Source organism: Spinacia oleracea, chromosome 6 (assembly GCF_020520425.1).
Source record: "Spinacia oleracea cultivar Varoflay chromosome 6, BTI_SOV_V1, whole genome shotgun sequence".
Taxonomy (NCBI): Eukaryota; Viridiplantae; Streptophyta; class Magnoliopsida; order Caryophyllales; family Amaranthaceae; genus Spinacia; species Spinacia oleracea.
The window spans coordinates 118,399,386-118,469,996 of NC_079492.1; the positions used below are offsets into that span (position 1 = coordinate 118,399,386).

General features: G+C 36.4%; 1 protein-coding gene and 1 long non-coding RNA gene across 6 annotated transcripts; both read left to right on the forward strand.

Moving 5' to 3' along the window:
- The first annotated feature begins 11,504 nt into the window (after positions 1–11,504).
- Positions 11,505–20,178, forward strand: LOC110790816 (uncharacterized). 3 transcript variants are annotated; one of them, XM_021995583.2, is made up of 10 exons: positions 11,506–11,662; positions 11,923–11,994; positions 12,075–12,149; positions 12,842–12,925; positions 14,408–14,488; positions 17,430–17,499; positions 19,209–19,300; positions 19,495–19,536; positions 19,611–19,691; positions 19,762–20,178. In XM_021995583.2, the coding sequence occupies exons 1-10, from the start codon at positions 11,540–11,542 to the stop codon at positions 19,831–19,833; spliced, it is 792 nt and encodes a 263-aa protein (XP_021851275.1). In that variant the 5' UTR covers positions 11,506–11,539; the 3' UTR covers positions 19,834–20,178. The 3 variants fall into 3 exon arrangements, with proteins under 3 accessions (XP_021851276.1, XP_021851275.1, XP_021851277.1); XM_021995584.2 differs by lacking the exon at positions 19,495–19,536 and having other exon boundaries at positions 11,505–11,662; XM_021995585.2 differs by lacking the exon at positions 14,408–14,488.
- A 15,674-nt stretch (positions 20,179–35,852) lies between these two features.
- LOC130464076 (uncharacterized) lies at positions 35,853–42,325 on the forward strand. 3 transcript variants are annotated; one of them, XR_008924371.1, is made up of 9 exons: positions 35,853–36,461; positions 36,667–36,754; positions 37,606–37,699; positions 37,928–37,993; positions 38,755–38,904; positions 38,998–39,079; positions 39,267–39,371; positions 41,603–41,797; positions 41,878–42,325. It is a non-coding gene; the product is annotated as an uncharacterized lncRNA (long non-coding RNA). The 3 variants fall into 3 exon arrangements; XR_008924370.1 differs by having other exon boundaries at positions 41,603–42,325; XR_008924372.1 differs by lacking the exon at positions 37,928–37,993 and having other exon boundaries at positions 41,603–42,325.
- The last annotated feature ends 28,286 nt before the right edge of the window (positions 42,326–70,611 follow it).

Sequence of the window (70,611 nt, forward strand, 5' to 3'; positions counted from 1 at the left end):
AAGTGTGTGTTCTTGTTGTGAGTAGGTTCGTTGTAGAACCAGTACCTTAGTAATGTCGTGTCCAACCAATATTAAAGCTAGCCTTTTACTTATTCAGGAGAAGGGGTATGGCTAGCCAAGAGATTTCTAAGGTGGTTAGACAACTAGCTGAGGTAGTTCGAGACCTAGCTCAAACCAGAGCAAACCCAATGCATGACCCGGCTGGGGAAATGTTTAAGAAAATAGCTCAAAGCAAGCCTCCACTCTATAGCGGAGAGATTGAACCAAGTGTGTTGGAGAACTGGTTGAGAGAGTTTGATAAACTCATTGTAGCTGTGAATTGCCCCGAAAACCTTAGGGTGAATAGTGTTGTGTACTACCTGAGAGGTGAAGCTGATTTGTGGTGGCAACGATGTGAAAATACCCTTAGAGACACATCTAACTTTGGATGGGAAGCATTCAAAACTGCACTAAGGAACAAGTTTTACCCACCCTACGTGAAGAAGCAAAAGGCTCAGGAGTTCATTGAACTCAAAATGGGAAGTCTGTCTGTACGTGACGGAATACTATTCTAAGTTTATAGAGCTGTCTAGGTTTGCACCTGAAGTGGTGGCAACGGAAGAGCTCAGGGCTCAAAGATTCGAGAATGGTTTGACCATGGACTTACAGCTGTTGTTGTCTGGAGAGACCTTTACCTCATTAGACACCCTGTACGGAAAAGCTGCTCACCTGTATGGGTTACAGCAAAGGAAGAATGGTAGTGCTGAAAAGAGAAAGGATGGTGGAAGCTCGAATCAAGGAAATAACCATCAGAATCAGGGGAATTTTAAGAAGCACAAAGGAAATGGGAATTTCCAGTTTAGGGCTAACAATGGTGGTAATCGCAACAACCAAGGTGGTGGAAATCAGTCTGGAAGGAATGGAGTACGGACCTACGAATGTAGGCGCTGTAACATGAATCACCCTAGAAAGGATTGTGATGGGAACTTGGTGACTTGTAGATTCTGTCAGAAGTTAGGCCATAGGGAGTATGAATGCTATTCTAAGAATGGAAAGCCTAACCAAGGTAACCACCAAGGCAATAACCGGAATAATCAGAACCGGAATGGGGGAAAAGGAGGTGGAAATCAAAGGAACTACCAAAGTGGTAACAATGGCAATAGCAATGGCAATCACCAGAACCATGGGAAGCCTGGAGGGAACCAACAACAGAATGGGAATCGGAACAACAATGGGAACACCAATGGAGGTGGCTATAACAAGGGAGTTGCCCAAGGAAAGTTGAATGTGATATCTAGGCAAGAAGCGGAGACTTCCTCTGACGTCATAGCGGGTACTTTTTCTATTAATTCCGTTTCAGTTAAAGTTCTATTTGATTCTGGTGCGACTTATTCTTTTATATCAGTAGATGCTTTGGGGAAATTAGGGTTGAAAGAGCCTGAATCGATTGAAGTACCTATAGTCATACCTACTGGTAGTATAGTGAAGTGTACCAAAATCCATAGAGATGTGCCTATGACCATAGCCAAGACCGTATTCTTATCTAACCTAATCGAATTCGAGTTAGGAGAGCTAGATGTAATTCTAGGAATGGATTGGTTGGCCAAGTTCAAAGCCAAAATAGATTGTGAGAAGCAGAAGGTTCACTTGAGGTCTAGCCTAGGCAAAGTAGTGTCATATCGTCGTTTTGGTAAGCCTAAGAACATAGGAATCATCACGGCAATGGAACTCGTGAAGCTAGTCAGTAAAGGGAACCCAGCCTTCTTATGTAATGTGAGGAACCTAGAGCATGTGATCAAGGATCAGCCTGAGGATATTGCAGTAGTCAATGAATTCCTTGATGTATTTCCAGAAGAGATCCCGGGGATGCCTCCCAATCGACCTATTGACTTTACCATAGATTTAGTGCCTGGAACCGCCCCTATTTCAAAAGCACCTTATAGAATGGCTCCAGCAGAAATGAATGAGTTAAAAGGCCAACTAGAGGATCTATTGGAGAAAGGTTATACTAGGCCAAGTGCATCGCCTTGGGGAGCACCAGTGTTGTTTGTGAAGAAAAATGATGGAAGTATGAGGCTCTGTATAGACTACAGGGAGCTCAATAAGGTCACAATCAAGAACAAATATCCATTACCTAGGATAGAAGACCTATTTGACCAACTAAAAGGAGCAGGAATCTTTTCAAAGATCGATTTGCGTTCGGGTTATCATCAATTGAGAATCGCTGACCATGACATACCAAAGACTGCATTCAGAACTAGATACGGACATTATGAGTTCACTGTTATGCCTTTTGGGTTAACCAATGCCCCTGCAATATTTATGGACTTAATGAACCGTGTATTCCATGCCTATTTAGACAAGTTTGTAGTGGTTTTCATAGATGACATCCTAGTGTATTCAAAGAGTGAAGAAGATCACGCAGAACACTTGAGATCGGTGTTGAGTACCTTGAGAGATAACCAGTTGTATGCCAAATTCTCAAAGTGTGAGTTTTGGTTGGAAAGAGTTGCATTTTTGGGACATTTTGTGTCAAAAGAAGGAGTGGCAGTCGACCCTGCTAAGATCAAAGCTGTCAGTGAATGGCCTACGCCCAAGAGTGTGACTGACATTCGTAGTTTTCTGGGATTAGCTGGCTACTATAGACGATTTGTTCAAGACTTCTCTAGGATAGCCAAGCCCATGACTACCTTGATGAAGAAGGAAACCAAGTTTGAATGGAGTGACCAGTGTGAGGAAGCATTCCAAGCCCTAAAGATGCGATTGACAACCGCGCCAGTGTTAACCTTACCAGATGAGAGTGGTGCATACGATGTGTATAGTGATGCCTCTAAGAATGGTTTGGGGTGTGTATTGATGCAAAACGGAAAGGTTATTGCGTATGCGTCAAGGCAATTAAAGCCATATGAATCCAATTACCCTACCCATGATTTAGAGCTAGCGGCTATAGTGTTTGCATTGAAGATATGGAGACACTATCTGTATGGTGTGAAGTGTAGGATATTTACGGACCACAAGAGTTTGAAGTACATCTTCACACAGAAGGATTTGAATATGCGCCAACGAAGGTGGTTGGAGTTAATTAAGGACTATGATTTGGATATCCAGTACCACGAGGGAAAAGCCAATGTAGTTGCGGATGCCTTGAGTAGGAAATCAAGTCATAGTGTTAATGCGTTAGTAGTTGCTAACGAGCTGTGTAAGGACGTGCAGCGTTTGAACCTTGAAATAGTAAGTGGTGAAAGCCTTGTGGGAATAATGAATGCCTTAACCATCCAACCGTCAATATTTGATGAGATTAGAGAGAATCAAGCTGGTGATGTGAAGTTGGAGCGAATCAAGGAAAAGATTTCGCAAGGTAAGGAGGTAGATTTCCGAATCCATGATGATGGAAGCTTGAGGTACAAAGGCAGGTGGTGCGTGCCTCAAAAGTGTGGAGAACTGAAAGAGAGATTGATGAAAGAAGGGCATAATACGCCATATTCTGTGCACCCAAGGGGTGACAAGTTGTATAAGGACTTGAAAAAGGTCTATTGGTGGCCAAGGATGAAGAACGAAGTGGCTGAATTTGTGGCTAGATGTTTGACTTGTCAGAAGGTTAAAATTGAGCATAGGAGACCTCAAGGAAAGGTCCAACCTTTAGAGATTCCAAGCTGGAAATGGGACTGTATTTCTATGGACTTTGTCACTTGTTTACCTAAGTCAAAGACTGGGAATGATACAATTTGGGTTGTGGTAGATAGGTTGACCAAGTCAGCAGTGTTTATACCAATGAAGGAAACCTGGAAAATGGAACAACTTGCTAAAGCCTACATTAAGAATGTGGTGAGGTTACATGGAGTTCCTAAGGATATCGTATCAGATAGAGATTCAAGGTTTCTTTCGAATTTTTGGAAAAGTGTGCAGAAGAGCTTTGGTACGACATTGAAAATGATTACAGCCTTCCACCCAGCCACGGATGGCCAAACTGAAAGGACTATCCAAACCCTGGAGGACATGCTTCGGGCATGCGTTATTGATTTCCAAGGAAGTTGGGAAGATAGCCTAGATTTGATTGAGTTTTCCTATAACAATAGCTATCATGCTAGCATTGGAATGGCACAATTTGAGGCTTTGTATGAACGAAAGTGTAGAAGTCCACTTTGTTGGAACGATATTAGTGAAACCGTAGTGTTGGGGCCTCAAATGATAGAGGACACCATGAACCAAATCCGAACCATCCAATCAAAGATTCAAGCAGCGCAGGATCGCCAAAAGAGTTATGCAGACTTAAAACGTAGGGATGAAGAGTTCAACATAGGTGATAAAGTGTTGCTCAAAGTGTCACCAATGAGAGGTGTCATGAGATTTGGGAAGAAAGGGAAGTTAAGCCCTAAGTACATAGGCCCATATGAGATCTTAGAAAGAATCGGAAAGGTAGCTTATAGACTAGCCTTGCCTATGGACTTGCATAGAGTGCATAATGTGTTCCACATATCTCAGTTAAGGAAATATGTCCCGGATAAATCGCATGTGTTGCAACCGGAGACCATAGAATTAGACCAAAGTCTAACCTTTGAGGAAAGACCTGTCAAAATCCTTGATAGCAAAGTGCGTAGTACGAGTACTAAAGATGTGAAAATTGTCAAAGTGTTGTGGTCTAATCAAGAATCTGAGGAAGCCACTTGGGAAGCGGAGGACGAAATGAGAAAGAAATATCCCGAGCTTTTTCCCGAGGTTAGTTGAGTTACGGGGTCGTAACTCGTGTCTTTTAAGGGGGGTAGAGTGCGGTAGAATTTCGCGCTTTTTACCTTGTTTTCCCCTATTTTATGCTTAATTTAGTGCTTTCTATTGAATTTGCACTTATTATTTTCCTGTTTAATCATGTAAAGAGTACAGCAACTTAAAAAAATGAACGTATTGAAAGTCTCAGAAAGTCTCAAGTTTGAGTTGAATTTTGATTTCCGAACCCAAGTTTCGGGACGAAACTTCTTTTAAGGAGGGTAGACTGTAATACCTCGTATTTTTATAATATTTATAAATATATTGTAATACCTCGTATTTTTATAATATTTATAAATATATTTTATTATATTTATAAAGCATTTTACGATTTATTAGCATTTAAATAATATTTAAATGTATTTAATGTACTTTAATTAATTAGAATAGTTATTATTTTAATTAATTACGAAACGAATTTAATTCTTGAGTCGGGAAATTAAATGAGTTGCAAATGATTTTTAAAGCTTCGGGTTTTAAATAAAAAGTCCAGTTCGTTTTATTAATCAAGCCCAATCCAAACAGTTTAATTTAAATCCTAAGCTAGCCCAATTCATTTAATTCCTAAGCCCAACTCAAATATCCTAAGCCTAGCCCATCAAGGGATTAGGGAGCTTATAAATAGGACTCCCCATCATTAAATAAACCCTTAAAATTTCATAAAGCCCCTTTTGATTTCTTGCACCTCACTCCTCTCCCTCTCTTCTCTCGTCCGCACGCACGCATCCGTGCTCGTGCCTCGTGCGCTCGGCCTCACACCCCGCACTCTGCCTCGTGCGCTCGGCCTCACGCCCCGCACGCTGCCCTTGTGCCCTCGTGTATTGTCGCGCCCAGCGCCCAGCACTCCCTCACTCCCTCTCTCGCCCTCGCCCTCTCGCGCCAGCGCCCACACTCGCTCGCTCGCTCTCCCTCGCGCCAGCGCGCGCTGTCCCTCTCGTCCCTCGCCCGCAACCTTGTTGCGCTGCTGCTGTGCCTTGTTGTTGCTCGCGTGCTCGCGCATGCCTTTGCTCTCGCCCCTGCTCCCGCGCGCACGCCCAGCGTGCCGTGTGCCCTGTCCAGCGCGCAAACGCTGCTGCCTTTGTTACTTCGCCCGCGCGCGCGCACACACGAAGTGTGTGTGTGTTGTTCATGTTCGTGATTCAATTCCTTTTTCGCCCAATCACCCTAATTCGTGATTGTTCCGTGCTATAGGCCGGATTGGTATAATTCTCTTCTTCCTTACCTATTCTATTTAAATTCCGTATTTTAAATTATTATATTAATATTGTTTTGAGAAATTAAAATGCTGGGAACCGGTTATGAATACCGTGGTTTGAGGATTTGTGTGTTGTGATTCATTAGGTTTCTTTTAATTATTAAAGGATGAATTTTCAGATTTGTTTATTTAATAAAGCATGGATTTTTATGATATTAAACTAGTGTTATTGGGATTTTCAAGTTAGGGTTTTAACCTAGACCTAATGAGTCAATTGATTAGCATAATTAGGTGATGATTTTAATTATGATAATCAATTATATTTTCAGATTTGAATAAAGGTTTAAAGTGTTGATTTTTATTGATTTTAAAGGCGGAAAAATTATGTTTTTGTACTAGGGATTGATTTTGCAAATTGAGAAGACTTTATTATTGAAAAACGATTGAATTCTAAAGTCTAAAGGAAGTTTTAAATTTTATAAAGTTGCTGGAAATTTAATGAACATGGAAATAATTTAAGTTTCATTATTTTGATGATAGGAGGTGATTTCTAGTTGAGTGCTCGTTATTGCAAAGTGGCCCCTACGCTTAGGTATTCAAGGTACGTACAAGTCTAGGGCGACCACACCTTTTTGTCAATGACATTACATGATTGTTGATAATGTGAATTACATTATGTGAAATCATGTTTATTTTGGTGAACGAGCATGTGTTTTGTGATGTTGGATTTATTGAATTAATTGTTGAACAAGCATGTTGAAATTATTATGAGTATGGATTTCATTGTCAATCATGTTGTTCAATATTTATGCATGTATGGTTCAATTCACATGCAAGGGATGGATTAATTATTTGTATGCTATTGTACGGGATGTCTAGCATACTTTGATCCATTTATTTGTACCTCGTTGTACTATTTATTTTACCACATGTGAAGGGTTAGCTCACGTAAGCCACCGCACATGTAGGGTTCAGTTGGGAATATTATGTATGAAATGAATTAGGATTTGTCGTGCAAGGGCACAACCCTCATGTTAATATGCATGATGTGGAGTCTCACTTTGGTGAGGAGGAACATGGTAGTAATATCACAAGTGTCTTGCTTGGTTGATCACAAGTCTTAAAGCATTAAAATAAGATTTTTTTGGTTGTCGTTTATTAATTGTATGTATGCATGTTGTCGAGTCTTGAGTTCGCCTTTATTAAAATATTAATAAACGTAAAGTGCAACCGGAACAAGCTTCAAAACTCTTGGAACGTATATACCTTGAGTATGAACAATGGGGGGAGTCTTGCCGGAAAGCTCGTACTCCTACTAATGATACAAGACGTTGTTTCATTTATATTATGCGCAGGAATTCCGTCGGTATGGCCCGACACTCTGTATGGCCCGATTTTATTATTATAATATTTAGTGTTTGGTTGGCTCCCTTCACCTTTTCCCTTTGTGGATTATTCTTTTGGCCCGTTCGAAGCTTATTCTAATTAAATTGTGAGTCAAGAGTCGAGTCAAGAGTCGAGTCTTGTATCTCATGATTGTTTGATTTGTTATTATATGGCTTTTGCATGTTGATTAGTATTTAGTGAGTGATGCATGCTTTAGTTTCATTACTCAATTCTTGTAAGTACTCAGCTTTTGCTGACTACGTGCTTTGTGTGTTTCCGGTCATGGCCTTTGCCTTAATGACCCTATGATGATCCATCATTTGCACTTGCATTGTTGGGGAGTAGAATAATATAGCAGGTTGGTAGATCAAGTACGATCGAAATCATGTGGCTTGGGATGATTGAGAGAGTTGCATGTTTTCGTCTTTTGAAACTATTTTATTTAATATTTTAATTATGTTTGAAATGTTTGGATTATTTATATTTTGGGTTTTGGGCCATTATGGTTCCAAATTGTAGGAGGCCTCGATATTTTATTTATTATGGTTTTTAAAAGTTAGTTGGCATTTAATTCCGCTGCGTAATTCTGGTAATAGCCTTAACCGTTATCACGGTGGCGGTAATACTTTAGTAATTCCTTTATTTTAAGTTGGAAAATGGTTTTATAAAAGCAAGGAATTATTAGGGTGTTACAGTAGGATTCCCTTGTAAAACCCACTTAGATGAGCCCCATCTATTCCAATTATAGGCCTGCACCCCCTCAAAAACCCCTTGACTTGAGCAGCAAAGGAGAAGAAACAAGCTCTGAACTTGGGGTTCACATCCCCACTTGTAGCACCCCATGAAATCAGTGCATAACTTCCTGGGTTTGTCTGTTTAATCATCTCAGCATACCTAGGAAGCAACTCATAAGCCTCAGCCCAACCACCATGTATCTTCTCTACTGCCATACTCCTTACTTTGTACAACAATCTCTTTTTAACCCTCAATTGAAATGTCTCCTGTGCATGCCTTCTCAAAGTCTCAACAGGAATTTCAGTGTTGGCCTCAATTAGACTCATCATGTTCTTACATAGCCACTCAGAGGTCACTACATGGTTCTCCTCCAATCTCCCACAAGTTTTGTGGCACCCACTGATCCCCTTAATAGCCCAACTGACACTGTCAAACATCTTACTTGCATGTATCCTCCAGTCACAAGTTTCAATTGCACACACTGCAGTGTACCTCTTACTGTCAGCCCTCTCAACACTAAGTCCAAACCCCTCTTGTATGCAAAAACTCCTCAAAACATCTAGGAAAGTGGCCTTGTCTGGAAAGATCAACCAAGGTTCTAATTTGATGGACCCATATGGTTGATGAGTCCATATCTTTCCATTCTTGTAGGCCTTATCCATCTTACTAGAACCATCCAAACATTCCTCAAACAATAGGTCAAGCACATCATCTGTTATCACCTCACCCTCCACATAAGAGTCAACCCAATCATCAAGTTTATCCTCCTCTAGTTCAGAGTCTGGTTCAGATTCCTCCCAATCCGAATCCTCACTCTCCTCTTCTGAACCTATATCCTCAACATCAGTGAACACCCTTGCACTCTTTGACCTCCCTGTACCCTTCCTACCTATGCCCTTCCCTTTGGATACCCAAGTTCCAGCTTTCTTGGCAGTCACTTTGTTCACCCTGAACCCTGTAGGTCTAGTTCTGCCCCCCTTCCTTTTAACAGCTTCAGACTGATTCTGTGGTGGTGTTGAATGGGGGTGGCTGACCATTTTGGGTGTTCTGTGGTGGTGGGGAATGGGGTGGCTGATCATTTTGGGTGTTTTGTGGTGGTGGGGAATAGGTGGGGTGTGTTTGTGGTGATGGGTTGGGTTGCTGTGGTGGTGGGATGGGCTGCTGTGTTGTTGGGGTGGGTTGCTGTGCTGGTGGGATTGATTGTTCTGGAGTTGGGGTGGGTTGCTGTGGTGTTGAGGTGGGGTTTTTTGTTGTTGGGGTGGGTTTTTTTGCCTTTGGTGTGGCCTGTTTTTTAGTTGGGGTGGGTTGATGTGGTGGGATTGATTGTTTCTCCTTTGGTGTGGGCTGTTGTGGTGGTGGTGTGGGATGTTGTGGTGGTGGATTGGGAGCTGATGAAGAGGGTCTCATCTTAGGGGTCAGTTTCTTGGCTTTAGGAACCTTAGGAGCTTTTGGAGTAGTTGGCTTGACTTTGGCCTTTTGTTTTGGTTTAGGAGAAGTAGGTTTTTTGGAGGGTGAAGATTCTTGTGTGGGTTGTGGTTGAGAGGCTCCTGGAAACACCTCATCAGCACCATCCTTGCTTATAATCCTCACATACTCAGTGCTTAAGTCCTCACAATCAACCACAGGCACCTCCACAGCTACTGTGTACTCCATTTGTTCCTGAAGTTCCCTTAAAATGTCCTCTCTCTCCTGTTTTTTCCTCATTTCCTCTTCCTCCTTTCTTTGAGCCCTAAGAAGTTCATCTTGTCTCTCTTTGAGCTTTCTCTCACTCTCCTTCCTATGATGATCAATTGTGGCAACAGCATTTCTAAACACCACTCCTGGTTTGTCTGTACCCTCAACCCATATTTCAGCAGTGTCCTTACCCCAATTCCATCCCCACATTAGCTTCATTGTCTTATCATCTACCAACTCAACTCTACCACAGGGAGACTCAATAAACAGGGCAAATGTACTAGGTAAAAACACATCCTGCCTAACAGATTCCTCAAAAATATCCAAAAATAACCTCAAAAGACGATACTTTTCCATGTATGTAACTCTCACATCAAAGCTATGTGATCCATGATGCAATAACAACCACATTGCAGTCATCCTAAAGGGAAAATTTAAGAAAAAAAACATGAATTTCGATTCAACCAACAACAATTCATCAATAAACAACCACAATCATTATCACAATGAAATTCAACAGGTCACAATCACAACTTACAACTAACCAAACAATTATTCACAACAAATCCAAGGAATAACTAACTTCTAACCAATCAATTAATCTCAACTGACAATTGCAAAAAATCACTGACAATTTCGCAAAACCCTAACCCTAATCAATTCGCGAAAAAAATTGTACTTTACAAGCAAAATAAATCAGCGAAGAAGGAATTTTTACCTTGAAGTAGATAATCCAACTTCGAAAATGGCCCTTGTTCGTCCACTGCACCTGAAGCTCTAAATCGCCTCCAAGTTCCCCCCTTTTTGTCGCGAATTCACCAAACGAACACCCACGAACTCGCCAAAAGAGAACGCAACAAATTTCACTAAATTCTTGAAGATCTACACAGAATTTTGTCAGTTACAGTAGAATTGATGAGGGTTGAAGAACAGGGGAGAGGAGAGAGAAAGAAGAGAAGTTGAGATTTTTTTTTTTTTTTGGAATTTCAGTCACAGTAGTTACCTAAATCGCGCCAAACAACATTTAAGGGAAAATTGGTAAAACATCACTAACGGCAAGCTAACGTCCGTTAAATCTAGGAGCATTTAATGAACAGTACGGAACTTTAGGGGTATTTTATGAATTTTGAAACGGGCAAGTGTATTTGGTGCATTATTGCAAACCTCAGGGGCATTTCATGAAAAAATCGATTATTAAATTAAAATAAGATCTTTTCGACTAAACTTTTCTAATTCAAGATTTTTAATCGAACATTTTAATCCTCAGCAACATTTAAATTTTATTAATTTTGAAAACGATATTTTTTTATCTGATTTGTGGCATCATCGTCCTTAAAACCAAATTCAAAGCGAAATCCAAATATTCTTTTACTGTCTACTCGAAAGCTCATCACTTTGGTAACATTGACACTCATCTGGGTTTGGTTGAGCTTTAGATTCATTGAAACTAAAAAAATTGGGGTTCAACTTTCGTTTCAACAAATCGATTGTATAGAAACAAGATCGAAACATTCGGTACCCATCAATAATTGGATTACTTTGGTAAACTTCTGTTAAATCTACAACTAAAAACTTCTACGTTTGTTTCATCGGAAATTTGGAACAAAAAAAATAAAAAATAAAAAATAAAAGAGAAAATAAAAATTATTTTATTTTGAATTTCAAATTCGATATGGAGATGAAAAATTTGGCGTTGACTAGAATCCGAGTTGGCTTTCATTGGCAATGGCCCAATACACGGCCAGGGTACTATTACTAGATTTACCCCACTTACTCTTTTGGCCAAATTTCCATTCCCACATACCCCAAATGCCCCGGAAATGTTTATATTTGCCTTCCATCCATTTGTTTGCAGCTATCATCTTCATCTCCTTCTTTTCCAAGAGAACCAAAAAAGGAGTGAGAATGGATTCCAATACTCCTCCATTCAAGGTACTCTCTTTAACGCTGCTTTCGTGATTTTCCCTGCTTATTTGCAAACTTATGTGTTTTAGAATTTCGGATTATTCAAGTAATTAAGCTCCCCAAATTTCTACACTTCACAGTCTACATCAATTGCCTCTCTGGGTCTTGTTGCTTAGTTGTTCAAACTTTAGATTATCAATTTCCCAGAATATGGTGGGTTTTTTTTAATTGATATGCTGATTGGGAAATTTGTCCGAAAATGGTGCATTTATGGGGTTTTGATGCAGATAATTTTGGGGTCTAAGTCAAAAGCAAGAAGGGAAATAATGGTGGAGATGGGTTACGAATTCACAATCATGGTAAATTCATGGCCGATTGTCTGCTGTTTTTCTTTCTCGCTTTGTGGGGTTTGTTTTGTTTACTTGTGTTTGTCCTGCAGACTGCTAATATTGATGAAAAAGCTATACGCAAAGAAAAACCAGAAGATTTGGTCATGGCCCTCGCTGAGGCGAAGGTACAATCTCTTTTCATTTTCGAGTTTGATATATTTGTGCGTTTTCATATGTGGCTTTGCTTTGAGTTGAGTAAATGGCATAACCTCCTTTAGATTTTTGGATGAGCAATTTCGCCGTTCGGTACTATTAGCTTCATTCATAAATTTTTTACGAGTTTAGCATGATTTTTAATGTTTGGTTGGTTAGATTTGATGACAAAGTTAAGTGGTAGGACCATAAATGGGATGGGGCATACATTTAAAGACATCCCAATATTAAAAATGGGGATTACGAATAGGGACGCAGGAAATCTAGGCATCCTAATTGGAGTTGACTTGAGCTTGCCATGAGCATTTTCCAATATCTGTTCTTGCATAAGAAAATGTAACTTGGCTTGAGTGTGAGGATCAGATACAAGTGTATGTATTGGGTCAGACTAAGCTAATCTTGAGCCCTTGAGTTTTTATTTTTCGTGTTCTAGTGCGACCTGTGTTCTGTTATTTTGTAGTCCAAGGGTCAGACTAGATTTATTTAGTTGAAATAAGAGAAATGCAAGAAATATTTATGTGTTTGTGTATTCTTGTTATTTCTGTGGTTATATACACCATGCCTGATGCCTCTTAATCTCCGTTAGACATGTAACGGTGTAATACATTTCTTCTTGTGAAGCCAACTCGTACAAGCCTAATGGTGAATTATGGATATCCTTCAGGCTGATGCCATCATCTCAAAGCTTCAAATTGCTGATAAACAAGTGAACGATAGTGAGCCAACACTTCTTATTTCAGCTGACACAGTATGCTCTCTCTTCTTTTCTTCTGTGCCGCCCCACTGTCTAAACTATAAAGCATTTATTTCGTATTACTCAGATATTAATCAATACATATCTTCTGAGAATGCAGTTACACTCTATACATATTTTTCTGAATTCAAATGGGAATTCTATTTATTGTTGCTCTTATTCGTGTATTGTTGTTCTTATTCGTGGATGTTGATCCTATCAGGTTTTGTTGGATGCCTCAGTTTGTGCTGATGTTTATTATTTTCAACATTATGTTTCAGTGAAATGGTCCCATCTCACTGTTAATGTTTCTGTTCAATCTTTCCCCTTTTCTCAACTATTGTTTATAAAGACATCAGAAAATGGCAAGATTAGTAGTGCGAGGTTGATTGTAGAATTTGTTAGTGAGTAAACTACTGTGACCTGCTAATAGCAGTGGACGGAGCTGGTAAATGACCTGCCAATAAGGTTTGGTGTTATCTCTGTAATTTTGTAGAGGATTATCTAATAAGGATGCTGGTTGAATGATTGCTTGTTGCAATATTATGATCCTGCATTTCCTATTCGATGTCGACCTTTAAACTCTGTCTCTCCTTGTCCTTTAAAATTCAGTCGCCAGGAACTGAGGGAATCACGGCAGGTCTTTGTTATTATGATGCCGCTCTAGCACTATCTTGTTTAACATAGCTGATTAGTTTTGACTCTGTAAATTTAAATGTCTCGCCTACAAAGTATTTATATTAATCTGCATACTAAAGATAGAGAAAAGTAAACTCTTAATTTCTATTAGAAATTCTCTCAAGTCTCAACTGATCTGCCAGTCAGGACACCACCTAGAACAAGACTGGTTGTTTTATTGTTGTGACTTCTGACTTTCGCATCCTCTCCTCTAATTTAGGCAACTTTTTAAAATTAATGCCTTAGGAAATGAGTTGTTATTTAGTGAGAGGTAACTTACTTGAGGTCAGAGCTGCCTGTGGCAATCTATTTTTTGTGCAATAACAGTGGCAAAATTTCCCTTTCTCGCTTCTTCTTTAGTCTTTACTTTTAACGGACTAAGGCTTTGTTGTTGTTGTTGTTGTTGTTGTTGTTGTTGTTGTTGTTGTTGCTTCCTCTTTACTTGTTGATTAATTTAGCTTACTGTAGAATCATCAACAGACTGATTGGAATTCTTGATATGGTCCCACTTGTTTCTTACGTAGCTCCCTAATAAAATCAAATTAATGGATATGTTTCAGCTGGCTTAATGCTAATACTTGGTGATAACTTGTTATTACCTTGTTCCTTCTTCTAGCTTTGTGGTTGCAGTAAGATGCAGACTCTTGATTGTATTCTTATACTTCGTAGTATTATTTTTTATGAGCCTTCTGTTAGAATAGGAAATAGTATCTGTGCCATTAGTATTTTGTTCTAGTAATTCGTTATATAATCCTGTAATGACAGTGTTTGTGATATTATGGATCCATATTTACTCAATTCATCGCCATATCTTCTCAGGCAGAAGCCACATTAACAAAGCCTTCCAACGGTGATCTCAGAACTGATGCAGGACCCTCTATCTTAATTACAGGCGACCAAGTATAAATAGTTTCTTTTCATTTTTAGTTCTTTCCATTAAAGATAATATTCCAGTTTGTGTGTGCAGTTTTCGTTCTTATGGAAGTTATACACCCATGTGCTGAGCATCAATCTGAGGGGTAGGGGCACTATAGTAAAAAATATTTTAATTAAGTAGTTAGCAGCTTGAAGAAAAGGATAGTTACTTTGTTAGGGTAGAAGCTCTATACACAAGGCAAATTAGAGAAAAGAGAGGCATGCTAAATATTGTTGAGAGTTTATTATTAGTTGTTTTACATATTGGGACTTGGGAGAGGGCAAACCTCTCGAATGCTTGTAACTATAATGTATTATTGCCTCTTTCTAGATTACAATCAATCAACCATCTTCTTCCCTTAATCTTCTAATTTATCTCTTAATTCTCTCCAAAGCTGAGATAATTCTTAGCATAGTGACATCGAACACTATTCCACACATAGACCTTTCTTATTGTGTTTAACTTCCACGTATATTAAGAAAATACTAAGAATAACCGGAATTAAAAGATTCTTCAAATAACAATATCAGAAAAATTATTGGATGGACACTTTTGCCTAGACTTAACTTGATTAGGGAAAGCTAAAACTGCAAAATGGTGAGGCACTCCCTTGAGATTTTGTGTGTATCCAAAGGGTAGAACCAAGGGTACTTTCTTCTCTCAGCCATTCCAGCCTGCAAAATGTAAGCTACACACTCTTATTACATCTGAAAAGTTGAGAGCATCCACTTCGACTATGCTACTTGACTTTCCTCACTTATCATCAAAAGAAAAGCCAATTTGATTAATGAAATGAAAGGAATAAAGGCATATAATTCCTTCAAGAATGGCCTAATGTCACCCAATTTATTGATTCCACCCGCGACAGAGATCAAAAACAGCTTTGGCAGCATCATACATGCTTAAGGACTAGATTAAGGATTTAAGGCACAGAGAAGTTGTTGGCAAAATATCATTGTCTATTATTCTAATTTCCAACATAGTCTTTCCTTTACTAGAAGTATTGAAATTCCAAACGATTTTCTCAAGTACCTGTCCTCCTTGGACCATAAGATCAATTTGGATCTGTCCGTACCTTTAAAGTGTTCATTATAGATTTTAGAGTCCCTTTCACCTTACTGAAGTGCGTTGTCATCTTATTGCACATTGCCAAAACCTCCTTTCTATTGCAGGGCAATGCATATCATGTTTTCTCCTGCATTGCAAATGAGCCTGTTTCTGCGAAGTTTGACAGAGGAACCACTTTATTACTTAACTTGCCTACAATTCTCGTTGAGAATTTATTATTCATTCTCTATTTAGTTTTCTTTTATCTAGCTTCTATCAACTCATATTTTTCAGTATGCTGATAGTTTAGTGAAAGACATCTTATACATTCTTTAGTACAAAGCAGATGACAGGTTTGCTAAGTTAGGAAGCTATATATGTTCGATGCATGAAATATTAGGAAGAACTAGGATAAAACCTTTTCTAGTCTCTCGTTAGTGGGGGACAAGGGGATTGAACCAAGAGAATACCAAGTAACAACCATATCACATTAATCTTACAGAACATGAATTAGTTCTAAATCAGCTAATGAATTTGAAGTTGAGTTATATGGAAGTATCAGAAACCTGTTCAATTTTAGTGGTCAGGTGAAGTTTGGTCTCACTTAGAGTGACGATATAAAACTCACCTTTTTAAATGTGGATTTGATCATGTGGATATATTTTGGTTTATTTTAAAAGCTGTAATTTACAGTCTCTCTTTCTGATTTACCTGTGAGTGACAAATCTGACAAAGTCAACTTGTGACTCAGAAAGGTTGCAAGGTTTTGAGGGTTTCTCTCTCAACATAGTTCAATATCTAACTAGCATAAAATAGGCAATTGATTATTAGCCAGGGTAATTGCAGATGCAATCGCGTTTTCGAATTAACGGCTTAATGGAACGAATTGCTGCCAATGCATCGTGTTTTTTTCAAAAGATCACATTATTAGGTTTTAAATAACCTTATTTGCATCCATCTCCTTATTCATGCTATTCCTGTATCGCTCTCAGGCAGAGAATTTTAATCTATTGAGGGCGGACAAAGTTAAAGTGCTTGTCTGCCCAAAATTAAAATTCAATGAAACTTAAAAGCATGAAGCCTTTATAATGCTGCTGAATGTTGTCTGTGGCCGTAAATGAGAGAAGTGGTGTGGAGTTAAGCTGTACCTGCGTATTGTCCAAGTTTGGTGCATTTCATTTTTATTAAATAAACGTGAAGCACCTTATCGGGATTCCATGACTTCAGTTTGTGGTCATGAACAAGCTTTGACTTCTTTATGGATTATTTGATGAAATGAGTTGACTAAGAGCTTTTTTTGCAACTGAAAAGCTAATTTAAGAAATACTCCTATTGATTGTACGAACATTTTCTGTTATCTGACTTAAATGATTAATGAGACTTGACCAATCGCTTCTTGATATGAAGTACCAACTTTATACATGTTCAAGATCCATTACTGAAAAAATGTTTGTGTTCATCAACTAAACAATGAATGTAAACGTTAAAGCAGCTCTAATTTGAGCTGTATATGTGTGTACTCATTCTCTCAATATTCACATAGTCAAATCCCTATCTCCAGCAGACATTACTAGTTAATACTCACGACTAACATGCATGCTCACATATATTATAACTGTTTTTTTGTTGATAGAGGGAGAAGTTTAATCTTTTTGGTTTCATTATTCTTTTTTTCCCTGTGTATTTGCTGTCATTAGCTCACAACTTCGTATATATCATTCAATATTGCAAAGCCGAATGAGCATCTCAACAACCTAAGATGTGGGTTGCATTTGTCCATTTCCGAAATCTGCGCACTTCATTTCATTGTCGGGAAATTAATTTTTGATGAAAATGTGAGGATTGTTGCTTACTTGCTTATTTCTCATTTCTTTCCAGGTGGTGGTTTATGAAGGGATGATAAGAGAGAAGCCATCTAGCAAAGAGGAAGCTCGGCAGTACTTGAAAGGTTTCTATGTGCCTCTGAGAGTATTATTGTCTACCTATGTCCCCATGTCTATGTGTATTACTTGGGATGTTTTTACATTCTCGTGAAATTTTAAGCCATGCACTCAGTCGATCATAGAACTGGACTTGTGCTTAATCATGGGCTTAAAATTCATTTTCTGAATCAGTATTAGAAATGAGAAGGTGAGCATTATGGCCACATTGTTTAATCAAAGTTTGATCGAGGGTGAGAGCTGGTTTCTGTACGTCTGTGGTTTGACCTCCATAAAAGGGGCCGTTGGTTTAATGAGATACCGAGTAGATGCTGACTACTAAACCCAGTCTGGCCTTGAAGGTCAAACCTTGGTGGCTGCAAGCTAGAGCTTCCCTTGCTAATTGCTAGAGCAACGGAAGTGGAGCCGTGCATTAATAACTAGCTATAAGGATAACAGCCCATTTGGTTTTTAATCTCGGCTATGCATGGTCTCGGTAACAGTCACACATTACTGAAGCGCGCTTGATCAACAAGCGTTTGGGTTCTTACCTGTTTTTCTGATCTAGAGAGAGTATTATGTCCCAGATGTTATCTCCTGGTCCTCCACCCTCCTTTTTGTACTATCTGCTGATACCTCATTAGTTTACCATGTTACTGCATATATTATGTGTGGCTTTAGTCATCTGTAGGTTAAGGGTTGATTGATGTCTCCCTAAATTCAAGTGGAGCTTCATTCTGTCTAACTATCCAATAGCAAGTGCTGCTGCAGTTGTCTAGTGTTTGAACAGTTAGGTGTTTTCATGCTCAAGAGGGGGGCTAGTAAGCTGAAATAAGGTTGTGAGTAAGAAAAGCGGGGAAGGAACAAAAATGAGGACGGCCCCTACAGTTTTCTGTATAACAAACTACATCCAAAATCTTTATCTTCATCTTTTTTTCAGTTTGTTTGTTTCCTGTTTATGGGAGGCTCAAACATTTCTTGTTTAATATTCTCCTGCACTTTGTCTTTTACTCATCTTCTCTTCTTGTTGTCAATAGTTTTTAAAGCAATTTTCTTTCTGTTCTTTTTGAAATAACACAAGATTAGACTTGGCCTTGCCTGTTATTTAGTTTAGTATATAGCCCCTTACAAGACGATAAAAAGGGAAGTGTAGTGGGTGTATATTGTAGAATTGCATGTAGCTTTAATTTCCTCTTGCTGTTTCTATATGATTTCCTCCCATCCTATTTCTCATTCCCTTTATCTTTATCGAACGTCAAGAAGAATGGTGATTGACTTGATCTGAGCTGGATTTGCCTTCAGAGAAAAGCTCTTTTCAAACCAGACAGGTTTTGAAGCTCAGTATATGAACAGAAAATACAAAATTAAAAGGGTCATCTTGGTAGTTCTGGAAAATGTTAGCCATACATATATAAATATGTAATGACAACCAAATCATCTGGGCTAGCAATTTGTTTAAATTAACAGGTATAACATGGTGCGTTTGTTGTCTTCCACCTTGTGAGAGGACATTTTTTCTCATCCACTTTCTAATTGCCTGTAGTTTTGAGTATTCTAATTTGACCTGTTACTTTCCATTGATATTCTTAACTATCAAGTGGAGTAATCACTTTGCTATTGTAAACAATTACTATGCAATGGTGAAAGTTGTTAAAGTGTCATACTTGGTATTTAGGAACAGAGGAGCACCTTTTATGTTCATTTTTCTGAAAATGGTTTCTCATATGTTCATTGACAGATTATTCTGGCAGGAAGGCTTCAACTCTGAGCTCTGTTCTTGTGACAAACCTTCAGACAGGTTTCAGGAAAGGGGAATGGGATAAAGTGGAGGTACATTAATTTTGTTGGTGATTTCCTTGGGAGTATTTATTTTACTGAGACATGCTACATCATCTGAATAAGATACGAGAAATGCTTCTGATTCTTAGTGTTCAAATGGAGAAGAAAGAAGCTCCATATTAATTTTGTTTAACTGTCATATATAGTTGCATTCCTTAAGTTGATGGATGAAAACATGTTTGCAGATTTTATTCGATGAGATACCAGATGAAACTATTGAGAAGCTCGTAAGCATTCATTCTTATACCCCAATGTCGTGTCCTTTTTACTTGTTTCAGTAATAGTCCTTTTGAATTTTCAGATCGAAGAGGGTGAAGTGCTGCACGTTGCTGGTGGTTTAATAATTGAACATCCTCTCATATTACCCTTGGTTAAGCAAGTGGTTAGTCTTCTAATCATCATCTATGAACTAACAAGGGGTTTATATTGAATGAATGGCTTTGTATGTGCAGGTTGGGACAACCGACAGTGTGATGGGCCTTCCAAAAGCAGTAACGGAGAGATTAATAGCAGACTCGCTCTAGGTCGGTGATTAAGGAGATCATTATGTTCCTTCTTTCTAACAAGACTTGGTTTCGTTGATGAAGCACAACTTAGAGCTCGTTCGTTAAGTACAATTCTATTTTCGGCTTTCGTGGACATTGTGGCATTGATCATCTTCACCTATTTTTCATACCAAAGCAGAATACACAATATATACTCTTACCATTGGACATTGGTTAGACAAAATATTAATGAATGATCTAAACTTGCTACTCATTTTGTTATGTATTTTGCTTCTTGCCAAATATTTCTTATATAGTACTCCGTACAAAATACTTAAATAACATGATCTTAAATATTATAAATCTTTTTTTCCATCTGCTAAATGTACATGTATTTTAGGCTTTGTTCTATTCGTTTTAAATTTATATTATTTGAACTTATTTGTGTATGAAAAAAACTTTTCTGAACTTAATTATTTGTTTGAAATAAGTCGAACATAATAGAACCTTACTAAAAATCATACAAACTACATAGCATATGATATGAAGTCAAAGGGTGACATTAACTAAGATGTCTAGTTTATTTGTTAGCTTATTTTAATTGATTCAACACTCATTCTCCTCTTTTAATGGTAAAACTCCTATAAAATCCTGTGATGAATTAATTAAAACCTACAACACCATAAAACACTTCCCAAAATAATATCAAACCAAATTGAAAACATCATAGTAATTAGAGGTCGGTCGTTCGGCCAAGGCTGTACATTTGGAGGAAAAAAACAGAAACTAGACCACACAATTAATGGTTTTCTGAAGAAGGAGAAGCTGCTCCGTAGAAGCCCCGGAAGCGTTTCTACAGGCCCTACAAACAGAAGCTCGAAATTCTTATGAAACATCAGATAACAGTTTCTGGGTTGCAGCAACTCCGTAACCCCAATGACCTGCGATATCAGAGAACAGAATGCAGTTAGCAGAAACAGAGGAACTGACGTATTTCAACATACCGGTGTTTGAAGGTTGAAAAATGATTGTAATGGTGGGGCACGGATAAATTTGGTTGTATTATAAGGCTTCCCCTATATATTTCGTGGTTGCCTGAGTTGAAACGCGGAAGATGGGCCAAAGTTATAAGGAGTTGTACCAATATTATGAATCATCTTGGATGATTTCACAGGAACTGCATCGTTGTTGGAAAATTTTCTATTTCCACCAAACTTCGGGTTATATGAAGTACCATTGTGGTTAGATTCATCTTTTTTAATATTCCCTTTCTTTATACCATCCTCGATCAAGGACCCAGTGGAGATCAGAGCTTTGAAAGATGGAAAATACTGGTATTCCATGTGTTTATTATAGGCTGGGAGAAGATTCTTAACAATCATTTGCAATTGATCCGTTTGGCCTATTTCTAATTTTTGCAGCCTTGTTTCTCCACCTTGTGATAAAGGCTGAGAAAGTTTCGTTGGCATTTTGTGAAGTAGTTTCCAAATCTCTTCGAGTTATATCAATTTCTTCATTATACTTGTATTGACCGGAAAATTCTCGTACAATGTCAGACCATGAAGATTTCTTTGAATTCTCTAGATTGAGGAACCAATGGGCCGCATCACCATCCAGATATTGCTGGAATAATTGTGCCATTAATGCTTCATCAACACCCCAAGGGCTCATAGCTCCGACATAAAGCTTTAGAAAGTTCGTGGGACTTCCAGTTCCATCAAACCTCGTAAGGGAAGGCATTTTAAATCCATTAGGAAGACGAGCCTCTGGAAAGAGGGTTAATCCGTGAATATCCATCCAGGTTTCAGCTTGAGTCATTCCTTTCAGAACCTCTTTTAACTTCATAATCTCTTCTTCAACCTTAGTGGGGGCTTCTTTGTCATTATTTCCAAAATCCAAATGAAAACGGGAGGCCACCTCAGATTCCGGAGCGGGTGGAGGAACTGGCGCACTTTGTCTCATCATGTTGAGTACTGTCTGTTCTATGGTGTCTTGTCGATCAAGAATGGCTTGCATCATTCCTCTTAGTTCAAATGAAGAATCTGGTCGGGGGATGGAACTAGGCCTTTGCTCTTGACCAGGAGATTCAGACATGTTGCTGTCCGATGAGAATATTGCTGATGTTGAACAAGGAGAGAATGATGCAGAGAGGGATCGTTTAGTACGAAAAGAGGTTTGCCGAACAAGTCTGGATCCTACACGTGTCCACGTGGAGTTCCTGAAAGAATGAAATTATAAGGACATAGTCGGTTATATAAAAAAAATCCCCCCCTTTTTTTTGAAATACACGAGGGTTTATTTAATAATAGAAGTGAACACCCCTTAAATATTATATTCATTAGTGATTTTTGATGGATTAGTGTTTTGTTTTTCTTAGTTTGAATTAATATTTGTTAATTATGAAATTGATTTGTTTGTTTGTTTTTGTTTTGTTGAGCATGATGAATTCTCCTATTTTTTCACTGTTTTATATTTAAATATATATATGTAATAACAATGAAAAGGAATATGTAACATAGTCCTTGATTCCATTTGATCCACCTGTTCCAAAAAATAAATAAATAAAGTTAGAGTAAGTGAACCGCACCCGTAGGCTGCCTACGTATCCCCGTTAGTTAGAGATGTTTAAGTTGTATTAGATGGTTCATTATCAGGGAATCAGGTTCAACGTAGTTCGTATGAGAATTATAACTTCCTTTTTTTTATTTAAAACGACCGTACTCATTAGAGTGCCTACGTACCCCGTTACATTTACTAAAGGTGAAACGACATGCAGGAAAACATAATGCAGATGATATTTTTCGGGGATAAGGTCGTACGTAGTTCTTAAAAAAATATATTAACAACTACATTATGATATCTTAAGTCCCCCTCAAATCTTGCATTGCCTTCAAGTCATCGGGCAGTCAATGAGAAAGATCTCCGTCAATGGTGAAAATCCCCCAAGGTGTAGACATCTTGACCTTTTGATGCAGAGTAGATGCAACAACTTTGAATTGATGGAGCCAGGAACGCCCTAAAAGGAGATTGAAGGAGAGATCTTCTCTTATGATCACAAAATCTACTCTTTTTGCAATTGGTCCACAAGTTAAAATAGTATTGGTCGTCCCGATTACTGGAGAGAGTGTCCCATCAAATGCTACTAAATTCCCGAAATTCAACTTGAGGTCTTTGAGTGCTATCCCTAGATAATCCAACATCTTTGCGGGCATGACATTAAGTGGAGATCTAGCGTATATTAGGACATTGAGAGTATGCCTTCCATTGCATTGGACCGTGATTACCAGAGGACTTTCAAGGTCTTCGTTTTCTGGAAGGTTGGTGTTGGTGAAGACTATAGTTCCTGGTGGGCTAACAGATTCCCCACTTGGAAGGCTTGGTTGGTCGGCTTCCCTTAAATGATGGACTGGTATTCCCAATAGTGGCGGATCCATGTTAGTCGAACATGTACCTTCGTAGTGATGCCTATCTTCCTCGATTCTTCCCACTCGATCTATCAAGTTCATGGTAATTCTACCATGGTTGGTTTTTTCTTTCTTTATTCGTTCAATCACAAAGCATTCCTTGTTTATATCCTTGAAACGGGAACTTGCAGTTCTCAGGGTTCTTGCTCCTTTCTTTACCTTTTTACATTCTGTTTCTTGATCACATGAAGATGTATTGACTCCGGACCTATCTCCATGAATTGTCAGGACACCAAAGCAGGAGGCATACTTTACTTTTTGATGGAGCGATGAGGCAATGGCCCCTAGTCCATGCAACCATGGTCTTCCTAGAATTAAGGTAAAAGTTTCAGGGACATCCACCACCAAGAAATTGTGGGCGCTGACGAGACCATGGTGTTCGAGAAACAAATGAACAAGGCCTAAAGCTTTTCTTGGGGTGTTGTCGAAAGATGTGATGGTTTGATTTGTGGGGAGTAGCGTCTCACCTTTCATTCCCTCGTACATTTCTTTTGAACAAAGGTTGAAGGCAGATCCCGTGTCAACTAGAATTCCAGGCCTAATTCGACCATTGCATTCTAATGTGATTTTCAAAGCTTTAGTGGGATCAGGATTTGAGGGAAGATCGTTATCGGTGAAAGTCAAAGAAGTTGTCACCCAAGACTTGGGGGTGGAATTTCTCCTTCATCGATTAAGTCCTGAATGGCATATCGAAGATCAATACATTCGTCCACATCGTGCCCATAGATGTGACAAAAATTGCAGTATTTTCCCATGCTTGTCCCGGGAGGAGGTAGACAATAATCGCGTTGCTTAGGTCTCAAAAACCCGTGTGATTTCAATTGATGATAGATCGTGCTGATAGATACCTCCGGCTGTGAGCATATTTCTGTGATAGATCTCCAACGTCCTCTCTTTCCCTTTTCTATCTTGGGTGGGGCACTCCTACTTAGAATTCCAGCTCCGAAAATTGTCATCATTTTGACTTACCTGTTGAAGCACGATATCTTGTTAGTGAAAATACGTAACATGGGACAGTGATTTTATAGGAGAATTCATTATTTGCTCAATTTTACGATTACTCTGATTCGAGATTTTTCTTGTTGGTGAGGATATTAATTTATGGTTGAGTTTTGAAGCTTGCTTCGGAATTTTTACGAATTTGCCGTTTTGAGATCTTTTGAATAGTTTATGAAACCAATTTTGAATAGTGGTAACATGCCTTGGGTTCTGCGACACGCTATTGGTTTATATAAACGTAAAACAAGAAATTAGATTTTATGTGCATTGTTTTTTTCTATTTGTAAACAAATTTCTCCACTTATCCTTGTAATGGATCTAAACTCAACTCCACCACCTTCTTCTGCACAACTTCTCTCCTCCTTAGACCAAGCTCTTCCCTCAAACATTTTTTCATATCCACTGGCAAAACCAGTGTTGGTAAGGAGTTTATCTAAACTTTTTCAAATGCGTGCTCCTTCAGAGTCCTTGTTTTTGTTTGTGGCGGATGTTATGGTGTCAGCCATGTCTCTTTGCCTATCTTTTCCTTGTAGTTTGTTTTATCCTATTTCAGCTGTTATAAATCCGTTCACACCTCCCTTTTATGAAGAGGTTGTAGAAAGTCCTAATTCTTCTACATGTTTCCCTTTTAACCTGTTGTAGCATAACTCAATTAATTAGGCTGTTGTTTTGGGATGTTAGGGGCCAGTCTTCAAGCCAAATTATCGGTCATTTTATAACACTATTAAAATTTTACATTCCATCTTGTTTTGTGCTAGTTCTTTTTGACCCGTCAATTGGAGAGGAGATGGCTAAAGGCTTAAGTATCAAGATGTCTTGTACTCTTCCAAAGGTAGGTTCTATCCCGCCTATGCTCTTCTTATGGAGTGACAGATGCTTTTTTGCCGTATCCCAAATAGCTGGAGAGTCTATTACCATATCGGCTTATAGCTCCCCACCAAGAGTCAGAATAACACCAACGAAGAAAGGGGAAGGTCCTTTCAATAGCTCACTAAATTTCCCCTGGTTAAGTTTAAAAGATTTTATTTCTCTCGACCAATTGACGATGATCATGGGTGGCCCTTTGGCTTATAATTCTTCTAAGGTAATATTCCTGGAAAAAATGTCTTCCCTAAACAGAAGATTTTCTCTCGTTCAAATTCCAGAGACATTATGGACTATAGGTCAAAGAAGTCTCTTCATATTGGTAGATAGGCTTATTAATGTGTCATCAACTACGCTTTGGTTGAAATCAACACCTCACTTGCTTCCGCTTTCCGTTACTCTTGATGGCTTACATGGATATAGGGGAGGGTTTGTGCTGCGCTATCCAGAGCAAACATGGAGGGTAGCTTATGCTACAAAGGTTTCAGAGGTGTGTCCTGCCTCCTTTTACCTATCTTTATTGAAGAAGGGGATCCAAAAGGCTCGAGAACTAGAAGTGACACAATTAGAGATTTTGCTAGACATCCAATGTTTTATTTCCTATATGGATGGGCTTGAGTTTTTTTACAATGGAGGTGGAAAGAAACATGTGTGACATACTTCAATTGATGCATTCTCGTAAATGGGAGGTTAACATTCGCCATTTTTCGGCTGATCAACTACGAGGGATTCGGTTATTTACTGATGTTTGTGAAGGGTTCTTGTGGGGACAATCTCAAGAGTTCGACACCCTCCCGTAATTATTGAATAAACTTGCTATTTTACGCGTTTATTGTTAGTTTGTATTAGTAATAAGATTTTGTTTTAGTTTATTATTAACTACCTGCCAAAGTAGTTCCGAGATGAGTTTTTCATGACTTAATATCCTTTATGTTTCCTGCCTAGGATAAAAAGAACATATATACTAAAACAAAAAAGTAGAATAAAAAAAAAAGCCCGAGTCACCAAAAAAATATTGATGGATTATCGCAACTAGACAGTGTTATCAGTTCTTTATTCTGAAAGGATAAAAACAAACAATTAAATTCAAAGGGTCGTGCCTTGACGGCTGCCTACGTATCCCCGTGAATAAGAGTGCAAGTGTATTGTGTTGTGTTTTAGGGAATCAGGCCCAACGTAGTTCCATCAAACAAAACATTTATATACATATATTCATAAATTTTTTTGGCAACTGCACTCATTATGAGCTTCCTACGTACCCCTTTTTTAATTTAAAATTTTACATGAAACTTTAAAAAATTAAACCTTTTTTTTTATAGAGGAAACTTAAGAAACAACATAACATTTTTTTTTCAGGGGATCAAGTCGCACATAGCTCTTTAAAAAAAGCAAAAGAAAACAATTAAAATATACTACTAGTGGTGATGATGTTCCTTTGTCTGCATAACAGCAACTCGTCATTTTTCAACTTGCCATACCGTGACTTCACCGGTTAAAAGTCGTTTTTCCCATGCTTCTTTTCTCTTTTGCACATACAATGGATTATCTTCTTTATCCGAGATCCAGGATGCCCATGCCTTGCATACCCGTGCGCAAGAAGTTTCAGTTATCCAGTCAATTCTGTGAAGGAAAATATAGGGTTCCATAATCTCTTGTAAGGAAGCGACTATATTGGCCGAGGTTTCAGGCCCCTCACAAGCAACAGGTGGTATGTTATCATAAATCCAACTGAATCTCTTCCTAATGTCATTCGCCTTTTGTTTGTTTGACATCCAGTCTGGTCGGTCACGCTGGTATTCAGGGACTGGAAAATGAATTGTCTTTTCAACAAATCTTAGACGTCGTGGTCTCATGATACCCTCTTCCACTGTTATAGAGTTTATCCAATGATCATTTCGAGGTGAAATGTCACCATAAACTTCTTTTTTATAATCCCTAAAAATTGTAACTATGCCCTAAGATGCCATCAGCTTGAACTTTTGGTGCAGAGTGGATGCAACGGCTTTGTTCTCATGTAGCCACGGTCTTCCCAAGATTAAGTTATGTGAGAGATGGCAATCTATTACCATGAATTCAATTTTCAATGGAACGTTCTCATGCATCAAAGGGAGTGTGGCTGATCCTACGATTTTTCTCAAAGTTTGATCAAAACCCCTACAAAAAATAGAGCAGTGGGACAAGTGTAGATTATTGTATCCCAATTTATACAAATATTCTTGTGAACAAAGATTGACAGCAGATCCGTTGTCCACCAGTATGCGATCAATATACTTTTTTCCATGTCTGAATGTGATGTGCAATTCTTCATTATGGTGAGAATTTGGAGGTAAATCGATATTTGAAAATGTAAGGCTTGATGTATCTTCAAATGGCTTAACATGTCTATGTCTTCGAGTTGTGAGATCAAATGGTATCAGATTGGGGTATAACATGTCAGCAATGTGCATCGACTGGTCATGATCCACTGACATATTACATAACTTTCTCGGCTGATTTTGTGATGGAAAAGATTGAAAATTCATGCGGTAGAGAGTTCTACGCCGTTCAATAGTTGATACATCGGGATATATTTCTGTATTTTCAGGTGCTTTGGATCTTGAGGTTGATTCTTTTGGTTCAACAGGTTTTTGAGAGGTTGAGGTTTCTTTTGGTGGTTGTGCCCTCAAGATTAGGGGTGTGCAAATGCGGGTTTGGTTACCCGCTAGTAATTTATTTCGGGTATCCGTTAGTTTCGGGTTGCAAGAATGCCGACCCTAAACCGTATCCACAACTATTGGTACCCGCTTTTTCGGGTATCGGGTTTTTTCCGGTCGGTTCGATCGGGTAATAGTTCACATTAATTTGTACATATTGAATACTGTAATCATATTTAGTTGAAGGAAAACAACCATCTGTGTAAATATGTTTTTAAATCTCTGATTTATATACATCACTGCATCAGAATATCAGATATTCACATGAGCAACGTACCATACCAACTGATCTAACAATAGTTTAGAATACTTATAATCAATATCCAAACATCCAAAAGGAAAATATTATCCAACAATAATACATTAACTAAAACATTAAATAAAACATCAACTAAAATAGCTACAACATCAACAAACTGATAACTTCAGCAGCAAACGGGCAACGATCTTCGGCCATTACTCATCATACATGTTCAAGATTTCAATTTCATTGAGGAGAGATGCCTCTACCAAATATGAAACAAACAACATAATTACTTTATTAATTAAATTGCATAATAACATTAAGAGAAAAAATTGAAAGAATAGAGTAAAAATACAGTGCCTGCTTAATGAAAATTGAAAACGTCAAAAGGATTAGGAGAGAATTCAAAGCTGATGTAGACCATGAAACTCCCAAAGATGATGCATAAATAACCATATTTCAAGGAGTAAATGGCACGTTGATTCTCCAATTAATTAAGCTCATAATTAGTAATTAGTAATTAAGTTCATTGTTCATAGAATTTCTATTATTTTTGAGGAATTGTTCTTAGGCTTCCCTGTTGAATATTATACCAATTTTAATATACTTTTGTAAACTCATGCCTCTAATCTTTTGCTCGTGATTCATCTCGTTTGATAGTCTACAATATTTCTATCTTAAAATCCATAAAACTCAGAAACAATTGAGATATAAGTAAAAATGAAACAAAATTCAAACAATCAAATAACTTACCAAACAAGATGGATGAAATCACTGAAGGTGGATAACGCCAGAACAAAACGACGCTTACTCAGTTCTTAAGGTCTCTGTTTCTCTTTGTTTCTCTCTCTTTGTTTTGAGGAAGACAGGAAGTTGAAAGGTTGAATGTGAAAAGTGAAAACTGAAAGTGTAAAACCCTAATTTTACTTTGTAATTGGAGTATTGGAATCGGTTGGGCCTATTGGGCTGGAGTAGTAATGTAGTATGTGAAAATTGAGGGGGAATATTGAGGGGGGAAATCAAAAAATTTCAATACTGTAAACAAATTTGATTTGAATAAATGGATAAAAGTATATTTATTTATTTATTTTAAATTAAATTTTATAATTTCGGTCGGTTCGGTTACCCGCTTTTCGGGTCGGTTACCCGCATGTTCGGTTCGGGGTTTTTTTAAATAAAAAAAATCCAACCCTAACCCTATTATTTCGGTTCGGTTACCCGCTTTTTCGGTTCGGTTTTTTCGGTTTTCGGGTTCGGTTTCGGTTTTCCGGATTTTTTGCACAGCCCTACTCAAGATAGCATGAACAATACAAATCCATGGTTGCCCCAAGATAATATCATAATACTGAACAGGTGTTTTTACCACTATGAAATCCATGGGTACATACATTCCTTCATAACTGACAGAAATACATATTAATCCCAAAGGACGATACTTGGGCATATCATATCCTTTAAGATCATCAGGTGTGAGACGTTCCCAATCTCTGTCGGAATACCCAAGTTTAATGAAGGCTTGATATGGACAGATGTTAACCTTGGTGTCTTCATCAATCAAAACATTATCCTTCTTCTTGTTGTTGCAGATCATAGTGTGAAACATTGTGTCTTTTATGAAGCCCTCTTCAATGAGTTCCCTCTTCATTATCTTGGTGTCAATCTTAAATAAGGTTGTTAATTCTTTCAGGGAAATATAAGGGTCAACAATTGTTCGGCTTAGGTATGAAGCGAGAGCCTGTCGATAAGTCTGTGAATTCATAACTAGTTCCCACAATGAAACTTCAACGTGCTTCCCCTTGGGGCTTGGTAGGTTACCAACACATGATAGAAATCCGCTCATGTTGCAGTACCTTATAAAAAGAAAGAAAATGAGATAATTAAATGAGATACCAATTAAAAGAAGGATGGCAAGAGGCAAAGGATACTAATCCATTTTTTTTAGAAAAGACTCGTGTCATTTTGGCAGGTAATTAATGAACTTCCCTAAGAAAAGTTATGTATAAATTTTATAAGCTTTTGGGTTAGCGTTAATTTATTGGTAATTCGTTCTTCTATGGATTGGTTGAAATTTCGGTTTTGTAGAATTTTGATCTTATTAAAACATTAATTTGTCATTTGTTAATCGAATTATTTATTTTATATGTGTAGAATCTCGGGTTTTTTTTTAAGTATTTTGTAGGATTTCTTTTTTTTAAAAAAAAAATAATTAATTTTTGTTAAATCCAAGAGAAATTATTTTATTGTAAAAATTTCTTGGTAAAACAATTGGAAAGGGTAATATTTGAGATAAAAATTTTGAAATTGTTTTTTTTTTAAAAAAAAAAACAAAAAATATGCAAGAGTTTTACTTATCATGAATGAAGAGTATGAAACATTGTTAGGATCAAGCATGCGTTCGGTCCATGTGTCCTAGACGATAATGACGGGGTAATTTCAATTTAAGGGAAATATTATTCAAGTGGCCCCGTATCACTTCCATTGTGAACACCGGGGGTGGACGCTCCTACTCAACCGTTTGCAGTAGCGCACAGAGGCAGGTTTACGTCCTTAATTCATTAATTTGTTATCTAAATCCGACCATGCCAGTAGGCAGAGGTATCGGCCTAATATAGAAAATGGATGATAAAAAAAAAATTGTGTGTGTGCGGACCATTTTCACATAAGCATTCTCATATACACATAAATTCACATAAACATGTTATACAGAAAAAATAAATAACAGGGGTAGCCATAATGATTTCTAGATATAAGTCATTTTAGGTGTAGACCACTCATAATAAAAAAAATCTCCCCAGTGGAGTCGCCAGACTGTAGGACCTGATTCTCGACCGACTATTATTTACCTTGAGAATCCTTCATGAGAGTCTGTTCAGACTGTTTATAAAAGGTTTAGAGTCGCCACCCTATTTTTATCCGAACAGGGAACGGATTTTGTCAAACCATTTAGGAAAAATGTTCAAAGAAAACAAATTCAAAATTGATTAATAACTCCATAAAACAAAGGCTTTTTTCTTCTTTGAAAACTGGTCTTTTGAAATCAAAAATTCGGGTTCGGGGTCTAGGTTAAGAGAATCGAACGTCTGGAACTCGTCTTCTCTTCTATTCTAAAGAATAGGCTCTTACACTGACTTAATATCTAGTTGATTTGATATATGGCTATTTGGGAAGTTAGATAAAAAAAAACACATAGGATTCACGTTGTCATACACATGCAATCATACAAAAAAAAAAGTTTTACTAAGCCAAGACAAGATTATTAACGCATGATAGGTTTGATCATTGAAGTTGCACTACGTACCGATCATCATGGGATTTGAATCCACTCTCGGATCAAAACCATCGTAGTTCGGACGAATGTCTCACTTTAAATGGCCAATTCCACTTGGGTTCGAGGGGTAATGATATTGGGTTTTATTTTGCTTGGGATAAGATTTTTGTAGTCCCTGATCAATTCACTTTAAGAATCAAAATGATCCACTTAGGGTTGAGGAAATCACACCGATTAGTGATTACCATAAAGGTCTTCTGAATAAGACGGTTTCAACGAGAATGTGCGCCCTGATTGGCGGCTTGAACGGATCAACATGGTTTTTTGTAGTAAATTATTAGGGAGTCTCTTTGATAATTTTATTTTGAGAAAATTCCCATCATGAGGGTAATTGAGGCATTCTTTTTGGTTTTGTGTTTGGGCTAATGGAATTGACCAAACAAAGTAAGACATCCGTCTAGGCCTCATCGCCAAATAAAAGGGACAATTGACTATTCAATCGTATCTGATTATGATTTAATCCACCGAAATTTTATAGTGAATAAGGGTTTTTGATGGAGATGGATTACTTCAATGCCTTATATGATTGATGAGTCAACCTAACGCTTCAAATTTGAAATAAGGCCATTATCATGCGTTAAAATTCATTATGACTTAATTGATCAAGCAAGCAAGATGTTTCACACTCCATACATTGACAAGATTAAATTCGGCAAAAATAAACTTGATGTTGTGCACAAAACTGATTAATTGCATATTTATTATTATGGGATTGAGTAAAGTTGTTTTATAACAATTTTGCTAATTGTTACACAAATTAAAGATTTAAAAAAACTTTCTTTACTTTTTCTGAAGTCATCTCTGTTATCTATAAACTCTTACAAGATTTAAAAGTTTTAACGTTTCTTCACTTGTTTCTGAAGTCATCTCTGTTATTTTTTATTATTAGGAGATGTCTATCAAAAGGTTCGTTAGTTTAAAGTTTAATAATATATTAAGAGTGAATACTCAATTTAGGGAAAATTTACCATTGCACCTAAACTTTACCTAAATTAATTTTAGGAAAGTAACATTGGGTGGGAATTGCCCTTACTTGTTAAAAGAAAATTGGTAGCTATTTATTAGTGGGATAACGATGATTATATTTATTCTCAAGAGGATTTTAAAGGCTTCGAGCTAATTTCTTGATTTATTTAGATTATTTGGATTAAATTATAAATACTGATATTAAAACACTTTTATTGACTTTAATTGGTTCCTGAAGATTTTGGTGATTTTTAGAATTATGAAAGTTGATTATGACACCATTGACAATTTTATGTTTGTTTTGACATTATCGAAAAATATTGATTGTTATTATGTGAGTTATTTTTTTATTAACTTAAAGTTTTATAGAAAACTTTTATGAGGGTGCAATAGACTTTTATAAGACATTATATCCTCTGTTTCATTTTAATATTTTATAATTTTCGGATTTAAAAAAGAGGAAAATTTAGATTTTTCTTAATTAGTAATAATTAACTTTTAGTTAAGAAAATTTTACATAAAAAAAGAAGTTTAACTAAGGTAAATTTTATACCACTAGGAAGACAAAATTATTTACTTTCAGTGGTGTTTCAACAATTTTTTTTTATTTATAAATCTTAGCTTAAGTTAATTTATTTTAGTGATTTAAGTAATTGATCTTATTTAGATAGTTAACACGAAAATATTCGTCGTTTATTCTAGAAGTCTCCGAAAATTATAAGTCATATATGGTTGGAAAGATCTTCTTATGTACTTTATTTCATATTTAAGAGTCTTTGACTGAAAATTACGTTTTCTGAAATCATGCATATCGTTTTTGTCTTTTAATTGTTTTTAGCTAAAAAGTACATAACTTTTGATAGGGAAATGATTTCGACTTGATTCTTTTTGCAAACTTAGACTTAAATTATTGTCTTTGTGATGTTATGTAAAGTGTGTTTAATAAAAGAAAATTATTATTGTCATTATCTTATTAATCAATTTTATGCACAATATCATTCATATTTTTTGATAAAATAATTTGAACTAAAATTTAATCATCCAAACAATATACTCCGTAAGTGAAAATAATATTTAACACATAAATCTCAAATCTCACCGGCCCTAAAAACTTCACCAATAGGATCAGTTGCTAATAAAAGGTTATCATAGATTTAGGGTAAGTTAGCACCTAATATCTTGATAAATCCTTTTCGTAATGTCACATGGAAACAAATATGTTAGTCCACAATAATAATCAAAATAAATTAGATTAAGGATTGAGAAAATGTACCTTGATCCGGAAGTAGCTATTTTAACCTTTGATGAAATGATTAATATAACCCTTTTTTTTACTTTAACAATACTGATCTTTTTTGTAAGATAAATATTTCTTAATTACTTTTTTTTTTTTTTGGTTTTTTTTTGTGTTTTTTGGTGAAAGGAAAATTCTCACAAATTACATAAAATACTTAAGATAATTAAGCTACTTTTTTTTTATAAGAACCTTTTTTTTATTTTATTTTTTATGAAAACTCTAGTAACTTTTTTTAAACTCTTTTAGAAAGGATTTTCAGAAATTTGCTTGTTTTTTGAAAATGTTGTGTTTTGAAGTTAAATTTTTGTTGCTATTTATAGAAAAAAATATAATTTTATAATAATTTTTGAAAATAAAATTAATTATAAAAGATTTTGAAATAAATATAAATATTTTGTAATCGTGACATAAATTTAATACAAGATTTCAAAAAAGATTATGTTACTATTTATTTTACTATTTTCGTTTTATTTGTTTGTTTTGATAAATTATACCGAATTAGAGTTAAACTGATGAAATAAAATTTCCGACATAAATATTTATCAATGTTTCTAAAAGAGTAAAACTTAATGAAAAGACCCTAGTGAAACCGTTAATTTATTTATAATGAAATTGATAATTTTTTCTTAAAAAACGATATTATTAGTAACATAAAAAAATATTTTAGCGTTGCGTAATGTCACATATAACATTAGATTTTGGAACTTTTCCTTTAATTATTTGCGTTTGTACTTATATGTACAAATACGGGTTAGTACTTTCCTAAGTCTTATATAAATTTAAATAATTAATTATGCGGTACTTATTTACCTGTGCGGATTTTATAATCACGTAGTCACATGAGCCTTAAAGACGGGTGATTACATTTACTACTCCGCATTGAGTCTTGTCGTGTGTTAGTTTGTTGGGACATAACCTTACGTCCTTATTCATACAGTGGGGCTACGGAAATAAGTGGTGTTTTCTAGTGTGACCTTTTTGTTTTTCATATAGCCAATGACCCACTCACTAATATAACGTATATATCTCATTGGTCTTATGAGATAATTGTCCAAATATTTATGAGCCCGGTCCATGGATCACCTTTTATGTGGGAAAACTTATTACTTTAAGTACTTTAGTGGTAGCCTACTTGAAAGTTTCGAGACTTATTCTTGAAAATATAAGAATACTTATTTTTTCGTAAGTGGTACTACCTATTTTGGCCTCGGTGCGTAAGAAAATAGTAGATGTTGACAATTTTACCTCCTAGGGAAATTATAGCCCGTTACCCAACGTTAGGCATGACCACCTTTCATCTTGTTACATACTTCGTATATCTTAGACTTGTACAATCTAATTTCAAATTTATACAGTCTACGTTATTGATTGTACAGATAACTGATTAGGTATAAGCCAAAGTGATCTTTACTTGGCATTATTTTACCGACTTTTTTTTCTCCCATGTGTAGATATTAGAGGGGTAACATAATTTAGTTAGTTAAAATGAAGAAAAGAGTGATTATACACTTGTTCTTCATTCTCGTTTTTTGAGGGGCAGTCCCACGAAACACCTCCGATCAATGGTCAAACGTGGTCCGTATTTGCTAAAATTTGGCCAGCCTGTTCGGGACATAGAGCCCTTCATTTCCACCAAAAATCTCGGCTTTTCGTGCCCTGAATCAAGAAATATGATAGCCACACCAAACTCCATTTTATGGTCACTATCATATCATTCACTCAACTTACTTTCCCTTATCATAACTTTTATTATTTTCTCATGTTATCGGACTACTCATTACCCTTGTCCGATAAATTTCTATTTTTAATCATACCCGTGATTATATTTCGGAAGGAAAACGTGAATAGTGAGATGATAAAATGAAAACAAAATTATACAGTTAGAAGATAAATGTACGGAGAGGTGAATTATCACCGCGTTGCGCTGCGATTCACTCAATGCAGTCCGTGACAAAGACTCAGTCACAAAGTCTCTTTCTATCAGAATGCATACCAATGTATGGCTAAAAAAAGAAATTCTACTGTATATCATTATTCTTTTGCCTAAATCTTAACCTTATAAAGCCACAAACTTCATTTACTATTCACACAATAGTGAATTGTCGAATATGCCCCCAATTTCCTTCTTATATTTTTTTTTTGTCATTTTCCTTAAGAATAGTGCCCGGACTATTTTAACCTTAGGCCATCTTGGTACACTTGTTTCTTTTTTTTTCCTCTTTCTCCTTTTCTTTCTTTTTCATTTCTCTTTTTTCTGATTGTTTGGCGGGGAACATTATCCTTTCTTTTTTTCTCTCCTCCCGTTTTTCCTTTCTGGGTCTCTGCCATTCATCACTCATCCACAAACTTCATTTACTATTCACACAATAGTGAATTGTCGAATATGCCCCCAATTTCCTTCTTATATGTTTTTGTCATTTTCCTTAAGAATAGTGCCCGAAATATTTTAACCTTAGGCCATCTTGGTACACTTGTTTCTTTTTTCCTCTTTCTCCTTTTCTTTCTTTTTCATTTCTCTTTTTGTGATTGTTTGGCGGGGAACATTATCCTTTCTTTTTTTCTCTCCTCCCGTTTTTCCTTTCTGGGTCTCTGTCATTCATCACTCATCATTCATCATTCATCACCTTCCTCCGTTCTTTCTCCCCATTTTTGATCTCCCTTCTTCCCTTCATGCTGATTGTTTATCCTCTCGTCTTTCTCTTCCATTTCTGACCAGATCTCTAAACTTTGGAGATCGGGAATGAAAGAGATTGAAGAGTTTAATGATAATAAAGGAACGATACATCGATTCATAGATCTGAAACTCTCGAAGGTATTCTCTCTTTCTTTTTCTTTTACTCTTTTATTTGGTTTAGTGTTCGTAGTTCAATTGGGATTTAATGGCGGAAAGTAGGTTAGGGTGAGGAGAGATTTTTTTTTTTTTTGCTGAAACCCTTGTTTGTGATTGCTTACATGTTCGGTTGGAACTCGAAAGGTTAGATTATAAAGATTGATATTTAAGGCATGAATTGTTGCAGATTCTAAAGATGAATATTTAAGGCATGAATTTGCTTGATTGTTACTCCGCCGCATCGACAACCACCAATCTCCTGCGCAAAATTATCAGTATGTTTTGTTAAATTAATGTAATTGATTTTACTTATTTCTTGGATTTGTTGAAGATTAGCTATGTGCCCTTTAATTTTGCTTGTAAATTTACAAATATTAGGTTAAAGAGTAGTTGTTAATCACAGTTAAAAATTGAATATTGGTTTCTATTTAGGTATGTGATTTTTTGATATTTAAGTCGATATCTTGGTGGGAATTAGTTGAATCAAAGGTTATAGAAATTGTGTTTGTTGACCCTTTTTTGAGTTGGTTGTTGGTTGAAGTAGAAATCTAGGAAAGTTTCCAAAAAAATATTATAATTGCAAACTCTCAATCAAGACACTAAATTGATGTATTTGAATTTGTTTTTAGATCGCCCATTCTGCTGTTTTTTCTTTCTGGGTAAATTGATTTACTGAATATCATTACTCTTGTCAATCTTGTTAATCATATGCGGCTATTTTTGTCATGAATCATGTTTGCTGTATTAAGTAGATGTAAATTCCTTTAAAAGTTTAGGCTTTCTGTATTAAAGTGTGTTTTCCTGCATATATTATTGGGTAATATTTGATTGAATATGTTGTTAACGTGCTTAGCTACTGAATAATCTGAAATGCGGCGACTCCTTCGTGTTTTCAGGTTATTAGAAAGTTCATTGTAGTTGTTGGTTATTCATAGCTAAATTTGAGTTTTTAGGGTGTGAGATAGGAGACGTATATACAACAATGCTTCCATAGCAGTGCCAGGGAAATTGGTTTCATCAAGGATTTTCTTTTACATGGAAACAAACATATAACCTTTGCTTTGTATTATCATTTAATTTAAGTTATTTAATGCCCATGATTCTTCATTTCTCCTATTTCTTCCAGATTATTGCTTCGTTGATAAATGGAGCCCTAACAGCTTTATATTTCATCCTTTGGGAAAAAGGCGTCAAAGGGGTCAAAGCAGTGGCCTTCTTCGGTATGTTCTCTTATTGTTAGCTTTGTATTTCCTAATGATTGAAATTAGTATAAAATCCCCTGTCATGATAAAGTTTCATTGTATACTTGATAGCATTCTTTATGAACTTAATTTTCTCATGTGTTTCTTCTGCAATATTGTCTCTAATCATGCTGCTTGCATCCTTTTTTTGCATATTATGTCAATACGAGAGAAGTTAATTAACTTCTGCAGTTGTTCAATTCATAGTTCAGGTGCTGTACTTGGAGTATTATCTACGATTCTGTATGGCGTAGGGGTCATATCGGGAAGAAGGTAGCTCCAAGATTCTAATTGTACTCTGTCATCTTTATTAACATAGATTGTTTTCTTTAAGGAAGTCAATTGGTAATATCCCCCTATTTGACTGACATGTTGACGTCGTTATAAACTTCTTTGAACAAACATTTGCAGAGTTGATGGAACATTGTGATGAATTTGCACTTATAAAATGGTCAATAAACATATAGTTTAAGAGAGTACCATAAAAGGGAAGTTTACAGAAAAATATACTTACAATACCCTAATCTTCCACCCCCACACTATCAAAACGATAAGAAAGACAAACTAGGAACGAATTTGAGAATCAGAAGGGGAAGAGTGGTTTAAATTCCATCGCGTTCATCTCGGGGTTTGTCTCTGTCCCAAATATAAGGCATCTGACAAATATGCTTTGTCTGTTATAAGTTTCTTTTTCCATCAATTGGGTAGGAAATACCAGTTGCTGGTCACTTGCCATAGTATGGAAGAAGTTCAACCTCTTGTTCATATGAATACATTTAGAAGTGTAGTACAGTGGAACTCATTTATATGCTACACCTATTTTCTATATCAATGAAAAAGCTGAAAATAATTTTTTCATTACATTGTTCACTTGCAAATAATTTTTTCATTTCATTACATTGTTCACTTGCAATAATATAAATCTATCATTAAAATTTTATTAAAGAGGTCATTGTCCCCCTGTTGTTACATGCATGTCCTTGATGCTCTCGGAGGTGCTCTATCACATAGTTCTTTATGAATTACATTTGCAGCATCCAAGAAGCTCTAAAGGATATTGATTGGACAACTCGTAAGGCTCGTCATTAGCGCTGGGAGATCGAGATTGCTTCAAGTGGAGGGCCTTCTTGGTACCTTTCAAGGCTTCTTTCACTCGGACACTTGAGTCATGCTGCTTTGATAAGGTCAATGTCAATAGCTCTTATATTCTTATTAATAATTATCCTACATCAGAAAGAAAGTTAACTAATTTACTAATATATTCTCTTATAATACAGGTGAAACCAGTCAGGGATACAACATTGTAGGCACTTCATTGCTGGAAAAGTATTGAAAGGAAGAATGTGTCTGGACCTTCAGGTTAGCTATTGTGGCCTATAGAATAATGTCGCTTTGATCACTAGACCAAGCTATACTAGATTTGTATCCTTACGTACGTTAACTCATGACCCATCTACATTTAGGAAATACAACCACATTTTTCTCTCTCAAAAGACATTAATCCTGCTCCGATTTTAATCCCTAGGTTTGTATTTTGTTATATCAGGTCTATTGATTCACTGGATGTCTGCATTTGTGCGGAGATCCGAACTAGAATATCACATACAATTTTGAACTTGTGTCCATAACCCCTTTAAGCTTTACAATGAAGGTAATTTCTTGACAGATTGATCCATGGTGAAGATATGATGTTAGTTTATACAATTTACCTGCGATAAAACATATATCTTCATTCTTTATTTGTTGTAGTATAATGGAAAAAAATATTTAAAATGGTAGAGCAAGCTCCTTGGGTTATATAATCTCAACCGAATGGAAGAACTTTTCGTTAATATTATCATGATTGGTCATGTGTAATGGTGCCGCTTGTTAGCCTTTCTATTAAATGGTGTATGTTGGTTCAACAATATATATTTCTTGCATAAATGGATGTGTATTTTTTGGAGACAGTTATAGACTTATAGGGTCTGGATAGTGGGTAGTGGCATGGGTGTGGAGGTCAGACCCGGGAAACAGGAAGCAGACCTCTGCTTGTTAAGGTTTGGGAAGTAGCAAGTCCTAGGGAAATTAAGCAATATGTTGGATGTAGACAATTATAGAAAGTTATAGGAATATTACTGCAATTGAGTTAACCCGAGTGTATATTACGATTCTATAGTATTGTAGTTGAACTTACCTCCTTACCAATGAGAGAATTACTTCATTATATATATATTTATATATATATATATATATATATATATATATATATATATATATATATATATATATATATATATATATATATATATATATATATGTCTAGACCTTGTTGAGTTATTGTATCACTTAAATGTTACAAGGTGATGAATTTATTTTCAAGGCCAAATACATTCTGGTTACAACAAAATATCCTCCATTGGCACTTCAGACTGACGAGGACTATGTATCCTATCACTCTTTAAATCAGGTTAAGCTCCTATTAAAATGAAAAGTAGGTTTGATGGTCGTTGGTGGTGAGGGGATAACATAATCTTATTTGTCTGGCATGTTTTAGGTACCTATTAGGCACCCCATGGGTATAAATATCTATTTTAATACTCCCTTCGTCCCCAAATACTCGCAACGGTTTGACTTTTTGCACTATTTCACATAATTTCCTTTGACCCTATTTTATTTATAGTATATGAAAATAAGTGTTAACATATAATATATTGTTGGCTTCATCTTAATATATATTTTCAAAATATTAATATTTTATAAGTTTTTATAATATATAATTATAGATATTAATAGTCAAAGTTGTGCATTGACAAGCGTGTCCAGTCAAAATGTTGCGAGTATTTCGGGATAGAGGGAGTAAGTAGTTTAGAATTCAAGGATAATAGAAATGCACAGGGGTTGTTTACATATGTGTAGAGTTGGTAGCCTTCTAAATAACACATTTGTGCCTTTTAGCAGTCTACTTATGGATGATTTATTGTAGACTACTGGACTGCTAGAAAGTTCTGTCAGGATGAAAATAAAATAAGCATTTTGAAAGTGGAAGGTGAAAAGCATCCTACTATGCTAAATGCATTCTTGCATAAAAGAGTATATGGGAAAAAATAGTTCTTCTTATCTTGTAATGTGCACGTTGTAGTTGTAGGTATCAACAAGTTTAATAGAGGATTAAGGTAAGTTGGATGAATAGTTAACACGATAACTTAGCTTTTCTATTGCATCTTATACGAGGGGTGCTTTATGTTATTTGTTAGAGTTTAGACATGTGTAATGATGTGCACACACAGAGCTTAGGAAAACACCTTTTTTCAATTCAATATGTTGTTTGGCTGCACTTTGATACTTAACGTTTACTTCCTTCTCTAGGAGAGGGGGGATGAAGCGTTGTTCAAGTCCGGGTTGTAGATTATTATCCTTATGCTCATAATGTTAACTCTCACATCCTCTTAAAATGGACTAATGTGTCGCTTGATTTCATTGTTTTTTTTTTAGGTTTAGTAAAGGGCTTCATATAATTAACAATTATAGTATGAGCTAAAAAATGTTCTAGAGATAGGATAGGATAGGATAGGATATGACTGTATTAATTGATTGATTTAGTCCTATTCAATAGTTATATATGAGCAAGCTTCTGGATTGGGTTTGCTTGTACATGTGTGTTCTTTTTTGTTGCGTATCTGATCACAAAAAATGAAGCAGGCTGAGTGTTCTTTAATATAGTCCTAATACTTCAATTAACTTCGAATTGCCTTGGTCCAACTTGAGCTTTTTTATACATTTCACTCAGTTGTTGATTGAGTACTATGAGATTCCATTCATTAAAATTGTTCATCGTCTACTTATTGATGCTACTTTACAATAGTTTTGAGCAAGCTCTTAAAATTTCCTCTTTCACTACAGAGTACGCAACACTGAACTCATGACTCGTGAGGGATGCAATCTGCATTTGTTATATGTTGCTCATGTATTTCTATACATTATTTAGAGAGGCAACCCATAACCGGTGTTACAATGATGCATCCTCCGTGGGTGGGTGGAATTCCCCTCTAATGAATCTTTATGGTTCGAAACAAGGTGCAAGGAGTACACTTTGAGGTTTGTTTTTGTTATTCCGCTGAATATGTAGGTAATTACCAAACCAAATCCATCTTAATTTTCAAATGTTGGTTGTGCAGATGGAATTCACACTAACTTGTCAAAATGGGACTACCTTGTCTAAATATCTAACATATATAATTAGAATACTTCATTTTTTTACGTGCTAGGGAAAAAAAAAGATACATGTATCGTTAAATGTGCAAAATGATCAACCTATTGTGTATAGTACACTTGCCTCATATCACCTTCTGAGGTCGTGAAGGAGCTTCTCCGCACCGACATGTTCTGTTTTGATGGAGGTTGGACTGACTCTTTGTCCATGTGCAATGCAATGGTGTTGCTTGAAGCAAGTGGTCATGGAGGATGACAACGTAGAGGAATGAGTGCTTTATTCCTTTCCAACATGCTCATTGCGAACTGCATATATATGGAATCATTGCAAGCATTTCTTTCATGGTTATGTGTGTGATTTTTCAACCCCCCACCCCCACCCCTCACCCAAAAAAAATAACTTTGCAACCAAACTTTCAAAAAACTTGTTAATGTAATTGTAATATGGGTATTGTGGTTAGGTTTTATTTATTTATTTTAAGGAACATAGAGGATTTTAGAATCTCATGTTTCTAGGCTTGCTATTGTGCCTCCAAATTGGCACCTACATTGTAACGTATTTGTATTTCACATTGTTCACTACATGCAATTCCAACTTTAGGCTGGCAGTATTAGCATCTTTCGTCCATTTTTCAATAACCATGAAATTGTAAGCACTCGTCATTTACGTAACATTTTCCAAACTTGATTTTTATATCTTGGGGCGCACGATCCAACAACTAGTGACAAACAAATAACAAGATTCTCATCAACTTGTTAGGCCAATTCCACTTTGACGACAAGGTGATTTTTTTTCTCTTTTACTTTTTTTTGTATATATATATATATATATATATATATATATATATATATATATATATATATAGTAAATGTGACAAACTAAACCCGTCATTTTACCCGTGTTTGTTTACTTGGATTGTCCTAGCCTATTAATTAACATCATTATTCAGACCCTTTTTGTCCTTGACTTTTCTATACTTAGTCATATGACGAAATAAGTCATACTTAGAAACTACGAATTTGTCCTATCTTGAGGCAATCGTGCGCACGTAGACTCAAAACCTTTTCGTCCTGGGGTTACATTCCTTTAACTTTTTAGTATATCAGTGTGTGTCACAGTACGAGGTTAACCAGGGGCATATATTATCTATCCCAAAAAATCCACTTTTGACTTCGTATGTTATATAAACTTATGTGTCCCCACATTATTAGAATGGTCCCCAAGTACTGTAAACTTGGTTATACGGTAATAAAAAGGTTATTGTATACGCAGAGGTTATTATACCCGTCATACACGAAGATACTATGATGAATAATAAATATACGGTTAAGATTTTCACCCTATAAGAAGAGATTTTCCTTATCCAATCCACCATTCACCACTTATTTCTTATCTTCTCATTCTTAATCTTACCCAAAATCCATCCATTTCTTCATTTTCACGGCCACCATGGTTCCTAACAAGCAAGAAAATCCTTTTTCTTCGGTTCAGGAGGATTTACGAATGTTAAAATTATACATGGTCTATATTATGGGTCTAATAGCCTTGTTAATGGCCATAGTGGTTTTCATTATTATGAGTAAGTGAAGATTACGAGTTTTCTGGCAAGACAAGGCTAGACAAAAAATACACATTCTACCATTGTATTTTGATTTTGTATTAATCTTAAGGCAGAAGTACATTTTGTAAGGATTATGTGTATTTTCGGAAATTATTAATGAAGTATTTATTATTATTGTTCACGTTTTGGTTGTTCGTGTTGTTCTTTTAAAGTTGCTAATTATTGGTAATTATTTCCATGATTATAATAAAAAAAAATGGAATTGTACAACAAGAAAAAGAATAAAATATAACAAATATGGGGATCAAAATTTGGTGTCTACAGTTATGGGTTCATTATATTGGGCTTAGCCAATTTGGGCTAGGATTAGATTTAAGTTTGTTTGAATCCAAAACGGTTAGGATTGTTTTCCAAATTCAATCGAACGTGTTTCCAAGTTCTTTTCGACATAAAATTCTAAAATTATTTTTGATTTCATAAATCGTTAAAAATATTCAAAATGCGTTTGAATAAATAAATATACATTAAATATATCTATTTATTACTAAAATTCACCAACATAATTTAAATATAAATTAATTATACGTAAAAATATATTAATAAACTTTATAAATATACGGGGGATTACAAACACCATAACCCTAAATTAGTATTTTTAACCATACAACCCTTATAGACAATAAAAGCGTAAAGGACAGAGAAATTCAAAATCAAAGTCTGAAATTCATCCAAGAAAAAGAAACAAAGGCATGGAAATAAATCAGACACATGTTATCAGTTAATTATGGAAATGTACCCTACGAGTCAATTGTAAATTAAAAAGAAATATGTTAAAACTCAAAAATATAGTGAGTCAATTGTAAATTCAACAGAAATATGATACGACTCCCATTAGACCAACAATTGATCTTCAAGTCAAAATAATTTTCGTATAATCATGGTGAAAACACCAAACAACTTATGTACTCCACGAGTCAATTGTAATTCAAAAGAAATTATAGCCTAACTCGGCTAAATCTCTTCTTTAGTTTTAAATACACAACATAGTCGGGCAAAAATCCATAATTCAACTTTGACATTACCAAAGGCAAATTAAATAGTTACTATGTTATTCTGAAATGCTATAACGTACTCATTCTACTAAACATCAACATGGCAAAGCAGAAATTATGTATACTTTGAATTCAGACACAACTACTGCATAGATAATAAGTTTAACATCACAGATCCAAATATCTAAAACTATAAATCACATATGAACGAGCAATAACAGATCGCATGCAAAGTTATTCTTTAAACAGACACCAACATAACCTACAATTTAATAATGTAAGGTGTTATCAAATAAATAATCCATAAAAAGACTCCAAGTTATCAGAAAACAATTCAAATAAACAACACCATAACTACACGCACAAACACACACAATGTAAGGTGTAGACACCTACTTTTGTCCCCATTCCCGAAAGGGAAGTTTCGATGATGAAAACGTAAATCTCCACTTGACAACGCATCTCCTATAAAATAACGAATCTCATTACCCCTTTTCATTTCACCCGAAACCTGCTATTTATAGAAACCTGCTATTTATGGAAACCTGCTAAAAATAGTAACTGCCGTAATGGGTAGTTGTTAAAAGTGGCAAGTCATAAGAGATAGAAACCTGTCAGAATTAGGTGTTGCACTCCAACATAAATCCTAAATGAGATAGAAATTGCGAGAGAATCCTATTCCTAATATGATTCGAAAGTAAGAGTCACGTATTAATTAAAATCCTAACGAGCCTAGAGTTCGTAACGGGCCCAGACGCATCCCGTCACAAGGTTAATACGCACTAAAGGACTCAATTAAATCTCAAATACTCCGGATTCTAGGAATCCGAATCTGACTAAGAAAAACAGCCCAGACCCTATTTTCAACGCCTAGCTCTGGGCGCCGAAATCTTCGGCGCCGAAATCTTCGGCGCCCAGGCCTGGGCGCTGAAAATACCGGGTACGTGTTTTTTCCTAATTCCTCGTGGATTAGAGTTCTGCAATTCTATCTTTCCACGAACTCTTTTCTATAAATAGGGCCTTAAGTTCGACGTGAAAAGAACACACAACACACAATTATATTCTGAGTATTGACTCTAAACCCCTAAGCCTAAGCCTCACGCTGCAAAACTGATCACGCGTTCTGTCGCAATCGATCCATAAATCGAACAAAACGTATCCCGTCCCATAATTTGAGATTCGTTAAATAAAAGGAGAAATAGCAAAGTCAAAGTGGTTAGTTTTCTGAGAACCGTGACGCACCTCTCAAGGGTGCGTCGTAATGTGTCCCTTTTCCATGGTTTAATTGCTTTCCTCGCCCTTTTATGAACTGTTAAACTAACTAAAATCTGATTGTTCGATCACGCTTAATAAATATGATATTTTTGGGAAATTGGATTATCATGCTAGGTCCCTTAAAATAATCTAAATCAGATAATCGCGTTCGATCTAGTACTATATGTTGCATATTGATAAAATCAACTCAGATTAGTTTAATAGTTAACGCATGTCCCTTCAATTATTTATGTTGAGCTAGTAAGGATATCCTGCCTCTGGAGTTATCGAAGAGCGAGTACTCCTCTCGGTAGTTACAGTCCCCCAAACCCTCAATCTCTACCCTGCGGGTGTACGTTGAGTGATCCCCACCACCAGGGATCACAAGGGAACCTACGGCCGTCGTGGTCAAACATAATTGCACTCCCTTTATGTCACGATAACCGGGTTTTGTCAGTTTTTCTCATTGTCGTTAAAAACTGAATGGCGACTCCTATATTACTAGTAAATTGGGTGTAAACTCACAGGAAATCCAATTACACTTGATTTGACAAAAAGAAGCGTCACACCCACGAGGGACGAGGTCACGCAAAAGCCTCGTGCTTTTTCGACCCCCTCACAGTGGCGACTCCACTGGGATAGTGAAGGAAATACTCGTGCTTGTAGGTAATCAAAATAGTCGAAGGGTGAAACGATCCTACCCCGCGTTTATTTCCCAATCAAGTTGGGACGACCTGAAAATCAGCATATTAATGTGAACGGACAGAACCGCATAACGAATCTTGGCTCCCTTGGTGTTTCCTCTTGGGAGTTGGGACTAAGGATACCCATCGCCAACCGGGGGATGCATACGCTTAGAATGTTGCCACTCGGCACTTTCGCTAGTAGTACACCCGTCCCAAACCCAATCGCTCGCCCATTAGGTCCCTCTCGCCTGCATGCCCCCTTGGCTTGCACTTGCGGGTTGGCCTCTTGAGTGAAATTCGTCTGCTGAAGACACTACCTCGACCGGGGCATGTGTTGGATCTACGATAGAAGCGGTACCAAGCCAGGCGCAAATAACTACCCATATAAGCCTATCATAAACTACTTGACATATTATTATTGCCTCATGATGGAATGTTAGTTATGTGTAGCGAAATATATGATTGTGTGTGACAAACTATCCTAGAAAAACCAACGACCTTAAAAATTGCCCAAACATTCATAAACCAATTTGCCAAAGAGTTATACCGAAACACGTGTTCCGCAAACCCGAACGATCGCCACAAAAATAAGCGACGCTCGGGATGGCCTGTAACGAATCCCACAAACGCTGCACAACGCGTAAAGGACGTTATTAGGCAAGCACGCAAAATCGAAGTCGCATAAACAAAAGTAGACGCAAACAGAAAACGAGAACCAGCCAGGGACGCATTTTCAACGCCCCTGGCTGGGCGCCAGAATTTCTCACGCCCTACGCTGGGCGCTGAAGTTGTTGCTTGGCCTTCTGGTCAGGCGCAGCAGCCTCGGTGCCCGCGCAAAAGGAAAATATGTAGCACAAAAACGTTCGTAAAAAGAATTTCTACGAAGGCGTAAGAAAAGCACTCGATTTCAAAAGCGACTCGTAAAAAATTAATAACTCTTTGCGTCGTTGTTAGGCCTCATACGACGACAATGCTCGGCACTAAAAACCGAACATGCTAATAATTATGAATGTCACACGGGCAAGTGTTTCGAAAATCCAAAGAATGACCAAAAGAAAGAACTAAAAAGTGTACCAACAAAAGAAAGAGTAAAAACCAATAGAGAGAGTCGAAGTCTAGACTAAGTAATACTTGAAACTTTGGGACCTAAACTTTAGCTTATCTTATGCATAGGACTGGTCCTGCCACTTGGTGCCGATCAGGAAATCAACGGTTAGTGCGCCTCGAAGATACATCGCCAACACCAGGTTTAGTGACTCCAAGCTCCGTCCGTCATCCCTCATTTCAAGGATCTCCGCTTCCCCAAACTCGATTCGCACCCTCAAACATGTCCATCGAAGAATTGCAAGAGTAGATGGCTCAAATGACCCGACTCATGGGCCAACTGAAAATGGAAAACGAAGCGTTAGCGGCTGCACAAGCCAAAAATGACCTCGATAACGAGAAGAGGATTGAAAAATGGTCCTACAGCAAACCATGGGGATCAAGTACTTCTCCCTCGATCCTGAAACTTTTCCTGGAAAACTACCAGAAAAGTTTAGTTCATCTGACTTACCAAAGTTTAAAGCCACGGACAATCCCCGTGATCATCTATTGAGCTTTGTGAATGCCATGAACTTAAAAGGCGTGGACAAGTCCATGTATCTACCCGCCTTTCCTTTGTCCTTGGAACCTGTGCCGCTCAAATGGTACTATCACCAGGACCCTAAGCTCTTCCCCACTTGGGAAGACTTTGTCAATGTCTTCATCAAGCAATACTCGTCGAACATGGATTTTCAAGTCACCATGCGCGAGCTGGAAGTTCTCTTCAAAAAGAAAAATGAGGGTTTCACAACCTACTTTGCTAGATGGAGGGATCAGGCGGCCCAGCTAATCAATAGGCCTCCCGAAACAGAATTGGTCCAAAAATTAATTGACAACCTGGACCCGGCCTATAGACAGCACCTTAGGTACCTGGGACTTGACACTTTCAAAAGAGTTTATGATGTGGGAATAAAGATCGAGGATGATCTCGCAAAAACAATACAAAGTAAACCCCCATACAAAAGCAATACCTACAACAGGGGCAACACATCCCAAGCCCAAGAAGTCCATGCCGTAGAGGATACTCCCGCCCGAAGAAGCCCTGGAAGATGGGTCCGAGACCGAAAGTTTGCCCCACTCGGGTCGACTTTGGTACAAGCCTTTGAAAGACTAACCAATCAAGGAAAGTTGAGACCTATAGGCCCCACCCGTGACCCTCCTGTCAAGAACAAATATTGGGTCGAAGGTACTTACTGCCAATTCCATCAAGGAAATGGGCATGACACCGAAAACTGCTGGAATCTAAAACATACGATCCAGGACATGATAAAGGATGAAGTGATACCTCTCGCTAACGTTGGCAAACCCAACAACAACAAGAGCCCACTCGTCTCTTGTCACATCTCTCTCGACCAACCAGAAAATGAGAACTTCAACCCTACGGTGTACATTACGCCCCAAGGTGCACCACCCGCTGTGGTCCCTATGGATCGAATCGAGAGAGAAGTGTGCGGTGTGTGGGATGATGATGCTGAAGATATTTACCTATCTCAAGTGTCGGGGCAGGACCTCTTTACTGAAACTTGGCTCGGGTATGCTCTCATTGACACCACCCCTCAGGAGCCCGAGGTCGACAACCTCACCCGATCCGGAAGGATATACCAACCGGATATTCACCCACCTCCTATGGACGATATCCCAGTTAGGCAAACTCCTGAGAATGGACGGCACACCACCGTCGCAGAAGTCATTGAAAATCCTCTCTTGAAACAACTAAAAAGAACCAAAGCCGAAATTACCATCTGGGATCTCATGTGTACTTCAAAGGAACATCGCGAAAAGCTTATTCGCTCACTCGACCTCATCTCAGTACCTACAGATATCACACCTGACTCACTGGTTAGCCATGTCACGAGAGATGCCGGAGAAAAGGCCATAGTTTTCACTGACAAAGACTTGCCCAAAGAGGGGGGTGCTTACAACAAAGCCCTTTATCTAGTGGTTGGATGCAAAGGACAAAACATCCCCCTAGCGCTCGTAGATAACGGTTCGGCGGTCAATGTTTGCCCATTGCGAACCGCCCATTGCTTGGGGCTAGGAAATGATGACTTCCAAACCTCCACGCAAGGGGTACGAGCTTATGATAACTCCCGAAGGCCTGTGTTGGGAAAAATCAACCTCACCATACAAACCGGGCCTGTGGCACGCACCACGGAGTTTCAAATAATTGACATCAAGCCCACTTTCAACCTCCTCTTGGGGCGACCTTGGCTCCATGACTTAGGAGGTGTGGCTTCTACCTTGCACCAAATGGTTAAACTTAACCATAACGGAGTAATACTAGAAATCCGCGCCCCTCCTCTCGACGTCAGTTGTACTATGGTTGGAACGGCCGAAACTGCAGACGACCTTTACAGGTTTCAAATGGAAGAAACAATCCAGTTCATCGAAGATTATGATCCAGCATTCCTAGACCCGCATGCATCCCGAGTCATCCCTAGAATGCTGTTAGCTCAAGGTTATTTCCCTGGAACCCCATTGGGCATAAGGAAGAAGGAATGCACATTCCATCCTTTACCCAACAAATCTACTCCCTTTGGCTTAGGCTATGAACCAACGGAGGAAGATATTGCTGACCGCCTGTCTAGGCTACGCCTTAACAAGGCCAAACAAACCACCCTCCTTCCCCCATATCAAAGAACCCTTAACGGGATGTTCGTTCGGGAAGGAGAAGGACACCCATGCTGTGATTTCCCTGAACCCTTCGTTCAGGATGGCTTGCTAAAACCAGGATTTGAAATCTTACATGACTGCCACACCTTGGATGAGGCACCCCACCCCACCTCACCAAGACTAAAACAACTGAAATATTGGACGACCAGGCTCTATGGACATTGTTTAACGAATCGAGGCCTATGGAGGACGAAACTGTGACGACTACCCTAGCTTTACAAGATGAAGGTTTCGATCCAACCCGGTTAATCGCTCCTGCATCAACACTAGAAGAGATCGAGAATGGATGGGTGAAGACATATCAGTGGGTCAATGCAAAAGGAATAGAATTCAAGATGAGTACCGGTGAAGGACCAAAGTTTTACGAGACTAAACCCAAGGCTTGAGCCACATAGAGCACCGTAGTAAAAAGCGCCTAGTAGTTCTTTAGATTGGTAGAAAAATAATAAAGACTTTAGATGGTCCTAAGACCCCTTAGAATATAGGTCAAGTTTGTTTCAGTGTGTTTTCCTTACTTTCCAAATTAATAAAGGCGTAATATTTCTCCTAAAATTTTTATTCTAACACTAAGTAAACACCAAATGTACTTGCAAAATACAAAAATAAAGAGGCGGCCCACTCTAAGGCCCAACAAACGAGGCCCATTCGGTCTTGAAATAGTGCCATGGGAACCAGTTCCCGAAACCCACAAAATAAACTGCACCATCCCATTCATATCCCCAAAAACCTAAAAAGTCAACCAGTGTTATCACAAGAGTCAATCCATGCAACCCAAAGAAATAAAAGGAAATCAAAATCCAAAACAATGCAAATGTTACCAAAAAAAACAGATTCATAAAACATAATTCCATCATACCCTTCACTAACAACGCGCACCTCAATCCACCCAAAAAGCCTACACAAAGATCTTCATATCTTCCACACCTTAACTCCATTTTCAAAGCCGTTTCAAGTCACGGATAGAAAAAATTAATCCGGACAAAAATGCATCTCACGCTAACAGTCAAAAAAGCCTCCGAATTAGCCTCAAAATTTATTCTAAATACGAGCAAAATCAAAGCACTAAAAAAGGAGAAAAAAGAAATAAATGCAAGAACACGTGAAGCAAAGCGTCAAAAACGACCGCCCAAGTCATTTTCAGCGCCCAGGGCTGGGCGCCGAAATCTTTGACGCCCCAGCCTGGGCGTTGAAACTCTCTGCCTGCCTAAATTTTTTTTAGAAGTGCTCGTCATTTTATCCGCACGTAACGAAAAAATAACGAACACTTGGGGGGTACAGCACGTATCCAAATAGGCTCACCAAAAAATATAGTCATACAAAAAGTAGTCGAATTTCATTTTTTTACGCGACTTACGGCAAACAAAAAACGGCAGACGAAAATAATGATAATACTTCACTCATTTGACCGATTAAGTAATATGCTACCACCTCAGGGCATATCTATTAAAATCTGGCATCCTAGAACTTATTCTAGCCAGAACCACGCGCGACCTGTTTCTGACAAGATACGTAGGCAATCCTTACCAAGGATTCGGTCCAATAAAAAAAACAAACATACATAAATTGTGCAAAAAGTGTTAGACATGTAAAAATATAAAAAAGGAGGAGAAACAAAAAATGAAAATGAAAAAAATAAAATACGCCTTTATTGAAAAATAATAAGAAGGAAAACAAAGTGCTAAGAAATGAAAAAACAAACACAACTGAAATAAATAAAGGGCACCTACACCCTAGCAAGAACTACACTACTCTAGTTCTTCCGGATCATCAAATAAAGTCTTGTAGAGGGCAATGTTCGCAGGATCCACCCCCACAGTCTTCTGCGCTGCCCCAATATCAATCTCCATAAGAACCGGCTCCTGGACACTAACTTGCAAAGATGCCAAGGCTTCAGAAACATTCTCAGTTATAGCCCGCTCAGCCTCAAGGGCACAGACAATGGTGGGAGAAGGATTATTATCATCAACTAGACTAGCCACTGTTTCTACAGGCGGCTGAGCCTTCCTAACCCATACATTGTTCCGGCGACGATCTCCGCGAGAGCTTGCATTTCTTTTAACAACAGCAGGCCCCTTCATGTTAGGCATCTTTTTAGGCCTGAAACTGGAATGGGAAGGAACTTCCTTTCGCTTTCGATCAGGACGAGCTTTCACAGTCTTAATACCATAGGTACGAGATTTGGCAGAATCAGGACCCTCATACTTAACACGAATACGAGGTATCAAAAGCTCAGCCGGCTCCCCATTTTGAGCCTCGGTCCTCACAGCTTTATCATCGGAGCTCATCCACAACTTGTAGTTTTCAGAAAGACCCACAAAGCCATTTGTAGCTACGGCCCAACGCGGGAGACCATCATAATACTTAGCCCACGCTAGAACCCGTGCTTGTGAAAAGGCCGCTACCTTAGGTGGTACCATATCAGAAAAGGGGATAGTCTGCCTTAAACCATATTGACGCATGACTCGGTAAGGGAAAATATAAATGGGTCGAGATAGCCCCAACAAGGAAACATAAACCGATACATCAGAACCCCCCGTCATAGTAGTCAAACCCCACCATGGTACCACCCACTTAATAGAACAGATGCCATAAGTAAAAAAGGAGGCCCATTCGGCCTCGTCCTGGCCTTGGTACAAGTATTTTCGGTTACCCAAGGCTATAGGGCGATAATGTTTAGGATCGGCAGGAGCTTCCAAGAGCCTAAGCCGTTCCACGAGCCAAATCTGCAAAAAACGGGTACGATAAAAAAAAAAAAAAATAAAAAAAAAGAAAACGGTTCCTGGGGCGCAGTTTCAACGCCCAGGACCAGGCGCCGAAAATTCTAGCGCCCAGCCCTGGGTGCTGAAACTCAGCCCCAAGGCAGGACGAATGAAAAATATATATGCGAAAAAAAAAACGTATACATGCGCAAAGAAAAATCGATTACCTGCAGTAATAGGGGGCTTCCCTTAAAATATTCAGATTTGACGTCCTTCTTCAACTCATCCGCACTCAGCAAAGTCTCGGCAACCACCAAAGGCATAATAGAATAGCAACTTTCCATCTGGCTAATCAAGGGGATCAACCTTATGTCACCGAACTCACCATTGTTATTCGACAGCAAATAATGATTCAACAAGCAAAATACAAGGGCTCGAATATTCAATTTCTGTTCGGTCATATTCTTACTAGGCCTAAAGTGGTGTTTTACAAGTTTTGCCAAATTGACCTCATCACCTACAACAACTTCAGCAAGCATGTAAGCATCTAGTCCTAGGAAAGCCCCTATGGTTGTTTTACTCTCTTCAATAGTGCCAGGGGTGGCAGGGGTAGCATTAGTAGGATAACCAAGGATCGCAGCAAATTCATCTGGCAAAGGACATATTTCGTTGCCCCGAAAGACAAAAACATGATGATCGGAATCCCAAAAGCTTAGGGCTGCGTGCAGAAAATTATAGTCAATGTTAATTTGTTGTAAGCCTAAAAGTGCCTCTAAGTGGTATTCTTTCAACAAAGCCTTTTCTGTAGGATTAAGGGCCCGTAGCCAACGCCTAACAGTCTGTTGGAGTGAGAAAGTGGGAATCGACATGACGAAAGCAGAGAGTAATTAAAACACAGCAAAGAAAGAAGGAAATTGAGAGTGATGGAAAATAGGGACGTATCTAGCCTCTATATATAGTTGAACGCATCAAGTGACATCCTGATCCTATTCGAAAACGCGTTAAGAAATCCGAAAGTCAAAATTCGCTAGGAAAGGACTTTCAGCGCCCGAAGCTGGGCGCCCGAAATATTTAACGCCCAGCCTTGGGCGCCGAAAATGCAGCCCAAGGCCCAGATTTCACAAAACGCGGAACAGGAACAGACTTAAAACCGTGTTGCTAGACACGAGGCCCTATGTACGATTAAGATCAAGCCCAAAAGCACCTTTAAGCTCCCAAATAGCAAAAATGAATGGTAAAACTTGGTCGAAACTTAGACTTGTCTCAAGAAACATATATGTACACTTTTCAAAATAAAAAATATCAAGGTCATTCTTCGAAACACCAAAAAATGTTGTTAAGTCGTTGGTTTCTCAAATAAAAAATGTGTGTCTGTCAAAGGAGTAAATCGGGCCAAGCTAAACCGAATGATATTAAACCTTGTCGCCCGAAGACTGAAGTCGCACCCCATGACTTCGCCAAAGTAGCACACCACTATGAAAGGTCGTTCGCACATACGAGCTCGACCCCAAACATGATTAAAAGACGTTATGAAGTATGCGAAAAATGACCACCAAAGCCCCGAGTGCTTGGGGGCTCGCGAAAAGTATACTCCAATAGAGAGCGCGCGATCAAAATCACATTCCCGGGCTGCGCTATACACAAGTCCCGTGTTTGGATAATCTCAAAAAAAAAGAGGAAAAAAAACGGTATTTTAAAAATATCGTTAACAGAAATATACTCAGTGTGGGCCCACTTATAGGACACACCTAATCAGGAAATATTGCGACCCACCAACAGGTTGTAATCACAAAAGCCCTTCTACATAGGCAAAATGAAAAGAAAGTAAGAAATTCAAAATGGGCTCGCCCACCTTCAACGGGCGGGGTCTGCGTCACTAGCCGCGCAGGTCCTCAGTTTTCGAAAAATAAAGTCTTCAAATTCAAAATAGGCTCGCCATCTTTAGCCGGCGGGGTCTACGTCACAAGCCGCGTAGGTCCTTATCTTCAAATTTCAAAAACAGATTCGTCCACTTCTATCGGACGGGGTGTCCACCCTTAGCGGACAGGCTCGCCATCTTTAGCCGGCGGGGTCTGCGTCACTAACCGCGCAGGTCCTTAGTCGATGCAGCGATAACCTTTATCGGTTTTCCCTTTTTCCAAAAATTAAAGGATCGGTTTTCCCTTTTTCCAAAAATTAAAGGATCGGTTTTCCCTTTTTCCAAAAATTAAAGGATCGGTTTTCCCTTTTTCTAAAAATTAAAGGATCGGTTTTCCCTTTTTCCAAAAATTAAAGGATTGGTTTTCCGTTTTTTCAAAAAAGAACGATGTGATTGGTTTTCCCTTTTTTCCAAAAATTAAAGGATTGGTTTTCCGTTTTTCCAAAACAGAACGATGTGATTGGTTTTCCCTTTTTTCCAAAAATTAAAGGATTGGTTTTCCGTTTTTCCAAAAAAGAACGATGTGCTGGATTTTGCTTCGTTTTACGTCCCATAAAAACAAGGGGGTTTTCTCGTTTAACTAGCCTTGAAAATGAGAATCTTTAAAAACGTTTTTACCTCGTGGTTGGGCTTGGCCAGGCCCAATTACACTTTATAGATTTGATTTCGAAAACATCTGTAGCTACTCCGAATCACAAAGTGAGGGAGTTTCTAAACTTCTTTAGATCCTTCCAATAACAAAGTGAGGAAGTTTCTATACTATCCGTTGACAAATCCCAATGACACGGGAGGGATATGTCGACACTCTAAGTGATGACCCTTAAGTCAAATGTTATCACTCGGGGGCTCGTGAGACCCTCGCAAAAACAGGTCACCATGGCTTGTGTGGCGCACTCCGTCTAGTACCTTGACCATCGTCTTATTCCAAGACTCAGTCAAAGTGGGGGCTAACTGTAGACACCTACTTTTGTCCCCATTCCCGAAAGGGAAGGTTCGATGATGAAAACGTAAATCTCCACTTGACACGCATCTCCTATAAAATAACGAATCTCATTACCCCTTTTCATTTCACCCGAAACCTGCTATTTATAGAAACCTGCTATTTATGGAAACCTGCTAAAAATAGTAACTGTCGTAATGGGTAGTTGTTAAAAGTGGCAAGTCATAAGAGATAGAAACCTATCAGAATTAGGTGTTGCACTCCAACATAAATCCTAAATGAGATAGAAATTGTGAGAGAATTCTATTCCTAATATGATTCGAAAGTAAGAGTCACGTATTAATTAAAATCCTAACGAGCCTAGAGTTCGTAACGGGCCCAGACGCATCCCGTCACAAGGTTAATACGCACTAAAGGACTCAATTAAATCTCAAATACTCCGGATTCTAGGAATCTGAATCTGACTAAGAAAAACAGCCCAGACCCTATTTTCAACGCCTGGCTCTGGGCGCTGAAAATACCGGGTACGTGTTTTTTCCTAATTCCTCGTGGATTAGAGTTCTGCAATTCTATCTTTCCACGAACTCTTTTCTATAAATAGGGCCTTAAGTTCGACGTGAAAAGAACACACAACACACAATTATATTCTGAGTATTGACTCTAAACCCCTAAGCCTAAGCCTCACGCTGCAAAACTGATCACGCGTTCTGTCGCAATCGATCCATAAATCGAACAGAACGCATCCCGTCCCATAATTTGAGATTCGTTAAATAAAAGGAGAAATAGCAAAGTCAAAGTGGTTAGTTTTCTGAGAACCGTGACGCACCTCTCAAGGGTGCGTCGTAATGTGTCCCTTTTCCATGGTTTAATTGATTTCCTCGCCCTTTTATGAACTGTTAAACTAACTAAAATCTGATTGTTCGATCACGCTTAATAAATATGATATTTTTGGGAAATTGGATTATCATGCTAGGTCCCTTAAAACAATCTAAATCAGATAATTGCGTTCGATCTAGTACTATATGTTGCATATTGATAAAATCAACTCAGATTAGTTTAATGGTTAACGCATGTCCCTTCAATTATTTATGCTGAGCTAGTAAGGATATCCTGCCTCTTGAGTTATCGAAGAGCGAGTACTCCTCTCGGTAGTTACAGTCCCCCGAACCCTCAATCTCTACCCTGCGGGTGTACATTGAGCGATCCCCACCACCAGGGATCACAAGGGAACTTACGGTCGTCGTGGTCAAACATAATTGCACTCCCTTTATGTCACGATAACCGGGTTTTGTCAGTTTTTCTCATTGTCGTTAAAAACTGAATGGCGACTCCTATATTACTAGTCAATTGGGTGTAAACTCACAGGAAATCCAATTACACTTGATTTGACAAAAAGAAGCGTCACACCCACGAGGGACGAGGTCACGCAATAGCCTCGTGCTTTTTCGACCCCCTCACATAAGGTGGTCTCCAAAAGTATGCCCGAAACAAAAGCAAGAATAAAAACCAACAGGCTAGCTCCTAACCCCAAACACTGCAAGAGACTATTCAAACTATCCGCAAAACAATTCAATAGCTAACAGAACACATAATTGGAACTTTTTCAAAGGAGCATACAAACACATATGTTTAGATCCATAAAGACACTCCATGTTATAAAAAAACATGGTCATTAAGCATCGGCTGTGGATACAATAATAAAGTGAAAAGGAGACAGAAAACATAAAGATACATGGTATACAATGCAAGAGTTTTCAAGGGAGCATAAAAACCCACTTGTCTAGATCCTGAATAGAGTCCATGTTATAAAAAAAATAGGCCTGATTAGGGATAAGGCTAAACTAAGTAAGGCAGCAAAAAACAAAGGCGCGTGTAAACGAAACAAACAAAACAAGCACCAATTTATATCAATATCGGTAAGCAAATACTGTTAGGGAACCACACTATGGGAGGTATGTAGAACACCATAAGTAGAAATTTTTCAAAGAAGCATACAAACCCAAATGTTTAGATCCATAAATAGACTATGAGTTATCAAAAAACATGGTCTGATTAGGGAATAAGCTTGTGGACACGATAATAAAACGAAAAGGAGACATAAAACATAAAGATACATGGTATGCAATGCAAGTTTTTTCAAGGGAGCATACAAACCCACTTTTCTATATCCTAAACAGACTCCATGATATAAAAAAAACAGGGTCTGATCGGGGAATAAGGCTAAACTAAGAAAGGCAGCAGTAAGGGTAAACTAAGTAAAGCAACAGTAAAAAAAAGGCGCGAGTAAACGAACCAAACGAAACAAGCACCAGTAAGGGTAAACTAAGTAAGGCAGCAGTAAAAAAAAAAGGGGGCGAGTAAACGAAATAAGCGAAACAAGCGCCAGTTAATGTTAAGATCGGTAAGCGAGTACTTGTAGGGAATCAAAGTATGGGAGTTATGTCCAGGGGTTAATTAGATCATACGGTAAAGTCATTAGAGTAAATCATGTCCATGGAATTCAGGTTAGTAAGTATGTTATAATCAAATGGAGGAAAATAAGATTCCCTACATATCAACATTAAGTGAGTGAGGAAAAACCCAAGTAACAGGGTATTGCCTTTCTTGCTTCCTTTCTATAATGGACAGAGGGGAAAATAGAACAAGTGAAAACCTAATGAAACAAGAGTGACTAACCCACCTATATATACACCAGAAGTTAGGGCATAAACAAAGGTAAAAAGTGAAGCCACATTTGGGCTTGGGCCTTTAAAACAGAAGGCTCCTAACATAGCTGGTACAAAAAAAAGAAAAACATAAAAAGAGGCATATTTTTGTCTAAAAGCACGATAAAAACAACAAGGAAAAGGACAGGTAGTACAATAAACACTGGTGAGAAAACTGTTGTGCTCACCAAAAAATGAGGTCTACTCCATAGCCCTCAAACTGACAGCACTGCCCTCCAACCTAAACCACAAGACCAACTTCGTTTAAAGGCCACACAAATCCTAACACAATAAAGGTAAGGGAAGCAGGAAACATTGAAAGAATAGAAAAAACTAAAAATTAAAACTAAGACAAGAAGATAACATATGTTTCATAATCTCATTAACACCTTATTAAGGCTAACCATAATTAATCAAATAACAAGGCTATTGACAATTTGAAGAACACAGTCAAGAACACTAACTGGGAAAAATTTAAAAATAAAAGAGGATTGCCCATTTTGAAGAACACAATCAAAAACACAATCAAGAACACAAAAGAGGATTGCCCAATTTAAAGAGCACAATAACAAACACAATCAAGAAAATAAATCGAAAAAATCGGGGGAAAATGACAAATATCAGGAAATAAAACAAAGCTGTTTGGCAACATTGAAGAACAATAAACAAGAACGCATAAATCAAAACAGGAAAAACCACATTGAAAGGTGCATACAATAAATCGAAGAGGTGACTCACCGAGCAAATGGAGGCGGCCAAATTCAAAGAACAGGATCCTATATTTCAACCAGACTCCCTACAATACCTTAGATGCTTCTAAGAAAAACAATTTTCCCGCAAGTGGGTTTTGATTTAGAAGCATCTAAGATATTATTGAAAGACCTTGTAACGACGATTACGAACGGTAGTTGAAGGAATGACATAGGAGATAAGAGGAGAGGGGCAGGGTTAAGAAACCATAGAAAGAAGAAGCAGCGTCATGGGAGAGATGAGGAGAGTGGGCGAAGAAACCAGAGAAGGCTGAATGAGGAAGAAGGGCGAAGAAGGCGAAGAAATCCGAGGAAATTAGGGCGTGGCAATATGGGGTGAGATTAGTCGGGTTGATAATTAGAAAGGACGTGGCAGGATTTGGAGAGGAGGGCATACTACGTAAAACAAAGAAGAATAAAGAGCAAAATAGTCAGTTCACTGTTACATGAATAGTATCACATGTTCAAACCTTTATATGTGTTATGATGAGTAATTTATTAGAAAAATCTAAACATGTTTATAAAAACTATAGTTTTATGAAAAATTCCTCCGCCAATTATTCCAATAATTTTATGGGGGTGAACATCCTTAAGGTTTAGCAAATATTTATGTGAATATTTTTTTTCAAAAATATTTCAATTTGCCATTTGAAAATTTTACAACAATTTTCATATACTTGAAATATTAATTAGACCAAATATATTAATCTTAACATTATAAGTAGCACAATTTTTGACTTAAAATATGGGTCCTAACATAGAGTTAAAGTTCTATTGACGAACTTTAGGCCAAAGTAACAATGAATTTTACTCTGTAAGAAGTAGTAATAATTATAAGTAATGACAAATAAATTTCTACAAATAAAAAACTTATCATATGTCGAGGTAATTTTGACCAACATTTTCTACAACATACTCAAAAACTATATGAGTCATAACTCACACCCAAAAATATATGACAAGGGTCATTATCTAAACTCAAAAATGTATTGATAAATTGAAATAAAGTAGTTCCAATTTTTATGCACATTTTTTATCACTTATATCTCTAATTATACATTTGCAAAAAATATTAAATTGATATTATTAAAATACTTAAAACGAATCAAATAAGACTCCAGGTGAATAAAAAAAATTCTTATGTATTGGAAACAATTTAGAAGATTCTCTTTAATTTAAATAGTATCAAAATTCTAAATCAAAACATCAATATTGAATGGAAAAATAATTATATAAATAGGAATGACACAAGATATTTATAACCAAAAAAACTATAAATTATACGATCTTGTGAAAATTTAGATCATATAATATTTATATGAATTCTAACCAAAACTTAAAAATATATGTTAAATATAACAATGAATAAACTATATGGAATTTAATCTAAAATATGAGTCTTGACTTAGACTCAAATTATATATTAATACAATTTAGGGGATCAAGCTATATCAAAGTATATAATTCGGAATCAAAGTTTAAATCTCTAAAAAAATGTTTAAATTTTAACCTTGAAAATTTAGAGATATCGTATACAGACTCTTATATTTCTTAAATTTAATTTACTTTTCGTAAACATAATATCTTTTCAATTTTTCCCCGAAAAAGTGAAAAAAATTGAAAATAACAAGGTTTGTATATGTTTTGTACGTACATAATGCAACGTACCACATGCTTAATTGATCATTTAAACTAGTTATATTTCACATAAATTTAAAATTTTACTATGTCGTTATTTATAATTTGTATCTCATATTTGTCAACCACACATAACAAATACAAATAAATTTTATTTCGTTACAATTATTTCTCAATTATAAATTATTGTTTACGAGTCATTAATAATACTCCGTAAACTAATTTAATAACATTTGTGCGTTACATAGATCACAAGCTAGTTTTATAAATAAAAGCAAAAATGAAAAAAACAGACAATAACAACAACAGACAGCGGGCGAGAATTCTTAGAAGAAACAAAAGAAAGTTTCCACCAATGGTCCGCCGCCGCATTCTCCGGTACTTCCGGATGTCACTAATCCAATTTGTTTGTCACGTGGAATTCAATTTGAATGACGTGTTTCTTATTATATTTTATAATTTATTTTCAGTAAGATTGCCTACGATACGATGCATATGAATCATAAGAAAAAATGATTTATCAACGACTATGTTGGCGGTAGTCTTAGGAAGTACATTGAAATAATTAGTTAGTTGAAGGTGATGTGATGCTTTGATGGTAGTGTGTTCGAAAATGTTCCATATTTAAGTTGAAGTTGTAACACGGCAACATTCGTCGGCGGCTACCAACACTCCATGGCATAGTGGGAATGCTTACAAATTATAACTCTAAGGTTATGGGTTCGAGGGTTGGTACAACCGTGGTTACGTATCTGTCTAAAAATAAAACAATCGTCGGCTAAATTTGTGTTTGTGAAATCCTCTCTCTACCTGATTGCTTGTTTTGTTCATCACATGAGGTTTCAATTTAAGTTTAAGTTTGATAATGATTCATTCATCATGTTAAAGAACTTTAATGGGAGATATATGACTAATCTATAGAAATATGTAGATCCTACAAACATGATCGTTATTAATGTACTTGCTAGAATAGACCGTGACACTAACATGGATGATGCAGCTGTTATGGAACCATACGTTTCCGCATGTGAGGTCTTTTACGTACATTTATGTGACTCTGCTAGGTTGTATGTGGTTGAATCAATTGTTTACAAAACAATAAAACCTCATACGGGTTTGAAAATGTAACGTATGTACAAGAGGAGGAAGTTCTTTTAAGAGGTGTAAATTATACAAATTTATATCATATAATCTACCACATATTCTTTATGAATTCTAACTAAAACTTAAAAATATATGTTAAATATAACAATGAAGAAACTATATGGAATTTAATCTAAAACAAGAATTTTGACTTAGACTCAAATTATATTTTAATACAATATAGTTGATCAAACTATATCAACGTATCTAATTCGGATTAAAGTTTAAAACTCTAAAAAAATTGTTTAAATTTTAAACCTGAATATTTAAAGATATTGTGTATATACTCTTATATTTCTTAAATTTAATTTACTTTTCGTAAACATAATATTTTTTTCAATTTTTCCCCGAAAAAAGTGAAAAAATGTTGAAAATAACAAGGTTTGTATTTGTTTTGTACGTACATAGTGCAACGTACCACATGCTTAATTGATCATTTAAACTAATTATATTTCAAATAATTTAAAATTTTACTATGTCGTTATTTTAATTTGTATCTCATTTTTGTCAACCACACATAAAAAATACAAATAAATTTTATTTTGTTACAATTATTTCTCTATTATAAATTATTGTTTACGAGTAAATAATAATACACCGTAAACTAATTTAATAACATTTGTGCGTTACATAGATCACAAGCTAGTTTTATAAATAAAAGCAAAAATGAAAAAAACAGACAATGGCGACAACAGACAATAGACGAGAATTCTCAGAAGAAACAAAAGAAAGTTTCTACTAATGATCTTCCGCCGCAGTCACCGGTACTCCCGGATGTCATTAATTCAATTTGAATGTCATGTAGAATTCAATTTGAATGACGTGTTTATTATTATATTTTGTAATTTATTTTCAGTAAGATTGTCTACGATACAATGCATATGAATCATAAAAGGAAGTGATTCATCAACGACAATGTTGGCGGTAGTCTTAGAAAGTACATTCAAATAATTAGTTGTTTAGGGTGATGAGATGTCTTGTGGTAGTGTGTTCGAAAATATTCCAAATTTAAACTGGTGTGGGGAAGGATATATCCTTTGGTTGAAGTTGAAGTTGTAACACCGCAACAATCGTCGGCTAAATTTGTGATTGTTAAATTCTCTCTCTACATGATTGATTGTTTTGTTCATCACACGAAGTTTCAATTTAAGTGTGAGTTTGGAAATTATTCATTCACTATGTTAAAGAGCTTAAATGGGAGATATATGACTAAGCCATGGAAACGTGTTGGTCTTAAAAACATGATCGATGTTATTAATGTATTTGCTAGAATAGACCGTGACACTAATATGGGTGACACAGCTGTTATGGAACCATACGTTTCCGCATGTGAGTTCTTTTACGTACATTTATGTGAGGCTGCTAGGTTGTATGTGGTTGAATCACTTGTTTGCAAAACACCAGAACCTCTTACAACGCACGGGTTTGAAAACGTAACGTATGTACAAGATGATGAGTTCTTTTAAGAGGTGTAAATCATAAAAGTTTTGAAACTACCCAAGATGTTATTCATTGGTTAAGGGAAATTGTTCTCTTAACTTCAACATTTCAGTTGACATTTTTACTTATATTGATAAGTTCATCAAATTCTATAAACAAATGAGCAAGGTGTGGTTTACTTATTCATTTTTTTGGAGAATGCATTTTGAGATGTATCATAGACATGTTTCGGACTTTCACATGAGATCCATTAAGAATTTGAGGTGTTCTCTCGGTGTTCTGTGCAACACCAACCTTAAGAGTAGGTGTGTGGTAAAGGGGTATAGTAGAAGAGGGAGGAGGAGATAACATCTTATATCTGATAGATTTACATATGTTCATATCATGAAAATCGTCTTTGGAGACCCGTGAGAAAATTCCTATCTATATCTATTACATTATATTAAAATAGACACTAGGAATGACACATGTCATTTCCTGGTGCAAAATTTTCCCGCCAAAAATTCTTTCCTAAAAGTTATATCTACTTTATTTAATATTTTTCCTCTCCTTTTGTATGAAATGTTTTGCATAGAAAAATATAAGATTATAGAATATTACAATATTAGACGATTTTGGTAATATTTTAGTCAAATTGATCGACATATCAATTATAGAAAATATATTTATTCAATTGGTCAAATTAACATATTAAGCATATTAAATATTTTGGTCAAATTATCATATTCAATATCTAAAATATAAATACGTATTAGGAAGAATTTCATATTATATGATTAAATAATTAAGTACGTTCGGGATTTATTAATTACACATTAGCTTTAAGAGATAAATATTTTAGTTAACTATTTTATAAAAAGGTTGGTCAAATTATAAATTTTAAATATATGTGCGTGCACAGGACCTAATCTAGTATTCTACTAAAACACAGGACACTCATTCTAAGGCTGACAAATGTCCTTGTTTGTTAAATTTTTATTTTTATTTTTATTTTAATAATTAACGTATTAAGTGATTGCTAATTAAGAAAAAAATCATATCATATCGAATATCCCATATCTTTTACTCACGTTCGCAATCCGGTTGAAGATTTCTTTGGGATGACAACTATATATGGATATGTATTAACAATCTTTTAATTATGGTAAAATCTTGGTTATCAATCCCAAAAAGAATATTATTAGATAGTGTATGACAAGTACATACTAATATTATTTGGTATAACAAATTTTGAAGACGAGAACTTAACTAAATAGTTGAATTAAAATAGAAAATTACGTCTTTATAGATAGTTGAATCTTAAGATATTAAAATATTAAGATTTTCATATAATAGTCAAATTTGTTAGAATATGAATCCTGTGACAATCAAATATTATAAATAAGTAATACCTTCTTTATTATTTTAATATCATAGAATATTTGCACAAAATTTTTGAGATATCTATATACTACTCCCTCCATTCCTTTTTGTTCTTCCCGTTTCTATTTCGGGCGTTTCTATATGTTCTTCCCATTTCCTTTTTTGGACATACCTTTTTACCATAAAATTCCCCACCATCCCTTATTTAATTCATTCACATTTCCCTATTCACCAACCCAACCCCACTTTTATGATTTTTTATTACTTTATTAAAAATATCTTCTCTCTCCTACATTTCTTTATTACTTTCCTTTACTACTTTATTACTTTCTCTTACATTCAATAATTACTCTTACACCCAATCATTACAAGATTCCATTTTCTTAATTTCCACACCATTTCTCAAACGGGAAAAACATAAAGGAACAGAGGGAGTATATTAAAAGAGAGAAAATTAATTTGGAGCTGACAAGTGTAACTTTTTTATTTGCCTCTCTTATAGTATAATAAATAATTAAAACAAAAACCTTTATTATGGCATGTCAAATATTCTGCTAATATGCATTACTAAACAAAATATGCAAATATGCATTACTAACATTACTTATTGTGCGACAATAATTTGTACAAGAGTAAAGGTATAATTCCGTCAAAAAAAAGAAGGTATAATTAATTGTATAACCACATTAAGTTTACTAACCATCAATATGTGAATAACTGAAGGCATAAATGTTTAATTAGCAAACTACATTTACTTTTATTCTCTACTACTTTTTATAGGATAATACTATAATAGGAATATGATTAGAATTATCCATTGTATAGGAATGTTTATTATGTATAAATTCTTTTTTGAGATTACCAATGACCCATACGCATAGTAATATACGAACTAAATATTTCAATAAGTCATTATTCAACATATATATGTATTACTACTGTACCATAAATTAAAGATACTTAATTGTTCAACTAAATATACTTGGCATATATAGTGGAGAAAATGATCACTCTCATACATCACTTAAGACATACACTAAGGACAATAATATGTCAAGGACACCTTGATTAAGTATGTAATACCATGAGATAGAAAATCAAAATAAAAAATTGACTATGTAGCATTTTCAATACCATTAGGTCGCCGTGTAAAATTTTCCTTGATATTTGTATGTTAGTTTATGGTTTTTTTTGTATGTTAAATTAATATTTTAGTTTATTACTTTGTAGTCATCATGGGAGGCAGAATATAAGCTTATGTAAATAATCTTTGCTCCTAATGTTCCAAACCTTTTAGCCGAGGAAAAGTATACAATATTTCTATTTTCTTAGTGACCAAAAAAATATGTGGTGGAACTATTCACAATGTTTTGTTCCAGCTCAATCGCTTAATGTTAACTTTAACTTTAAGTGTGAAGCACAATTTACTAATTTTAACTTTAACTGCGACATTAAATTTTTTTATAGAAACATATATAACCGATTTGACAACTATAACAATTAGGTTTTAGTCATAATTATTTATTGGTTATTTTAATTTTATTTATTAACGTTTTAAGAAGTATCGGGAACACGTCAATAAAATATGAAAACTATCACCAAATAAATTAACTAATATCTAAAATCTTATGACTTTACGAGTACAGAGCATTCTCAATTCCATGATATTATTATCTTCAATATCTCCATAAAATATTTTATATCACAATTACAATAATAAAATAGGTGAAGCGGGTTTAATGAATATTCGTCTGTCTCCTCCCAGTTTAGAATAATGTATAAGTAGTGATTCGGCGAGTGATGGACATATATAGAGATAAAATTGTATTCTCCATGCCCATGGTGATGTGGTGGGTTTGATTTTGGTTTTGAGTTTTAGCCAACATAATTTCTTTCTTTCATATTTACGGAGTACTCCACAAAGTACAATAAATTATTTATTTATTTATTTATTTATTATTTTTACTACATATATAATAAGTTAGTGGAACAAAGAAAAATGGAGGTGATTATCTCTTCACCTTATTTGAAATGAACTTTTTGAATTTATCTGAACTTATTTAAATTTACTAGACTTGGACCTAATTAAATCTAATAGGCATAATTGAAATTTATGGATTTAATCAAACCTGATTTCAAGAGAATAAACTTAAGATGGAGCGGGTAATAAAATGGGTATGGGTAACACACCAAAAAATGAGATAGTATTTGAACTTAATATCGGATCTGAAATGGGTCGGGTTGAACAAGTATAGTTGCGTAACATCGGGTTCAAATTTATAGCGGTTCAAACTTTTATCGATTTAGGTTCATACAATGTGGATGAATTAGTAGCGGGATGGAATGGGTAGAGGGTTGTACTTAGGGTTAGGTGAATTTGGTTCTAATTATAAAATCATAATTTTTAACAAGTTTATATATTCTAATATTGAGGCCTTAATTAGGGGACAAATGCAATAACTAACTTTTAAAAGTGTTAAGAATTTAAGACCAGTAGCGGGATTAAACGGGTTATGGGTTGCAAACGATTCGAATTAAATGGGTTACGGGTTGTAAACGGTTCGGATTAAGCGGGTTACAGGTTAAAACAAAATGGGTTGTAAACGGGTTTTCCTCGGGTTCAAACAGTTCGGATTTAAATGGACTAGGTCACTAACGGGTTTTGTAACACCCTGATAATTCCTTATATTTATAATTCGTTTTTCCCGACTAATATAAAAGAATTACTAACACCCTGCACTATTAATTAATGCAAAGCAGCTCTCAAACTAGAGCTCTCCAAATACCACTTTGTAGTATTACTTACTACAAAGAAGGACTGAACTAAGCTCTAGTATACCACTTTGTAACACCCTGGTAATTCCTTATATTTATAATTCCTTTTTTCCGGCTAATATAAAATAATTATTAAGATATTACCTCCACCGTGATAACAGCTAAGGCTCAGGGGCGTGGCAATGTAAATGGGGGCCCTGTGCGATTTCATATAATTGGGGCCCTTTTTTATATTGACCGCGATACTTAAATATATTTCATGTTTTAAATTACAATTCCGACATAATATATACGTATTTAACCAACATATTCACTTAAAGGGAAAAGAATTTATCGCATATTTTGATACAAATTCATCAACGAAAACTTTCAACTTCAATTTCTTTCAAAATGTCATTTTCGATTGATATCAAAGCAAACCCATTTAGTCTTTCGTGCTACATATTTCAAAACTTCAAATAAAACAAAAATTCTCAAATTAATTCAAATATTCTCAAACAGAAAATAATTTTAAAAAATAAATTTAAAATTCATATTTTAGATTATACATTGAGTTGGTTGATTTGGAATTTTGAATTTGAGAAATCAAACATTAAAAGTTAAGGATTAATGGAACTCTAATTTGGAAGCAAATATATAATGGCATAATTAATTGAAAATTGATATGAGGCAAAATATATGTTGGTAGAGGACAGATAGACGCAATAATCTAGGTGTGAATGTTGATTTTTTTTTTTTTTTTTAACAATAATCTTTATGGGGTACAGCTGTTACAGCTCATTTAATTAAAAAAAAAAAAAACTCTCCCCCCAGCTTCTCCAAGGGTTTGATCCCGTGCCCCGCGTGTCTAACACATCAACACTTTACCATCAAACTGTCGGACATTCTATGTGTTTATAGTTAACTCAAATTGCATTTAGGTAAATTTGGGGCCCCTCTTTTTGGGGGCCCTGTGCCGTCGCCCCGGTCGCGCCGCCTCAGCGCCGGCCCTGCTAAGGCTATATACCAGAATTACGCAGCGGAAATAACTAACTTTCAAATCATAATAAATAAATAGTTAATGGTATGACTACAAAGTCGGAACCGTTACGGCCCAAAACAAAAACTTTTAAAAATCCATTAACTCATAATTAAATAATTGGTTAGTCACGACTATAAAATAAAATAGAATTTATAAAATACGGAAGTAGAAAACATCAACTCTCATCACAATCCCATGATAACTTCTTCTGCAAGTTATCTCTAACGACCTGTTTATTCGAAGTCTACTCCCCAACAATGCAAATGCAATGGTGGATCATCATAGGGTCATTAAGGCGAAGGCCATGACCGAAATACATGAAGCACAAAGTCAGCGAAAGCTGAGTACGAACAAGCTAGAATAACATTATATCCTAACATGCTTCACTCGAATTAATAAAATCTACATGCAAAGTCATTTAGTAAATAAGTAATCATGGAGACAAGACTCGATACTTGACACGACTCTTGATACAGATTTTTAAGAATTAGCTTCGAACGGGAAAAAGAAAAATATCCACAAAGGGAAATATAAGGGTGTTGGGAGCCAACCAAACACCAAATAAATAAAAGTCGGACTTTCTACCGACAGTCGGGTCATACCGATGGAATTCCTTGTAATCCCCCGTAATTTTATAAATTTTATTAATATATTTTAACGTATATTTAATTATATTTAAATAGAATTTACGAATTTTAGAAATAAATATATAATTAACGTATATTTATTTTATTATATTCAAAATATTTTAACGATTTATGAATTCAAAAATAATTTTAGAATTTATGTTGAAAAGAATTTGAATTACGAAAACATGTTTGAATTTTGAAAGCAATCTTAATCGGTTTTAGATTCAAGTATTAAAACTAAATCCTAATCTTAGCCCAAGTAGTAAAGCCCAAAGTTAAATAAACCACCAAGTAAACCCATAACCCTCTTCTTGTTTTTACTTCACGTAAAACTCAAATCCCAAACCCTCCTTATTCTTTCTCCTTCACGTGAACCAGCAAAACCCAAAACCTTGCTCTCAGCCGCTAGTCGGACCACCGTCGGACCACCGTCGTCCCTCGCCGCTGTCCTCTGTCGCGGGTAATCTCTCTCCTTCTCTTCCCTCTCATTCTTTCTCTCTTTCTTTTTGTTTTTCGCTCTCCTCACTCGTGAGTTGTTTGTTCAAACCAGCTCCACCGGCGTTGCTACTCCTACCACCACCATCCCTGTTGTGTCACGCCGCCCACCTGCTGCACCGCCACTACACCGGCCGTCGGCTCCTCCTCCTCCTCCTCCTTCTTCTTCTTCTTTTCTATTTGCTTGCTCCTCTCGCACGCTCCTCCACTAGCGCGCGTCGCCCAGGCTTCTCTCGACCACTGCACAACCGTCGCGACCACCTGCGACCACCAGCCGCGTCACCCAGCCCAGCCACCGCCAGGCTTACTGCCGTGTGTTGTCTGCCGCTGGCCAGCACTCCCCTTCCTCTCTCTTTGGGTAATTTCTAAACCCATGTAACTAATATATGTTTAATTATGTTTAATTAATTAATTTTATGTTTTCTTGAATTAAATAATTAAATTATTAGATTTTCAGATTTATATGATTGAATTAAAATAAGGATTTTAATTATTAAAACATGAATTTTTAAGGTTTTAATAGTTTTAAAATCATGATAGAATGGTTATGAATTATTAAAATTATTATTTTTATGTTCTAAGCATGATAATTTGGTTTTGGGAAAGCTTTAAACGATTTCATATTGCTGAAAAAATTTAAAGTATGATGTTTGCGAAGAGTTTTCAACGAAATTCAATCATTGATTCAATAATTATTATGCTGGGAAATCAAATACTCGAGTTTTGATATTGGGGAAGGTTCTAAATATGTTTAGGATGTATTTAGAATGCTTTGTTATTACTGTGAATGATTAGAAGTTGATTGGGAATCCTTACTGGATGTTTTTAGGTGGAAAATTCTTTATAGGCGACCCTTGAGATTGTTATAGTAGCCTA

Bases quoted from the DNA above. Each gene is read 5' to 3' on its own strand.
- LOC110790816 (XM_021995583.2), top strand. From the start codon at position 11,540: ATGCCCCGGAAATGTTTATATTTGCCTTCCATCCATTTGTTTGCAGCT. The intron at 19,537-19,610 runs GTAAGCATTCAT...TTGAATTTTCAG, and splicing joins ATGAAACTATTGAGAAGCTC to ATCGAAGAGGGTGAAGTGCT. The intron at 19,692-19,761 runs GTTAGTCTTCTA...TTGTATGTGCAG, and splicing joins TACCCTTGGTTAAGCAAGTG to GTTGGGACAACCGACAGTGT.